This window comes from Hetaerina americana, unplaced genomic scaffold (genome assembly GCF_022747635.1).
Source record: "Hetaerina americana unplaced genomic scaffold, ioHetAmer1.1.p SCAF_55, whole genome shotgun sequence".
NCBI classification, from domain to species: Eukaryota; Metazoa; Arthropoda; class Insecta; order Odonata; family Calopterygidae; genus Hetaerina; species Hetaerina americana.
In genome coordinates this window covers 2,563,214-2,635,302 of record NW_027287150.1, presented here as the reverse complement: position 1 = coordinate 2,635,302, position 72,089 = coordinate 2,563,214, and the positions used below count along the sequence as shown (strand labels likewise).

Below are 72,089 nucleotides of genomic sequence, written 5' to 3'. Positions count from 1 at the left end.
CATGGCTGACCCCCCGTAAGCCTGGTTAATCATAGCGACAGTTTCGGTAGACGATTTCCCAAGCTTTACCGCAAATTTGATGGAATAACGCTGCTCCAAAAACTTCGGCATCGCGTTCCGTGACGTGGGTCGAGCGTGGAGGTTCGCGTTAACAGAGCCCCTCAATACACCACATCTCAGAGCCGACTGCCTTTTTCAGCGTCGCTTGCCAACATACCCCCCTCCAATCGCAGCCCGTCAGAGCGGTGCTGGGCGCGCCTGGAGCGGCGCGCCCAGCCCAGGAGTCAGTACACTTATTTTCCGGACGAACCCTGTAACACTGCCCATCCGGACTCTCCGTTCCCCACTCGCACCCGAGCAGTCTGAGACATATACAGGTTGCGGATTAGCCTTCTCTCCCTCCAATCTATTCCCATTTTCTTCAATATTATCATTAGTTTGACCCAATTCACTCTTTCAAATGGCTTTTCGAAATTTACGAAACCGGCAAATACGTTCTGATTGTATTCTATAATCCTCTCGATTAGCGATCTCATTACGGCAATGGCATCGCGCGTGCATCTCCCCTTCCTAAACCCAAACTGATCATCCCCTTAGTAATCATTTGCTTTGCTATCCATCCTTTTGTTGATGATACTGAGAACCACTTTAGCTGCGTGGAAAATCAAACTTATTGTCATGTAGTCCTCACATGATGTAGCCTTTACCTTTTTTGGAATAGGAACTAAAACTGATCTCACAAAGTCTTCCGCCCAGATTCCTTCCTCATAAATACTACGAATCAGTCCATATAGCCTCTTCCTGCCACATTTTCCTAAACTTTTTAGTAGTTCCGCAGGAATGTTATCCACCCCCACGGCCTTAACTAGTTTCATCTCCCTTAATGCCCTTTCTATCTCATTGTCGAGGTTGCCTAGCCCTAAGCTATCTTCTTCTACGTCATGTTCCTTTTCTATATCTAAGCTTGTTGGCCTAATTTCTAAACTATAGAGTTCTTCAACATATTCCTTCCATTTCTCTGGGATCTTTCCTATTTCTACTATAATCTTACCCGACTTATCTCAAACTGTTAATAAAGATCTTCCTTCTTATTATCTTTATACCCTGCTGATAAGCCTTGTTAGTCGATTTAATGCTTCTAATTCATTTTCCTAACCCGCCGCCCCTGTCTAACCTTTTTGAAACGAACGCTACACTTCATTACAACCAAATTGTGGTCTGAGTCCGCATCCGCTCCCGGGAAGCTGTGCGAATTGATCACACTGCTCCTAAACCTGTGTCTAACCAGAATATAGTCTAACTAATATCTTTCTGAATCATCTGGCATTTTCCATGAATACCTACGCCTTTTGTGGTGTCTAATCCAAGTATTGTTGATGACTAACCCCTGTCCCCTGCAGAACTCAGTTGCTTTCACCCTGTGGTCATTCATCATGGCTAAACCGTAGTCCTCCACCTCATTACCATCTCTTCCTACGCCTACCGTCGCATTCCAATCCCCCATCACTATTAAATGTTTCCCTTCATGAATACACGCAATTATGTCCTCTAACTGATCGTATATTATATCGACTTCTTCCTCCTTATGTTTGCTCAATGACATATATAACTGAGCAATGGCCAAGTTCGTCAATTCTGCCTTTATCTCTATTGGTATCATTCTATCCATTGCTTGTTCTACGTTTCCTCAGCTTCTTCCTACTTTTTATAATTATTATGGCAACCCCTCTTCGCTCAACCCCCCGCCGCTGTATATTATTCTATAACTATATCCTCCCATCTCACCTCGCATAGACCTAAACTATCTACTCTTTTCTGCTGCATATTTCCTCTTTCCATCTCTCACTAATTATTCTCTAGTTTTCTTGTCCTCGACAGTGTCCTAACATTCAAAGTTCTTATTCTAACTAATTTGGTCTTCTTCTTCTGTGTCTTCTTTCCTGCTGCTGTCAGTTTTTCCCTGCAAGGGTTTCGTGGGATGACGACCGCAGAAGCTTTGCCTCTCCCGTTGCCGGGCACGACACACGGCCGATTAGGCCGAGTCCCATAGTTGTCAGGACTCATATTCTCTATAGTGTCCATCATTATATTCTTGAGAATGATTATTGACGTTGTTTTCCGCTACCTTCCTCAATAGTGTTTTTAACCTAACACCATCACTCAATGGCCGCCACACTGGGGTCAGCTGTCTCACTGAGGAACACACACCGCAAGGACTTCCTTTCGTCTAGCTCCCAACCTTCGACCTATCTGGCATGGGTGACCCTACCAGGAGCAATTATCATTACCCCCAACAGCTGAGTCATTCAAAAAAGTTTTTGAAAACTCTTCTTAACATATCTTGCGTTATTTCAGCGATGACATCTGTAATTGCCTCCTTAAGAGCATTCAAGATCTTTGGTCGAACTTTGTATACCTCAGCTTTGAGATATTCCCAAAGAACAAAACAAAACACATGGGTGCAAATCCAGGGAGCAAGGGGGCCATGGAACATCCCTTCGTAAGGAGAACAGAGGTGGCCAGGATATTGTTCTTGCAGGAAATTGGCACGAAAGATGGGCGGTATGAGCCGTGGCACCATTCCGTTAAAACCAAAAGGCTTCTTTGTCATATTCCTCACCATAATCTTTCATTTTGGCGATTAAAAAGTTCTCCAGCATCTCACGATGGCACACAGAGTTCACAGTAGCAGTTGAACCTCGAGGTTCGAAAAAGTAAGACCCAATAATGCCTATGGAGGGCACAGCGTACCAAACTGTCACTTTGGGGCTATAATGAGGTCTTGGATGAAGTTTAGGAGGGTTGTCAGTAGCCCAGTAACGAAAATTTTGCTTATTTACTGAGTCAGAGAGGTGAAAATGCACCTCTGCATCACCACCACACTTATTACCATTATTGTTCTTTAATAGCATTTCTACAACAAAGCATCGATGCTCACCAGACCAATGGATGATAACTACTAAAAATGGCATTGTTTTTCCCAGCTAATGCTACTACTCCCACTTCACTAATTTACCTGCGCTTAGTTCAGTAATTTTTAAAAATTACGGAGAAAGAGCCTCTGCCAATCACTCTGCTTCACCCTGTGTTTCAACCAATGTCAAGTAACCTATGTTTTAAATTGAGTCTTCCTCCAGCATGCATAGAAATTTGCACATTATTTCATAGATTTTTAATAGATATTTTACCCTTTCCCCCTTCCTCTGTCATATCCTCCCTTTTCACCTACTCTTTCCACCTGGTGCCTTTACCCCCTGCCACACACCTTATTGGTTGATCGCAGGGCATTAATGTCAATGTCAATTCCACGAGAATCCCAAAGAGACAGTTACTTTGGACAAATAAAGAAGGATGTAAAATAGAAAAGTTATCAAAGGAGAGAGGGAATCAACATTGAATGGGGGGAGAAATGGAGGGCTCCCATAAACCAAGTGCAGTATTGAAATACACATGATGATAGTAATATGGTGTTATGTGTACTAAAATGTATAGTAACATATAGTATTGAATAAGAAACTTGGGGAGAAGGGTGGAGAACATAGAGCAGGTGAGTGATAACATTTTATTTGTAGAGAAAAAAGACAACCAAAACAATTTAACGGTAATCACAGTGTACATGCTGAGAAGCAGCTACTAGATAGTAAAATTAGGCAATCTGTACAATCAATATGAAGATATAATCCTCAATGTACCAGGAAAGAAGCACCTAATTGTAATGCGGAATTGGAGTGAATGAGTAAGCATAGGATGCTGGGAGTGCCTGGTAGATACCAGTTAGATTACACCATGGTTCAACATAGATTTTGAAATAGTGTCATCAACACACACAGCCTTCTGGGTGAGGATGCACTTTCGGATAATAATTTAGTGGTCATGAATGCAAAAGGATAAGGAGACTCAGGATAGTGCCAAAATGAAGTTTTAACAAATGTTAAAGTAGGAGGAGCAGCACAAAAAAATGATAAATATCGATGTCTATATCTATATAAATATATATATATATATATATATATATATATATATATATATATATATATATATATATATATATATATATATATATATATATATATATATATATACACATTCAAACACGAAATCCCGCCAAACGGCAAATAAATACTCATATATACAGAAACAGATATAAGAAAAAGGGATAGGAACACATATAAAGGACGAACACAATAAAGGTGGGGAAGGCGGAATCGAACGGATCACAAGAGTAAAAATATTTCCCGTTCCCGTTGTCCCGGTCAAGGAAATATTTTTACTCTTGTGATCCGTTCGATTCCGCCTTCCCCACCTTTATTGTGTTCGTCCTTTATATGTGTTCCTTTCCCTTTTCCTTATATCTGTTTCTGTATATATGAGTATATATATATATATATATATATATATATATATATATATATATATATATATATATATATATATATATATATATATATATATATATATATATATATATATATATATATAAAACATCAGATAATATAGTAGGGAGTGAAAATAGTTAGAGGAAGTTTATGTAGAGAGCTTAAGAATGGGCAATAAAGAACCGCTTGGGTAGCAATAACAATGTTTGAGAATGAGTGCATTAAGAAGCCATGGGTAATAGATTTAATAAAATGGATAAAAGAAAGAAGTGGAGGAATATAAATACGGAAATGGGGAGAAGAATATACTGAGAATTAAGTGAACAATTAATAAAGGCAAGAAACTAATGGAGCCAAGGGAAAGTGGAGGAAAAATCAGTAAAATGATATGGAGAAATTTCAGACACAAGGAAAAGCAGAAGAGTTATATGAAGGTAAGAGAATTATCTGGGTGTACAAAGTGAAAAAAATAAAAATACCATAAGCAATAAGACAGGCAAGTTATTGATATAGACAGAAGAGAGTCAGAATTGGTAGAAAGACTACATAGAAGACCTTTATGGCAAAGATATTAGGCTGGCCAATTAAGAAATACTAATGGAATACGCAGTAGATGAGGATAACACGTGTAGTCAAGGAATGCTATATAATGTGATGGAAAAAACACTTATAATATTTACATAGAAACACACTATTTATGAGGAAGGAATATGACATTAATATTTCCATAGGTCAATAGTAAAATTGTAATTCCTATCCTGGAAGTGTAAACCATCTGAGCATGAGGACTTTAGGACAAGAATTTAATTTCTAATATAGCGAAGATAGTTCTAAGAAACATCAATAGTAGGTTGCAAAATAATAAAACTACCTAGTTGAAAAAGCAGATGAATAGACTAATGAGCAATATCAACATTGATAGAATGCATTTCAGTTTTGAGTTCATTGTGCACACAGACTGGAAAATACAAAGAAAATAAAAATAATCATTTATTCTCACCAGGTAATCAGGAATAAACATGAGATCAATTGTGCATTATATAAGGCATGTGATAAGTCACAGAGTACATAGAACAATTTAGAAAAGACACACACCACACAGCAATATGTAAATATTACATCATACTACAAAGAAGTAAGCGATACTTTTAAAAAAGGTCATAATACCAAGTATTTAAGTATTCCTTCATAGAATAAAACATGGGGTATTCTGTAAGTTTTACTTTAAAGCTAACAACACAGCCAAATCTTCTAATGATTTAGATAACATATAATTTTATGCTCATTTCCTTGGGTCCATCTAGTAACCCTTTAGTTCTTAATCTTTTGAAATGCATGTCGTTAGTACCTCTTGAGTTATAACCCTGAACATTGCTGTTTAGCATGAAGTAGTTCATATATTCATTTGCCATTGGTGGTTGAGTTCAGTACATAAATGCATGGGAGAGGAAGTAATTTGAGGTCCTTTAAATTGGAAGGTATAGGGAATCATACTGTTTCCCAGAGACAATCCTCACTGCCCTTTTTTGGAGATTTAATACATTCTGTGATTAGTACAAATGTCCCCAGACACATAGATATGATAGATTACAAATGAATAGAGCAAACCATAAGGAATATCTAATAGCATGTTTTAGTATTTTGTGTCTAAGTTGACATGGAAGATAGCATTTGGAGCTCAATTTGATGCAAACAGATGTAATATGATCTTTCCCAGAGATACTTGAGCTTAATTTGAAACCTAAGAATTTTATTGTCAAGACTTGCTCTATGGATTTACCAATTGCATTCACAAGTAAACTTTAATCAACCCTTTTGTGGGAAATGTATTTCATTTTAATTTTTTATGCATTGAGGTTGATGAGATTATTGCTGCACCATCTATTCATGTGATCTGATTACATTCTTGACTGCTATACATTGCCTGATGACTTTGAAGATTTAAGGATGTTTAAATCACCTCCATTGGTTTCAATGCTTGAATCGCCTGAATTGGTTTCACTCCATGGATATTGGCTATAAGTAATGGCAGGTCATTTATATTTATCAGAAAAAGAACTGGTCCTAACATGGACTCCTAAGGAATGCCTCAAGATGTACCATAAAAGTCACAGGCTGTACAATATTTGATCATATGCAAACTAAGGATGACTACTTGACAATGCTCTGTTAGATAACATTTGAACCATCCTCTGATTTCAATTTGTTCCATTTTTGCTATAAGCTAGGCAAGATTAGCATGATCAAATGCTTTTGATAAGTCAAAAAAGAGACCTAATATATCTCGTTTTTTTAGAATTTAGAATAATGTCTAGTATTATCATTACTTTTTATTTGCACAGAGATCACAATGCAAAAATACTGCAGGTGGGTGGTGTATGTACATGATATAAGGCACGTCAAAAAGGAGCAAAGGCACAGGTTCAATTAAGATACATAAAAGAAATGATGGTACTCACAGTTACATAATATTTGGCATAAACCCATGAACAATGACTGTAGCATGCACATGAAATATCAATTTAGAAAAATCATTGATCATTAATATGAACTAGACTATGACCATTGCTATAAACTAAGAATATGAACTTACTGATCAGGAATATTGTTGAGATATTGGTCAACCGAGTAGAACAGATTATGCTGTAGATATCATTTTAATTTATGTCTGAATGCAGCAGTTCCCTTTATATCATTTATACTTTTCGGTAGTTTGTTATATAATCTGATGCCCATTTCATTGGTTCCTAATTTCATTTTAGTTATTCTATTCTCATAATGGATGTCATTCCTTCCTCTGGTGTAATGATGATGATAGGCAGAGTTAAGAGAATAGTTGCCAATGTTATTTTTTATATGAAGAATCAAAAACATAATGTAGATGCACGGGTGGGGTAGCAAATTTTCATGGAAAATAGGTCTTGATGGAGCATTGTGAGCTTTCCTGGTGATTATTCTAATAGCTTTCTTTTGCATTTTAAAGATGGTTTGAGAAATAGCAGCTGATCCCCATAGTATTATACTGTAGGTTATATTTGAATAAATTTCCCCATAGTACAAATTGAGTAGTACAGTTTTACTTGTAGTTTCATACAGGTGTCTTAATAAATAGTAAGTTGAACTGAGCTTATGTTGAAGGGCTTTTACATGCATATCCCAAGAAATATTTCCACACAGAGAAATACCTAGGTATTTACATTCCATCATATGCTCAATTGATTGGTCATTCATTTTTACCAGCAGATCATCTGTCACGTTCCTATGGAGAGTTAAAGTATACTATTTTACTTTTATTTACATTTAAGCCTAGAAGGTTGTCTGCACAGCACTTGCTTATTGCAAGTGTGACAGACTTTGATTTTTCCACGAGGCTGGGATATGTTTGTGTTGATATTATATAACATTAGTATCGTCAGCATACAACACTGGTATTATTCCTTCATAATTCTGTAAGCAGTTAGGTAGGTCATTGATGTACATACAGAAAAAGGAGTGGCCCAAGGGTTGAGCCTTGCAGAATGCCTTTGTTAACTTGGTATGCATCAGATAAATATTTTGATCCAACGACTGATAACACCACTTTCTGAGTATGACTGTGAATATAGGACTTCATCCAATTTTTTCTGTAGCCAATGTGCAAAAAGCACATTGGCTACAGAAGTAGTTGGGCAAGGGGCTGATACATAGTGTTTGTTAAATTTATTAGCGAAAGATGAATGTAACCCTGAAAATAACACTGCTTATGGTAGTGCTATTTTCAGGGGTACAAAGTTTCGGGAGAGTAAGTTGTGGATTTTTCTCACCTCTACAGTCACTAATTATTTCCCATACAGTTTTGGACTTATTATTGGAATTAACTAACTTGTTATTGTTATTAGTTCTTTTCATGGTAGAAATCAATTTAAGGTAATACTTTTTAAATTACCTACAGAGCAACCTTTGTTTATGATTATTTGAACTTTTACTGGAGATAGCAAGTTTTTTAAGGATAGTTGTGAGGTAACGGTTCTCATCAGTTAGCCATGGCTTACATTTTGTTCTATGAAATATTTTATGATGTGTTACTGGAAAACACAATTCAAAATTGTGTTTGAAAATTGAATAAAAGTAATTGAAACCTTCATCTACTCACTTAAGGTCATAGACGTTGTTCCAGTTTTGGGACTGTAGAAAGAGCAGAAAATGCTGCACATTTCCATGAGTAAGAGACCGACTTAGGTAAGTTTTATCATTTAGGCTCTCCATTGGTTGGTTAGTATCAATACTTATTTACATCATACTATGGTCTGATATGCCAAATCACTAACAGTTTTTACTACTTTTTCATGGTTAAGGTTGGTCACAGCGTAATCAATTAGGATGGCAGATGTGGGAGTGATTCTGGTAGGATTATTATTAAAACATTCCATGCCATAAATTCGGAACAAATTCAGTAATTTGGATCTTTAACAGGATTCAACTAAGAGATTACAGTTGAGGTCACCATTCTACACAAGTATCCGGTTGTTTGCATATAAGCAGCAAAAGAGTTGGTCCAGTTTTTTAATATATGCATGAAAATCCCCAGTTGGTGATCTCTAGATGTAGATGAGCATGAGCAATCCCACTGAAGATTCATGGAAACACACAGCATATTCAAAAGTTTTTTCTTCCTTCATAGTCACATCAATTGAGTTAATAGTACCGTTTATTCTACTATGCAATATGGCCACACTTCGATTTTTATACATATTCCAGCAGAATGAGGACACTAGAGAGTAATTTGAGAGTGAGATAACCATTAGTTCTTCATATTTTAACCAATGCTCAGTATTACACAAAATGTCTGGTTAACTCTCATTTATAGCCACTTCCAGCAGGTTTACTTTATTCCTGAGGCACTGAATATTAACTTGTGTGATTTTTAAAGGCTGCCTAATTTTGACTAACCCTTCAAGGAGGTCAGGAGGGTCTTTAGAAAAAAATACCTGCTGACAAAGACATGTTTCGGCCAATAACTGGGACTTTCCCCTACATCTTTTAAGTCTTCACTAACAGATACTCAAAAAGAGGTGTAAGTGCCCCTAGATACCTTTAGCTGCTCGATCTCAAAGTACTTGCCAGGTATTTTGCTTGATACATACTTTTTAACTGCTTCAATTTTTGTGTCTCCTTTTAATTGCCAAGCATGTATGTGGAACATTCTTGGCAGCCCGATTAAATAACTGTCCGAGTTTGATGCCCCTACAATCAGCTTCGGCCAAGGTTTCCACTTATTTGAGACCATTGTCATCTTCATTCCTCATGTTGCATGTGGTATGTAGTTCCACAGGCAGTGGCTGCAAATTTCCTTTGCGAGCAATGGAAGAGTACCGTGGCATCTCCTTAGGAACATGCACTTAGATCATGCATTGTAGACAACATGAACTTCCCTTTCCTAAACCAATGTTGGGTAACAGTAAACATATGGAACTTTTCAAGATATAACATTACTGGGATGTGCATTGCCTTTCAAAAAATTTGTTGCATGGCTATTGGCCTCTAGGCTATCACTGTTTTTATAAACTGATATTACTTTAAATATTTTTAATGGGGAGAGGAATACACTTTTTTCTAGAATTCATTGATAAGATACAATAGGGTTGCCTCAATAAGAGCAAAACAACAGTGGAGGACTTTTTCAAGGATTTCATTCAGACCAGCACCATAGTTGTGAAGTTCGGTAATGACACTCCTTAGCATTGGCTCAGTGCAGGGGTTTACAAAAAAAGAAGTTCTTTTGGTGTTTAGGCCTGGTAGAGACATGAGAGGAGATGTTATACCAGGGAATTTGTGATGTTTATTGAATTGGTTGGCCAAGAAATGATGACTACTTTCATTGTAGTATTGAGCTACAATTACTTTTGGTAGGATAGTGTTGGGTGTTTTTCCCAAAGCATTTTTTTATTATTTCCCTGGAAGATTTGTTTTATTGCCAGCAGCAAGTGTTTTACTGTCATTTCATCATGTGCTTTTAGCCTTAATGAGTAGTTTACCACATTGGTTTTTTATATTCCTAAATTCTTCCTTCTATTATGATCCTAATTAATTCATTGTGCCTCAAGGAATTGTCCAATCCACCTATTGCTTCTTTACCGTACAGTTCTCAATATGGTCCTTCCCTCTTCTGCTTTTATAGATACTTCCTCATTCTGCACTACACTTGTCCATTTAATCTTCAGCAGTCTCCTCCAACACCATGTTTCAAAGGCTTTATTCTTCACTGGTCCACATTTTCAATATTCGATGCTGTTCATAGGGTGCCATGCTCCACACAAACATTTTGACAAACTGCTTACTTGCTTGCAACTTTAAATTCTTTGAACATAGTAGTTTCCCCTTCTCAGCTTGATGCCACTCAAACTTCTTACATTCAAAGTTACTATTCCCAGGGTAGATAGATGTAAATTAAACTTAGTTTCATTCCTTGAATTTTGATATCTGCCTTCAGCTCCTCTCTACCACACCAAAGACTCTTGGTGATTCTCATATTATATTCCTGAAGTTCTTGGTCTGATGCATTTAAAGTTGCTTGCGGGTCCTCTTGCATTTCTAATACTACTGAAATGTCATCTGCAAACCCGATCTTGTGGACATCATTTTCATTCACCTGGTCTCCATTGATGCAGAATTCTTGTGCTTGGGTAAGAGGTTGTTGTATCCTCATCTAACTTCTTTGTTTATTTTAACTTCTATTTTCCCTCCATTTTTCATTTGCATGAAAAATGGAGGGAAAATATTGATTGATACCTGATTCTAGAAAAGGGAATGGATTACTCTTCTGACATTATAGTCTATTCCTAGAGCTTCTAGTTTCTTGAATATATTTTCCATTTGCTATTGTTGAAGATCTTCCCCAAGGCCTTCAACAATATCACATATAAATGGCTAATTTGTTTTATGTTTTTAGCTAGTACCCTCAAGATGAGTATTACTTCCTTTGTTCATTGGTTTTTCCTGAATTTGAATTGGTTTTCCATGAGGTTATGTTCTATCTTCCCCTTTTTTCTTCGTCTAATTATTTAAGTAAGTATTTTTTATGTGAAATAATATGCTCAATTCTCCGTATTATTCACTTTTTTTTGGTTCTTGATTTTGTCAACATTGCAATTATCACACTCTAACCAACTTTCTTTCAAAACCAAGTCATCTTTCCTCCAAGACTTGTCTTAATTTCTTGCAATTCTAGATAAATTCGTGATATAATGAGAGAGAAACAAGAATAAATATTTGCTTTGAATAATACAGCTATAGAGTCTCTCATACCTCAGAGTAAAATCGCCCCCACACCCAGGGAGAGGTTGCCACCTCTTTGGTCAACCTCCCCCCTTCCCTCTGATGATGCCAGCCATTGCCATGGCAGGCCCCCCTCCCCCTCATCACCTCCACTCGTAGAATAGCAACCACCTCATTGCCACTCCTGAGCCAAGCCATACCACTACTCACATCACCACTTGTGGCATATTCGCCACCACCTCGGCAAATGGATGGCGTCATGGATACACACCAGATGGTGTTTGCCACGCCATCCACTGCACAGACCTACGGATGCATGTGGTTTGTGGTCACACCGGGACAGTGGAAACTGTGCCGAAATATGAACCAAGCTTGCTCTCACACGTTAACTTGGCATTGTAAACTCAGGATACTTCACACCTACCACCGACAAATAACCTCGAGAGGACTTAAAAATGCGGTTGATTCATTTCTCCACTAAATACAGTAAGGTTGAAAGTTTTAAAATACTTTTTACTGTTTTCTCCTTTACTACATCAATATAAATGTTGTGATACTATTTATTTATTAATTAAAACAAGAAAACTATTCTGATATCCTTTTAATGTGATCCTGCCATCTCTTGGCAAACTTGATTGCCACTAAGGATTGCCCGCTCCTGCATTTAGACTTTAAAGTTTGTTTTCTTTGAGAAGATATGTAAGAACTAAATCCGAAAATGCAACTATATGGAAAACATTTTCTTTAGGAATCACCAATATATAATCTTTAATTTGTAAAATAAGGATAATTGGAGCCCAAGAGAAATGACTCAGAATAATGAAATTCTTTGTTTGCTATCATTTAATGGCCGTTAAAATAATATGCTCAATGAAGGCTCAAAATAAAGGGACTTTATCTGTAGAGTTTGATCTTCTCCAGTCTTCCACGAAGTTAGTGTCTCCATAACTACCGACATTTCGAAAACTGACTTGGTCATTTTCCTCGGGGCTTCTGAATGAATCCCTGCATCAACTTTGCACAGCATTTAAAATCATGCATGCAATCTCCTTGCTAATTGCCGCTGACAACTGAGGTCTTCCGGTTGTCATTGCTATCATCATGATTTTCAACATGCATTGCCAACCTCACCATCGACAATGCAAGGAAAAATTCAAATTCTTTCTTTCATTCATGAAATTAAGATGCCAGGAGGTATTATTTTTACCCTTTGAAATGTGGTAAAGGCATTACATATGAACCATTGGGGATAGGCAGATAATATAGTAGGTGTAAGATTTTCAGAGAATGGTAAAGTGAAACTCAGCAGTGACATTAGCTCGCCTTGTTGCAAAAGATGCAAATGGGTCCACGATTTAACATCCATCCAATGGACTCCACTTGGTGCTCCCCACATGGCCCCAAGGGGGGGACTGGCATTCTGAAAATTTCTACCACCACTGGGATTTGAACCCTAGCTCTTGGGATAAAAGCCAGAACACTAGCTACTGCACCAACCATAATGATCAAACAGACAGCATATTATCATATAGCCAGGGTTCAGAGACACTGGAAGCTTGAAGATTGCACACACAAATGATTGAAATTATAGAAAATTAATAAAAATACAAATTATTTGAGTTTGATACTCAAAAAATATGCGGATCCACTTTAAAGAAACTTGGCTTCATAAAATGGGTAGTGGGGAAATGTAATGAAAAAATTAAAGAGAGGTGTTATTTTGCTCTAGTTAGACCTCATTTGGAATATGCCACAAGTATTTGGGATCCTTGCGAGAAAATTTGGCAAAAAGAATTAGATGAAGTCCAGAGAAAATCCACCAGATTCGTTAAAAATTTTTATGATAAGAACACAAGTGTGACAAGTCTCGATTTCTCGATGTCTCGAAGTCGACAAATCTAGGGGATTTAGGCTGGGAGCCACTTGAAGTGCAAAGAGAACAAGCGAGACTAAGACTTTTAGAAAGGTTCAGAACAAACCAGTTTAACGGTGACACTAGAGGGATTATAATGGCCCCACACTACTTGGGTAGATCAGATCACAAAGATAAAATAAGGGAGATAGATTCCAGGACAGATAGGTACAAATACTCATTCTTTCCCCGAACAATCAGAAATCATAGTAGTAAGAAACCGAAGTCACTTTAGAAATATGGAAAACATTGAATTTTCAAGTCGGAACAAAAATTAGACATTAAAAGATATTAGGAGTTTTGTAGGTGCATGTATACAGGATATTAGGTGTATTTGTAGGTGCATGTGTATGTTAGTTGGTGGTTTGAGTGTTTGCATGCGTGGGGTATGTGTGTTCTTCCATGAGTGTATGCCAACTTTTGTTTGCGGATGGTATAAATTTGTGGCTTTCGCATGCAGTTGTTTTTTATTTCTTAATTTCGGGTGGTGTTCTAACACCCTCCGTCACACGCCCTTGCGGTGGCTTGTGGGGTATTAAGTAGATGTAGATGAAAAAGGTATCTTTGTAGTGCCCCTATACTTTAGTAGATGACAACACAGTGAAAAGTAACTGGGAATTAACTGCCAAACTGATCAATATAAGGAATCTTTTTCCTCTGTACAATTTGAGACCACTGCAGTAGGGAACAGCTTATGATGAATTGAACTTTTGGAATTCTACTCTCACCAATTGCTCTAATGGCAGGAAACCTAGCGCCCTCTCCAAGGTGGTTTGCAGGTTGTGAGGTTAGGTATTGGACACCATCTGCCCAGCTGAAAGGATATCATTAACTCTTTCCATTCACCCACCCACTTCCTAGTAACTTTCCTAGAAATGCATTGTTTTTTGGGAGACTCAGTCAACACAGCATAAGGAAGTCTTGGCGAGGTATTTCCCAGTTAGATCATCAAGGAAATATATACACAAATGACAAGTTATCAATGAAATAAAATTGCACATCTATATAAATACATCCTATGCCACAGCTCACTCAATTTCATACATGCCTTGACAATTCCTACATTATGAACCAATGCCTGCCTAACTACACCCACCTATATTGACGTAATAAGCATAAGAAAACTAAGGACACAATGAAGCATTAACCCCACAATAAGCATCAGAAAAATTAATTAATATTTGAGCAGCCAGAGGATAGCCCCAATAGAGTGAATAGCAGAGAAATTGGTGTACCAATGCACCCTGATAAGTAAAAAAAAATATGGCAAACATTCAATTCACCATAAGGCAATTTATAAACCTCTCACGCTTACAATTAGAAAATGATTTTCTTGCATGGACAGCGATGGAGTTTTACTAAGTTTTTGCAATACTTAATATTACAATTCACAATAAATAAGCCAATCAGATAGGAGCATATGCCTGCCTATCCAACAACCTCATTTCCCATGTCTTCATATCCTGCCTGTTCATCCATCTCTTGATTTTGTGCAAGAGATGGAGCACCCAAGCAGTTTGTGACACTTAGGCCATTTTGTTGTGCAGTCAAGTGTCAGACGTGCACAAGTGATGAATTGAAAAGGTGATTATTAAGTGTAGTGTTGCTGTGTTCAGAATGCCAAAACGTATACCATACAAAGAGCATTCTTGGATAGAATTAATGTTTTGTTTCCATTTGAAGACAACTGCTGCTGTATACTTCACTCTAATACTTCAAGAGCCTTATGGTGAACAAGGCTTGATGTGGCATCGTCTGTTCGGGGAGCTCAGCACATGGAAACATCAATAGCATACTCGCACTTCAAAAACAGGCATTAAGGGTTATGTTTAAACTAAATGCAAGAAAACCCAGCAGGGAGTACTTCAAATGTCACAAAATCATGACCTCTCCCTGTATCTATGCGTATAATGTAATTTTGTATGCCTGCACCAAAACCCCTTCACTGGTCAGAAATAGGGATGTTCAAAAGTACAACACCAGGGGTAAGGATAATCTTCATAATGGCCATTGCAGAGTAGCAGCACTACAAACAACCCCCGAAGTTTCAGGAAGACTGCTGTTTAATCGACTTCCTGAAGAGTTAAAACGAATACTACTCCAAGAAAATAAATTGAAAAAAAAGTTGAAAAATTTCTTTGTAAATAATGTTTTTTATAGCATCCAAGAGTACATAGAAGGAGCCAATGCAGGGAATTGTTTTTTTAAATCTTTAATACTCATATATTTCATGTACATTATTATTATTCCTATTAATTTGTACATATGTTAATGCACCTATAATTTTAATTAAATCTTAACGAAGCCCATACAATTATGTTTTGTTCTATGACCAATAAATCTATCTATGCTCCATTGCAAGATACGTCTGAACGATGATTTCAGCATTTCAGAAGTGGTGACTCCAATGTTGCAGACAAGGAACACGGAAACCCAGAAAAAAGGTACAAAGATTTTGCATTGATTTGGCATTGCTGGGCACAGATGATTCACAAACACAACTCGCAGAGCAGTCGAGCGTTAGTCTATAATCTGTTCCCAATCACCTACGAGAGAAGGGAAAGATTCAGAAGAACGGCAGATGGGTACCACTTAAGTTGAGCGACACGTAGATGGAGAAACGCACCTCTTTTTCTGCCTCTCTAAATCACAAAATTTTGCTTTCACAACACAAAAGGAAATCGTACTTCCATCATATCATTACTGGGGATGAAAAGTGGATTTATATTGAGAATCCCTAGCGCAAAATATCAGGGGAGATGGCCCACCGTCCAAATCAACCGCAAGACCAAATCGCTTTGGCAGAAAGACGATGCTCTGTGTTTGGTGGGACCAGGAGGGTATGGTCTATTTTGAGCCGTTAAAACCCAATTAAACAGTTAACGGCAATACTTGTTCCCTTCGAACTGTTCGCTGCTTAAAAAAAGACCAGATTACCAAAAGAGCCAACACAAGGCCATTTCTTCATTACAATGCTCCATCACATACAGCAAAACCGGTTGGTGACTTGTTAGAAGCGCTCAGATGGGAAGGTCTACCCCATGCGGCTTACTTACTAGACTTGGCTCCTTCTGATTGCCATTTGTTAGCATCCATGGGTCACATACTTGCTGAGCAGCACTTGGGTTTGTACAAAATGTACACAAATGGCTTGATGAATGGTTCACGGTAAAAGGGAAAGATTTTTACGATCGTGGTATCCACATATTGCCCGAAAGATTGGAAATATGTCTAACTAGCAATGGAGCACACTTTGAATAAAGCTCTTTTCACCATTTTGATTTTTTTGGAAAAATCTGCATTCCATACTTGTACACCTGGTAGAATGAACCCACTTAATTTCTCACTTTGCAGTTCTGTACCAGGTTCCAACAAACCAACCTTGGGTGTTCATCATCAGAACATTTTTAACTATGGCTGAATTTATGTGAACACACACTCAGTAACCTCTATGAAAACATTCTATATAGATACTTCGATTATATTATATTCAGATACCAAACATGTATATCCCATGTTTAAAAACAAATGCACACAGATCAAAATAACCAAATTAAATTTTAATATTTTTATTAAAGAGTATAATTTTTCCTCCAATCATGGAATATGGAAACTAAAGACTGGGGAAAAATGAGCGGTCATTCACTACATGCCATAAATATTGCATTACATTTATTTGCAGTGTTGCATATTATTTCATTGTAAAATTAAAATTTGCTCAAGTTTACACTGAAGCTATATTTTCTTCCCTAAAAGATTCTTAAACATTTGGTTGGTGACATCAGAAGCAACGAGTGAGATTTAACAGACATATCCAAGTTTTATTCATATCCAAAAAAAATGCTCCATACACACAAAAAAATGATATTTTTTGAAATTTTTAATAGACCTCCATCTAGAGGACGGTAAACACAACAAAAATTACTGTAATTAAATTAATATTATGATACAAGGTAAACTAAGCTCTTTATGCTGTCACCAATTAGCGTGTTCTTTTTGCCATCTCTAAAAAGTTGCCTCTTTTTTATGACCATGAATTACTTGATGCAACAGGCGAGGTTAAAATTAATGAACAAAAAACTCAATGTCGTTTGAAATTATCTTTATTTCACCTTTAAAATCAATACAAAAATACAAAACTTAATTACATAAATATCAATAATAATATATAAATTTTCTGAAATTTCACAATTTTAATCCTTAGTAATTCTGAGATTATTAAGACAAAATCCCTTCATTAGACCAGGAATGTTTAAGAAAATAGGAGAGGATATATACGTACGAGGTGTTTCAAATAAATACATTCATCACAATAATATCACAGGGGAATGAATGAGGGCAGAGAGCCAATCTTATCCCTATTCATGATCCTTTTAGAAGATGAGGCCTTAGAGTCTCCACTAGCAACTACTGGAACACTACCGCAGGAGCTACTTACCTCAGACTCACATGGAATGCTACATGTATCGTTCAGTTCTCTTGCCAAGGTTTGCTCATTGTGACTAGAAGATTCATTTGAGGTAACCCCAATTATTTCCTGAGGGGCCAAGTAATACCGCAAGAGTTCATTCTTGACGGAGGGCTGCTGCACCAGTGCTTTCCTAACTGCTGGAGAGCACTTTTTTCTGATCGACAATGATTTCGAGGCCTGGATCATTACACTACCTTTCCTGGTTGTGCTTTTCTTTGGTCTCACAGTTTTGTGAGGGTATGGGCAATGCTTACCTTTGACACATTTTCCTGTCTTTTCAAATTCTGGACACATGCATACATGTCTCTTCTTGCACTAGAATTAAAGGTTAAAAAAGAAGAATCACATTAAATATCAAACAAAGGAGTACTAAATGGGATATATATATTATCAGTTTATCTCACACCATTTCAAATGTCCAATGACCAGCTTGTTCTTGGAACTGTTTTCCTACATGGAATAGAAATTCATCAAGAGGCCAAAATATTAATGTTCATCAACAGAATGTTCATATTTAGAATAATAAAAAATTCAACATTACAGAATTACTATGACAAAAGGCTACATATAGCATACAATGGCACTGGGCTTCATTACTATGTGTGTGCAATTAACAAAGCACAGAATTGTTTAGGGAGTAACGTTTATGAATGAGCAATCACAAATATAAAAGCCAACATGATCTTAGGCTCATTTTCATTATGAATAAGTTTACCATTAAATAGCCATTTAAATTAATGAGAGGAATTTAATCATTTGGTGGAAGCAAGATGTTGGTGCAGAAGCACAGGAGTCGCAGTGCAAACACTGCCAGGTATGCACTTTCATATTACGGCACTGACTTTTTCCTTAGATCTTCCTTAGATCCCTGCTAACTTGACAACTTTTGGGGCATATTTATTCTTTACAAAATACTTTTCCATATCCTTATTTTTCCAGCTATACAGTTATCTGGAATTCAATAAGCTTGATAGTTCTAAAATGAAATATTATTTATATTCTTCTTTGCTTTTGCACACCACACTTCTCCCTAACTTGAAAACAATAAAAGATATTTCATTGAATTCTTAACGCCTATTACATAGTCAATCATACATAAAATACTCAATTAAAGCTACCATACTAGACATTTTAATGAGAAATAATACTCCATTCTCAAGTTTAAAACATCCATCAACACTTGTCAGATATGGCCACAGTAAAATTATGTAACTAATGAAGACAATAATTTACATACATTGGAACTTCAAAGCAAATTAGATAAGGAAATATTAAAATAAAGCATTCAGATATAATCAGGAGTAATATAAGCATCCAAGAAAAATGCATGATATGATCATGCAGCAGTTTCAACAGTTCAGCAACAATACACGTCACCAATCGCCATCTAATCCGCATCACTGACAAGTGAGATGTAATTCAAAGAAGGTCAATCAGAGGGCATTGAATGACAATAACTACCCATCTCAGTATTCTTCAAGAGAGAAGCTACCCTTGGGAAATACAACTCTATTTCACTCCTACCATCTCTTCATTTCATTCACACTATACGAGTGAAAAACTTCATTCAATTTAAATCATCAAGACGTAAGATTTAAATCATCAAGACGTAAGACGCAAGATTTCACTAGCATAAAATTAATGAGACAACTTGACAATATGCCCACACTGTTGATGCTGCTGCCTTTATTTCCATGCGGACTTTCTAACTATTTCACCTTACATCTACAATACATACTCTCAGATGAAGTGGCATCCCCTGGAGGCAAACAAATTTCCAAGGGATCTTGGGGCATAAAATGAGATGCCACTGATTATAGTCTTTTCAAAGGTACAAGAACAATATTTTCATTCCTTCCTCCCTTCATTCACACCAATTAAAATCAGAAGAGCATATAATTAAACAGTAGACAAATAACGTATTCTCTAGCCCCTTTTACTATAAATGATGTCAATTTGCAAATACTTATATGCATGTGATAATCAAGTGTCTTAGGGCATGAATATAACAATGTAAAATAAAGTTTTTAACCCCATCATGAGTTCTACCATGGGAACTGTATTTACGCTTCAGTAGCTGACTTCAAGGGTTTAATGAATGTAATAACAAGTCTCCAGTTAAACAACTTGTGGTTCCTTAAAAAGTACGACATTTTTTATCATGCATTGTGAGCCTTGAGTTTGAATTTCATTACATGCTTTGCGTTGCAACCACGAGAAAATCACCTTTGCATCCTAATTCAATAAATCTTAGTATTTGAAACTGATTCACCAACTTGAATGCTTTGCTATTTCAAATGAAATACACCAGTGTGAAATTACGAGTGCCTCCACCATACATTTAATCTCGCCATCTCTTAACGACAGGTATGCAGATACAAAAAGAAGATATCTTTCACCCTATCACTGCTGTGAACGTACTTTTCATCCTCTCTCTCTCATGCGCTATCATACTTTGAAATTTTATTGAAATTATGTTCATCAAAATAAATTAATAAAAATTTTCCATTAAATAAACAAAGAATCTAGATTATGAAAGAAGACACTTTGCTTTTCCACATGGAATTTTTTCACAAACCTAGGTCATAATAAAAACAATTCTATGAGGAAAAGCAAGGGAATTTCTTTCATAAAGAAGGATTTGCACCATGGTATGCCAAAAACTGTGTCATTTAAAGAATCCAGAATCTATTTTTATTATTCCTATATTACTATTATTTTATCATTTAGGGGATAATAAAATTAACAGAGGCGCAATAACCTCCTTTTTCACCACATGGAGGAGTAGGTTTCCGGAGAGTGACCCGCAGCGAAAGGGTTAATATTAAATGATGGCAATGATTTCCTTCAACACATTCAAATATACACAAATAAACTCAAATATAACTTATACATAAAGACTAGATTTATATTTGAATAAGCAAAAAAGCTCATAGCATAAAATTTAAATGACTTGATTTCTCACTATTTAGTCTCACCTCAAATGTTTGCAAAAATGTTCAAAGAGAACATGCCAGCAAATACAGCACAGTTTGGTTAGAAACCCTGTTAACTTGTTCCAGCAAATTTGACTCCATTGGAAAAAGCAGGGCAAAATTTAAATATATAACATAAATATCATACAAGTTAGTCTCAGAGTTAAGCACGCCTCAACTACCTTTAACCAACACTTACAAAAGTGGTCACTGTCTAAGAAGTTGCCTTTTTGGTTTAGTAGTTTCTGAACACCAGAGCAACAATAATGTGCAAACATTAGTCATTTGTCACAAGGTGTGAATTCAGAAAAAATATTAGTTCATCATGGGAAAAGTTGGAAAAAAAAGAATGGTGTTTGGAGAGAACTGTCTCACCTCATGGGTATTCGTTTTCGGCAAATGATGTTAAAGAACACCAATTGAGTTGTCAAGCATACTCATGCACTTGACTTTTTACCCAGCGGTTCCTAATACAGTTAAAAAAAGCCCAAAGTTGTAGTAGAAATACAAAGGTCAAAATGAAATATTGTTCTCTTTCCCTGTAGCGAAAGTGTTTATCTACCAACAGGCCACATGATTTTCAAACCTGCATTTAATCTCACACTAGCACAAAATATAATCCACCTTCTCAATTTCTGCAAGGTTTGAAGTATCCATTCTAATGTGATTGCTGTCATCACTGATTGAAAAAAGAGATAATTTACTACTTCATGATTCATATTCCATTCAACTCAGGTTATGAATTTTTACCACATAAGTCAGAGAATACATTCTAGGGAGCAGGCCACAAGAGGGCTGTCAGGACAAGTTTCTGAGAATTCCACACAAAATTGAGTAAGCAAAGGAGTTAAAAGAAATAGGAGGTGGATGAAAAAAATAGATTCAGATCTACATTTCGCGAGCAATAAAATACAATATTAATATTTATCCAGCTGAAAATTTTTGTGATATGGAAAAAGTTATGATAAACTATCCTAAAGATCACTAGCCATTCCCTTATTTTGAAAGAAATTCGTTCCCTTATCATCATTGAGGAGGAGGTTCCAGAGTATGTTAAATGCATAAATGAAGTTCATATAGTTGCAATTTCAGTCAGATTGACATAAAAACTATCAATAAATTTAACCATAATTAATCACAAAATATCATACCTGTATATTAAACACTGTACTTTGAATTAGAAAATATTACAGAAAGGGATTGCATAGCCTTCCAATGAAACTGACCACTACAAACAGTTCATGTCCAGCAAAGCACACACAGCTCAACTATAAATCTTATCCCGACGCAAACATCGGTGAAAACTAAAGATTTACATGAAAGTCTTTGGTTTCCAATCTTGAAATCGAGATCATGCTAAGGTATACAAATAGAGGCTTCAATTATGCAGCAGGAGACTCCAAATTGACGAGAACATTTTCTTCCCCTGTATTCTACACTAAGACTTAGAACTTGGATATACATTACCTTTTTCCCATTTGCACAATATCCTTGAAGAAAACTGGTGCATATTTCTGCTTTAGAATTTACTTTGACGTGAAGATAAGGGCAATTTTGTCTATTGCAACAACCCTCGAGAAAATATTTGCAAGTTGGCATTTTTTCGGGACCCACATCATGAGAGAGCAAACATTTCTCTGCAAAACATTTGCCTTGAAGAAACCTGAGAAACAGGAATAGCCCTTAGTGTTCTACAGGATTGCAGAAATTACCTTATTTACATGATATTATCTAACAATCAAAAATAATTTCATAAAAACTTATAATGCATAAATGCAGCATGCTTACCTTTTACAAACTGCCACGTGCTTCCTGTCATGTACACATGGACAAGTACCTTTCTCCATACGAAAACACCTTCCAAATTTCTGGAAGAATATACAAGGTTGGTTATTCTTCTTTAATTTCTTCATTAATGTGGCAATACTCTTTTGTTTTGCGTAACTGAAAAACAGATACAGGAAGTTAAGAAAATAACTAGCATTAACGAAGATACTCATTTCCAAAGATCACCTGCACGAGCATCGATCATTTACCTGAGAAGAGACCTGGCTTTATGGGTGTTAGTCCTCATCAACAGATTTGATGACTTCTTAACAAAAGTCACCCCACCTATGTCCACTCTATGAAATGAATACAGCGATGACACATTCTGAAGTGACAAATTTGATGTCGATAAACGTCGCAAAGTTTTTCCTTTTGGGTCCATCACAAATTTCTGGCCACGTATGAACAAAACTTGTCCTTTGGCGACACCTTTCCCTGAGAAAATATGAAAAGAAACCATGAAAAATGTCGTCACTATTATTCATTTTTTTAAATCCAATCCCTTACACATTGCCAAAATTAACAGCAAATAATTTTTCTCGTGTATACAAAAAGTTGGAGGAATTCTTTTGTTAAAGCCAAAACTTGAAGTTAATAAAAATAATTATAGTTAAATGAAGACAGCCAAGTATGTTGAATTCAGATTCTGAATAGAACATCTCAATGTTGTCTTTTAAAGATTACACATCCATGTAACATACTAATGAACTCCAAAGCTGTCACATGACCCTGTAGAGAACATATGCATATAAGGGATGCAAAGCTTTCCAATTGAAATAGTAAACTTGCCTTAACCAAACACTTCAAGGTAAGAAGGAGAAAATTAAAAATTATAGAGGTCTCAATTGGATCTTACAATATATCAAGCCAAAAAAAGCTGAACATGATGAAATTTACTTCTGCAGCTGTCATCCATGATTTTCCAATGAAATTCTCATGGGCTCCTTAGTGCATGGAAACTAAAGATTTGAGATTATTTCCTCTTCTCTAAGTTATTGGCTCTTATTGGCAAACATTTAGCTCCCCAAAAACTAAACTAACTTGAAATTGGCATTACTTTTGGCTGTCAGAGTGTTTATTTTCATGCTAATAATGCCATAAAATCCCAGCAATTCTGCTAGTTAAGAAACTCCAAACTGAAAATCTAAGAAAACTATCTGTACCTAATTTCATTGCAACCTACCTTTCTTTTTCAAAGAAACTCCAGAACCTAATTTGCCATTATTATAACTTCCTTCTTGACTTCGGGTGAGTTTATTCCGAGATGATTTGTAAAGCACTCCACCAATACGAACCAATGATTTGTTAAAAGTAGAATCATTATTACTAGATTCAACTTTCTTTTTCAAAGTAGGAGTACTGCCACTGAAATAAAAATGGATAATCATTAATATATTCCCTGCATATTATGATACTATGACACACACCAAATCAATTCACTCACATTCTGTACAGTTTTGCATTTGTCGTTTTGAATTCCTTAGCCTGCAAACTCCACGTTCTTCTCCATGCCATATTTCCACTGGAAGACCACACCGAGTTAAATGCATATCTCCCCTGCTTTAGCTCACTCTTCATTAGATGGGATTTCTTTGTTCTCAACGTCAGGGTGTCAGACTGCCTGTAGCCATCCCCCAATCTGATGTAGGAGAACTGCGGACGTTTCATAGCCGGACATCGCCTGTCTATCTTATATTTATTCGTGCACTGCTTTGTTGCTGAATGAATGACTGAATGGTTTTTAACGATTTTGTACTTGGAGGTTATGACTTTGGTTTTCTTAACCGATTGACTTCTTACTGATTGAGATCTGTTCCTCGTCAAAGAAAAGCTACTTCTTGGACTCTTGTTTCTGTCTTTGTGCTTTGCTTCATTCCCTAATTTGAGTTTCTGATCTACTCTCACCAGCTTGCGCTTTCCCAGGGTCAAAAATTCGCTCTTCTTCCAACTGCTTGCATTTGTTCCCTTATGCAAATAAGGCTTTATGCAAGTATTTTTATCAGCATAACTATTCTCACTGACAGTGCCCACCTTGCATGATCCTTCGGCAGGAAATGCTACTGCTTTGTTTGACATGCTCAAAGGATTTTTTATTTCCTGATTTTCACTCTTATTTTTTTCTTTCAATACTTTCTCTACCAGCTTAGGGTTGACGTGTACTTTATTGGTCATAAGAGTTCTAAGCTGTGACTGCGGAGAGTTATCTGGCAACAGCTTACAAAACTTTGGATTTAAATGAACTTTCAACTTCTCAGCAGGACTTGAGGCAGGGTTTATTGTCGTGCTAGCGCTCACACAGATCTCATTCCTGTTGACATTTCTGTTCACGGGCATCTTAAAAGTTTTGGCACATTTATCTGGGCTAAAATGCGGGTTGATATGCACACTGGATTTCATTTGCAATAAACAGGTGCTGCTGGTTGTATTTGAACTCTGTTGCCTGGGAAGTGATCCACTTTGGAATTTTGGGTTGATATAAACACTAACATTTTTCTTCTCCTGATTTTTTAGTGCCTGACTTAAATTATTCCGTTTACCATTTGGGTTTACGTATTTGTAGGGCTGCACCCCTCTGCTTTGCGATACGGGAAAATGTGGCTGGGTGAGAACTTTGTGGCTGAGATAACCAGACATTTTCTGTGATACGCTTGTGACAGACTCCCATTTCCTGGGCACAGGAGCAAGACCTTTCTTGTGTTGACCTATAAGACCTGTACCAAAATAAAAACTTTCAGTACCGTATTGATATCGCACAAAATTACACCACCATCATCAATAATAAAAACACACACTAAATATGCCGGGCTTGATTCCTTACAAGGAATTAAGATACCATCCCATTTAAAACCAAATGAGTGAGTTCTTCTACCATTATGACCTATTGGTAGAAGAATCCCACTTTCTGTGGATAATGCCAGTAGGAAAGAATTTAGACAGACTTATACAATGTTAAAAGAATATGGAAACAAAATTTCATGACTAGCATAACAGCAACACATACTTAAAATAATAATTAATTCTCGCCAGGCGATCACAATACATTAAACATGAGGTCAATTGTACATTGTACGTAGTTTGTCCAATAAATACGCAAACTGGTGCAATCTGGCAGCCATGATGCAGACTGAAGCCCCGCCCACTTGCGGTGCTACTCGCCCAATGAGCCGTCTGTGCTTGGCGCATCGTCGAGCTGTGCCAGTTGTGTTAGTTTTCATTGTCCTTGTTTTTACTGTTTGTCGAAAAAGGAAATTGACAAAACCACAGAGCAACAAATAAACATCAAATGTTGGTGAAGTGCGGCAAAAGTTACCAAGAAATTACTGAAATGTTGACAGCTGTTTACGGTGATACATAATGCTCTGAAGATAACATCCGTTTTCAAGTGGATTAACCGTTTTAAAGATGGCCGACAAGATGCCTCGGGATGTTGCAAGGCCGGGACGACCTTCAACAACCTGTATTCACAACATAGATCGTGTGCGGTCCCTTGCCCTTACCGATCGTCAGAAAAACTGTCCGAATGATAGCTGCTGAACTGAATTCAGGAAAATCAACAGTGCACACCATTTTAACAGAACATGATGGATGGATCCTTCACCATGACAATGCACCTGTACATTCAGCATTGATATGTTAACCAGTTTCAAGCAAAAAATTCAATCACCTTGATCCTTGATCATCCTCCTTATTCGCCAGATCTCACCCCCTGCGACTTTTCCCTATTCCCAAAATGTAAAAATGTGATGAGGGGACATCACTGGGAAGAAGTGGACACAATACGCGTAAAGCCAGAAATGCCGAGAAAACTAAAGAGCCTAGCTGCCAAGGACTTCCAAAGGTGCATTAAACAGTGGAAAAGAAGATGGAATAAGTGCATAGCCTACGAATGGAGAGTAATTTGAAGGGGAAAATATCATCGTAGACTAAATTTTGCAAAAAAAAGTTTTCATGACCTCAGTTCACGTATTTATTGGACTGACCTTGTATAAGGTACACCAAATGTGATAATTCACAGAGTACAAACATAAAACTACGTAGAAAAAACACACACTACACAGCAATATGTAAATATTACATCATACTACAAAGAAGTAAAAAATACTTAAGTTATAATACCAAGTATTTAAGTACTCCTTCATAGAATAAAACATGGGGTATTCTGTAAGTTTTACTTTACAGGTAACAACACCACCAAATTCTTCCAATGATTGAGGTAATATATAATTTTATGTTCATTTCCTCGGGTCCATCCAGTCACGCTTTGGTTCTTAAGCTTTTGAAATGCATGCCGGTAGTACCTCTTGAGTGATAACCCTGCACATTGCTGTTTAGCATGAAGTAGTTCATATATTCATTTGACATTGGTGGTTGAGTTCAGAACATAAATGCATGGGAGAGGATGTAATTTGAGGTCCTTGAAATTGGAAGGTGTGGGGAATTGTCAAAATTCAGTTTCCCAATCTTCACTGACCTACAATCCTCACCGCCATTTTTCGCAGATTTAACACATTCTGTGGTAAGTACCAATGTCCCTTGAAAGGAACAATAGATAACATATGAATAGAACACACCATACGAAATATCAAATAGCATATTTTAGTTAATTTGTGTCTAATTTGACATAGAAGATAGCATGTGGAGCTCAATTTGATGCAAACAGATGTAATATGATCTTTCCCAGAGATACTTGAGCTTAATTTGAAACCTAAGAATTTTATTGTCGAGACTTGCTCCATGGATTTACCAATTGCATTCACAAGTAAACTTTTATCAACCCTTTCGTGAGAAATGTATTTATTTTTAATTTTTTGTGTATTGAGTTTGATGAGATTATTGCTGCACCATATATCCAAGTCATCTGATAACATTCTTGACTGTTGAACTAAATTGTCTGATGCCTTTGAGGTAGCAAGGAAGTTTGAATCACCTAAATTGGTTTCACTCCAGGGATATTGGCCATAAGTAATGGATACAGCCAGTAAGTAAGTAATGACAGTTCATTTATGTACTTTTATCAGAAAAGAACTGGTCCTAATATGGACCCCTGAGAAATACCTAGAGATATACCACTGATGTCATAGGAGAACGACATTTGATCCTATCGAAACTAAGGGTGACTACTTGACAATCCTCGGTTAGATAATATTTTAACCATTCTAGCGGGACTCCTCTGATTTCAATTTGTTCTATTTTTTCCAGAAGCCAGGCAAAAGTAGCATGATCAAATGCTTTTGATAAGTCAAAAAAGAGGCTTGTCTCTTGTTTGCTTTCTTGAGACTATAGAATTACGTCTAGTACTACATACATTGCAGAAAAATGGGCTTCCCTCCCCGCCACACACCCTTGCGGGGTATTATGTGGATGTAGAAAATATCTTTAATTCCTTTCATCGTAAGTCAGTTGTATAATGTCCCACTCACTGGAATTAATTATCTATGTTATCCCTTTTCAATGTAACATCCAGATAGCTATTCAGTTACAGCATGTTATACAATTTCCTAAGAATTTCGCCGTAAATATAATACTACAATCAATCATATTCAAGTCGCTTATCTGAATGCTTGATCCAGTTTACCATGCGTTTAGGAATTGAAGTATATATACACACAGCCATCCGAAATTTGAATCAAACACCCAAAACTCATAAGTTATATCCGACAACATGGTTTTCTCCTAATGAAGTAAGATTTTTGCAAGTTAGTCCTACCCATCTCATAGTGTCCGCAAAAGACACTGTCTTTCATGTAAACCACCAGGATGGACCTGGATTCAACCACCAGTAGTTCTCCACTATTTGCATTGTCCAGTACCCTGCAAGCCACCGCTAGGTATGTGGCAGGAGGTGAATACACCCCTGACTTATTTTGACCCCAATATTTTTACCCCTATCGTGGTCGGGCAATGTTATCTTTTCCGCGAACTGTAAGGCGTTGTCCAACCGCGGTCGTGGAAAAAATGACATCTTATCTTTTCTGCACTTAATCTCTCCAATTTCATTAGCATGATCATGCCTTCCATAGTACAATGAGAGTAAAAATACATTTCAACGCCACTACTTAAGAAACACCCTTTCAATTTATCAAAGTGATTTAACCAGTAATTTCACCTTCGCTCCGTGAGTGATTCCCTGCCTAGCTCCTATGATAATTCGGATACACTAAGTTTATCAAATAACGTTTAACAGATCCAGCTCTTCTACGCTACACGCGATCCAATGCAGCAATCAATCCATTCAGGCATTGAACACAGGCATGGACTGAGCCTTACCGCATATTCTCTAGGAAACAATGTAAATCATTTTGAAATTTCAAGTGATAAAAGGCGAAATGGCAATTCTCACATACAATGATTTTCTTAGTCCGTTTTAATATAAACACAATGACTGACAGCATGCAATGCTCCTCGAAACATTTTGGTGTGCAAACAGTAAATTTCTGGGCAATTATTACATTTAAAATCACTACGCGACACTTACTCGGGGATACAATGCATGCCATAAATAACTAAAATCAGATTTTAATCAAAGGCTCTAAGACGCACATCGTGCATTACTGGCTGTTCTCATGATTGCATTATATGCCCTTTAAATTTAATGTTAATCAAAAATAACATGATTACTATGGCTGTTGAAATATTTTATTAAAAAGCTAATACTTACGGGACAAGTACGTGATTTCATTCAACAAGTTTTTCTCATTGTGGTTGGCCATTTTCTGGTCAACTATATAGAATAATAAATTGGCTTTACTCCGTGTTGTCGTAATTACCCAAAAGGAGGAAAGCCAACAGCACCTACAGAGAATCAAATAAGCAACCACAAACAGTTGTTCCTCTGAAAACTAAACTTTCAATGCTTTCAAAAACTCAAGGAACCAAAATATGACGAAACTACATCGCCTCTTATCAAGCTCAAGGACGTTACTGCTACAATGAAATGGTCAAGTTTAAGTGTTAATAAGGTGTACCTAGAAATTTATTCCATATTTCGTCATTATATTATATATAAAATTATAAATATTTTTAATCAACTATGAAATTAATATAATTATTGCCAATTAAATGACTCCGTTTTTATTATATTAAAACTATATTTAACTTGACAAACTCGTTCAATTCCTGTAGAGGTGTTTTGTTTCTGCCTGTAGCGCACAAGCCTTCACATCCGGTCCACGATGGTAAGTTAGAGCATGCCGTTGTTGTCGCGTTTTAAGTTTGCGTTTTCTTGTAAAATATGTTTACAAAGTTGACCATATTCGTTCATTAGGTGTTAATTGTTGAAATGCGTATGTGAGTCATGAATTTATTATGGTAATTTGACGTCGAGCATTGTTTGCTAATCACACATCGCAGCCCACATGGGCACGTTGCTTTAGTGTTATAGTTGACTTGTCAAATGATATTGATTTCCTATTTTTTCGCAACTTAGCCGTTCAAGAAATTTGTGGAAACCGGCAGGGTGGCGTACATTGCGTATGGCCCCTTGGCAGGGAAGCTGTGTGCTATTGTTGATGTCATAGATCAAACAAGGGTAATTTTCGTGTCTTGATATTCATTCCTGTCATGTTCAAGTTCAGCGGTGAACTGACGGTTATTTGATTGGCAATGATAAACATTCTTTAATTTTTCAGGCTCTTGTAGATGGACCTTGCACAGGAGTGCCCAGAACTAGCGTGAGATTCAATGAGCTACATCTGACCAAGTTCAGAATAAATTTCCCATTCTCAGCTGCTACACGAAATGTACGGAAGGCATGGACCGCGGCTAAAATTGATGAAAAGTGGGCGGAAAGTGCCTGGGCCAAGAAGATCGAAGCCAGAAAGAAGGTAATATTTTGTGCATTTATTTCTATTCGTTTGAGTTGAGTGATGATCATTTTTTGATAGGAATTGCCGACTGATCGATATATGAAGCTAACTGCATCTGATGGTTCATATAAATAGAAATCTTGTGTCCTTTTTATGCCGGAATTGACATAGATATTTCTTTTCAGAGATTAAGTATGACGGACTTCGACCGTTTTAAGTTAGGGAAGGCCCGTCAGGTACGTAATAGGATACGTACGAACGCCTATTTCACATTGAAGAAGAAGCAGGGCGCTAGGCTATTTTCTACGAAAAAATCTGCCAAGGCGAGGGAAGCTGCAAAGAAGAAGACTCCCCCAAAGAAAGAAAAGGCAGAAGGAAAGAAGCCAGTCGCAAAGAAGGCAGAAGGGAAAAAGGTGGAGGCGAAGAAAGCCGAGACAAAGTAAATGATTATTTGTACGTTAAATGAAAATAAAAGCAAGAGTCCAAAAATCTGTAGTTATCACTAATTCACAACCCTATCCTATATTTAGTGCTCCATTTTCGTGAATGTTGAATCGGTGCAAATCTAATTAGAGCCTACGCATTATCGGTTTGGCGCTCAATATTTCAGATTTTGATGGTTGCATTAAGACAAATAATTTAAAGATTTTCTCTGATTGCGTTAACTTTCTCGTCGGAATCTTGCCCTCATTAATGCACGCCATAAATTTTACGCAGCACGATTTTATAACTAAGAAGTCATTTGTAATTATGGCCCTTATCATTCCAATTTTCAACACTGAAAAATCCCAAACATCGCGGAAGGGAAAGTGTGAGCGAGCATGCATTTTAATCTCTTTTAAATGCGTGGAACTGCTGCCCTCTCGAGGTACTGGACATTAATCTGGAGGTAAATTCCTGCCCTTTCAAAAGCAAATTGTTGGTAATAGTTGCCCACGGTGAAGATACCATTGGTTTTCGTTAAATTGATGGGAAAAACTTAGCAGTCTATCCCTTAACGACTGACAGGGCATCAATCGTAACTAATCATGATTATAGGTCCACCCAGAAATGTCCCAAAGTATAAACGAGGATCAGAATTGCTTCTTTTTCAATCATTCGGGATTCCTGTGAGCATAAATAGTACTTGGAAGTCATGGAAAATAAAAGAATCTGGTTATGAATATAATCATTAAAGTACGCTTTAAATCAATACGGTAGAATTTCGAGGGGTTAAGCGCTGTATTTTAGGCATACAATGTGACCACGGCACACATAGCTTACTCAATAATGTACCAGACTACCTATTTAGAATGCCTTGGCATAAATTGGCATTTGACCTTAACCTCACAAGGTGAAATATGCATGCAGAAACAGAATGCATGTAGCATTAACACAAGAAAAAAGCATAGGTTTCTTCGGATAGCCAATATTTCAACAAAATTCAAACAAAAGACGATTTCTCTTTTAAATGAATTTTTTTTTGCGATTATTGGTCATACGTGTAATAAAGGGCACCGAACCAATTACCTACACTTCTGTAAAGTGACAAACTATTGTTTCACTTCAGTGCGTCAACCTCGGAAATTGATGGGGAAGGGTAAGTAGGATGAACTACTATAGAAAACCCTAGCTGTGATCTGAAGGACAAGTAATGGAAAACATTAACAGGTTTTATGCATAATTATGGAAGTGTTGAGTTGTTTCAACAAACCCTAAGGATCAGTGATGTGTGCCACATGTATACTTGTGTATTGTTTCAATGCACGCTCAACTTTTAACATATATTAAATAGCAGAATTTTCATTTGGGGACTTGAGGTTGGGTGGACAATCATTCTTATAATTTCTTGACCATACTGAAATCGTTAATCCATTTGAATTCCTTGCATCAAAATGCTCTTGGCTATTGCAGGGGGATTCAATGAAACCAAAGCATAAAACAATATGAATTTTCTAATCCACTTGAAGGATTTTTTTTAAGGTAATCTACCGGTTGAGGTAGGTATGTGATCCAGATGACAGGAGCAGCAAACTCATATATCAACAACATTATAGCTTAATTCAAGAGGATTTCAACAATGAATTTTGCAGTAGGATATGTTTCAACCTTTCACTGATGCCAAGTTTTCAGAGGGTCTAACTAGAAAGTTCATTCTGCAAATTGCATATTTATGAAGTAAATATTGCTATCACATTTTTTAACAGCTTCATATTCTACCACATAAATCATTGTCAGCATTGGTACAAAATTATATCTGTAAATAAATGCTACTGCATGACAGTGAAAGGCACAATACAATCAAGATTGCTCGAGTGAATGACTTATTTAGAAATATTTTCAAGAAACATTATCTATTATTATACAAGTTTTATTGGGTATTTTTACACACATCTATTATCACTTACAATTTACAGAATGTATGGTGAAATAAAGTTAGAAAATAAAATACATCTGCTCATATACCATATCTTTTCATCATAGAATTCATACTTAAAACCAGATGCAAATCTTTAGAATGAAACAACGATAAAAGCGTGTATTTATCAAAACACAATGGCTATGTATACAGTTAAAGTAAGACATTTCAGAGGGCTTCTAAATTTGGGAATTTGTAGAAAATTAGTAAAATGCAAAGATTTCCTTACAGCATTTTAACAGTAAATGTACAGCAAACTTGCTATAACACTTCCAAATTGCCACCTTCGTAGGGAACCAGATCACTTTCTCTGATTACTGGAAGGCACGCTCGGTCACTCACAGGTTTAACCTGAAGAGAATGCATACAACAGAGTGAGTCAAGGCCAAGCTACCCACTAAAAACATTACATCATGTCCATACTACCTTCCGAAACTTCTTATAGTTGACGATTGTCGGATCATGAACAGGTGACTTTCTCCCTTTCTGTTTATCTCTGTCGTCAACAATAAGGTTGGCCATTTTTAAAACCATTCCAACTCCTACATCCTTCAATTTCATAGGTCGCTTGGATTCCAATTCCTGTTGAAGTTCACTCAAAGAATAAAATTGCTCTTTTGCGAGTATTCAATTAACTATTGAATTAAAATGGATAATACTAGTTATGAAAGCATGCAAGACGAAGTCAAATTTTGCACAATTAGCCTAATTTTGCAAGAAAAAAACTGCTAACAATTATAAGACAGCATTAAATATTTTAACATGCAAAATTGATAAGTACATGACAAAAATGCTTTGAAATATTTAATATATATTTCCCAAAAATATTTGCTTCCAATATTATTTATAATGAATTATTATTACTAGTTGTTTACTGGTTAAGGTAGGTTTTGGATGTACACAGACTGTACACTGATACTTTTCCTAGGCTCTTTCACAAAACAACCCGACACTACCACAACACACATTACACACACTTCCTCCCTTCATTCCGTCCAACATCCCTATCCTATTCTTGCCCCTTCCTTGTTTGCCTAACATTCTCCCCTCTATCACAGTCTTCAACATCCCACTGCCGATCAATACGCACTTCATCCATTTTTCCTGCCTCCTTTGGATTTCTACCAGCAATCCCCTCTACTCGCCCACCGCACCAAGAACTTCCTCGTTTGTTTTCCTTTCGATCCATTTCACCTCCACCATTCTTCTCCACACCCACATTACAAAATCCTTCAACCTACGTCTTATCATCCTGCTTCAATGACTATGTTTCTGCACCATAAAAATCACATTCCACATCAAAGTTTTAACAAGTCTTTTTTAACATCCTTACTCAATATCCCTGTCATAAACTCCTTCCTAGAGAAAGCTTCTTTACTTAATGCAATTTTTGTCACTAGTCCTTTGACCTCTTTGGTCAAAAACATATGTTCCACCAGCTCTAGTTTATGCCTCCTGTTTGTAATGCTCAACTTAACCTTCCTGTTTCTCAAAAACATCATGGGTTTTGTTTTGTTTATGATGATTCTTACCCTATATCTGCCACACTGAATTTTCAATTCACTCAGCAACGCTTGCAACCCCTAGGCTGACTGACAAACTAGAGCTTGATCATCAACAAACCTGATTTTTTTTAATTCCCACCAACTTTCATTCTTACCTCCAGCTCTACCCATGCCTCTTTAATCATTTCCTCCAGTTTGGCCCAGTACCCCCTCTCTTCCTAACACTCTCCATCCACCACTCACATCTGAGCAGTCTGAGACATTTACAGGTAAGCCTTCTATCCCTCCAATTAGTTCCATTTTCTGCAATGCATTCATTTATTCTACCAAACTCACTCTATAAAAACCTTCACCAAATATACAAAACAAACAATTTAGTATCCAATTTTCCTCTATACTGGTGGCCTCATCACTGCCATGGGTTGGCATGACTTTCCCCTTCCTGAATCCAAACTGATTATCCCTTAAATAATCATTTGCTATCCTTTTAATTATCTTATTGATGATCCTGAGTACCACTTCCTCAACCCTTAAGAAGTTCTGCAGAAATGTAAACTCTCCCTTGGCCTTAATTGACTTCAATTACCATTATACCCTATCTATCTCACCGACAAGTATGACTGGGCCTAAGCCTATCCCCAAAATATCACAATTATCAAACCTTTTAATTAGTAATAGTTTGGGTCCGCCCCAACTAGCTTGGTTTCATTAGGTATCTGCATTCATCTGTCGGGTGAAGAAACAGTGAAAGGAAGTTTCTAAATACATTCAGTCCCGAGTATTTCACAACCCATTCACCTAAGCCAGATTTCTCTCCACCCTTCCTATTCTATTACCCTGAAAATATGAACTCTATTATTAAGTTACCCACCCATCCCTAATGTCCATTGCAAATGACCATTACCTCCCAAATGACAAATAACCCCCATAATAACCACTACTACTTCTTTATATAAGGATGTGAGGATAAAAGATTCTTATGTTTTAACAATACACAGTATCCATCATTTGCTCATTGGCTTAACATTAATTGTAGCAGCATAATGCATATTAGCAGATGACCCCTTTAAAAAGCTACTCTTCCGGCAACTACCTCAATTTCTTAGAATCAACTTTTACTTTCTTTTCCAGTTTTAATAATTGAATTAGCATTTCCAGTATGAATGTAATTTTAAAAGTTTACATTCGTGCCACCAATATCACTAGTATCACTTTTTAATTTTTTTGCATTGATACAACTATTAAGGTGATCATTAAGGGCTCCAATTGATGAATGCACTCTAGAACTTTGTCAAGGCAAATCCAAAATAATGTCATCTCTATCTCCATGCTTAATTGGATTCAAACCTAAAACCTAAAAGTAAGTCTCCTGTCAACTAATATAACTAGGATCCACCTAAATGATACCAAAGTATTTGTCATTTAAATTTACAAAGAAAAGTTTTTTATCTGCTTTTGAGTCTGAAATAGCAGCACACCGGGGAAAATTTTATCAGCGTTTCTGATCAAAACAACCCTCAATAAACTTACTTTCATCCCAGGCACATGCATGCCCATCCTTAGCCCTCATGAGTTGTGCACTCACTAAGGTGACCTGCAGTGTTCACAGGTGTTCTTCCATTGGATCAAGGCATTCATTTACTGCCATTTTGATGACTGACTCCAACTCATGGCGTTGTGTGTCACGCTCAGTTATCCCTCCTATCTACAATCCTGTTTGGTTAATGCTGAATTTCTCTATTCATGGGGATATTCTATGGGGATCGAGATGGTGCGGGGGCTAACGTACTGGCTTCCCACCCTGAGGGCTCGGGTTCAAATCCAGGCGGTGTTGAATATTTTTCAGAGGTATCTCGATCCCTACTTGAGGTGCTTTGTGGAGGGCACTTTGAGTGAGTACGCCGTCCGTCGGATGGGACGTTAAAACTGCGGACCCCTTGGCGCCTTTCGTAAAGAGTAGGCTAATGCCGACGCCGGGTTTCTCTCCACCCTTCATCCTTTCCTATCCATCCCCTATGGCGCAAATGACCTCAGCTGTCGGTCGCCTCCCCTCAAAACTACTACTACTACTATATTCATTAACCGAACAATCTAAGACCGATCGCAGTGCACCAAGATGCCTCACAAGCAGTCTAGACACCTCACGTGCAGTTTAAGAAGGTTCCATATTATTTATCTATCCCTTAAGTCAACAACAAATTACTTATTCATTTTGAGCACTTCAGTCTATTGTGTGCCTCAAAATCTAGACAACACACAAACACATTCAGGCTGTGCTCTGACGGGTGACTCATCACTATGGATTATGCAAACACCCCTTTCTGAATCCAAACTAACCATCGCTTAGGTGCTCATTCGCCCTCTTCTCCATCCTTTAGACGACGATCCTAAATAATACCTTTGCCACATGTGAAATTTAAGTCTGTACTTATCTAGTTCTATACATTCTGCTGCTTTTCCTTTTTCCGGGATGGATATTAATTTGAAAGTCTTACGGCCAAATTTCTCCCTCAAAAACACAATGAATGAGACAATAAAAAGCTCTTCTTTCCCCATCTTCCTAATGTCTTGAATAGTTTTGCATCGATCAATTCCCACAGCCTTCTTCAACTTTCTGTCCTTAATATTTTTTTTATTTCATGGTCCATCATTCCTCATCAACATTAAATTCCCTATTAATATCCAAACTCCCAGACCATTTATTTTTATCAAATAGTTCCTGCATCTATTATTTCCATTTAATCAAAACTTTTCTTTTTCGACACCTAACTGCTCCAATAGGGTAATTGGATTTCCCTCTCTTACTTCCTGAAAGTTCCTTGACTTCTCTGTATAATACACCCATTTCACTCAGTCTCTGTTGACTCACCATATCCTCACACTGCTCTTCCCACTATGTCTCCAAGGCCCCATTAGCTTCATGCTTCAGTCTATTGTTTTACTCATTCTTTTCTATTATTCTGTGTTCACATTTTTCCATTCCCTTCTTTCACTCATTTTCCCAATCATATCCTCCATAATCCATGGTCAGAACCCTTATTTTTATTTACCATTCCAACTGTTTGTCATTTTCTTTATACATAGTTTGGGATAATCCCATCTTTCTTCTACCGAGTCCATAACTTTAGAACCAGATAAAAGGGGTCTAATTCTCAAATAAAGAACTTAAGTTTTACTAAACATTTTGAACATTGTTTGCCATTTCAACTTAAATAAATGAAACTTTTGGAGTCATGAGAAGGTAAAGCTTGGGTAGTGTATGGGATGCTGATATATGAAGCTAAAGCAAGAGAGATGGGAGGACAGCCGAGCTGGCCAGGCTGATACGAGGGTAGGCTGAAAACTAATGCACACATGCTTGTAGACCACAAAATAATGACCTTCAGAAGCACTCCTGGTGGCTATTAATGCAAACTTAGGTAAATATCTATAGCCAATTACAGGAAATGGGGCCTTACTACCTCTTTTTATTCTCCACAAGAATTCATCTAACTTTGCCTCATCAGGACTCTTCAATCAGTTCTAAGCATGCATGAAAGTCACCAGGATATTTGAAAAGGAATAGAGTCCAAGGTGAACTAGACCCTCACTAAACCCACATTCAGCTTGATAATCTCTGGCGGCATATTGCATTAGCTATTTCATTTTTCAACATGGTTGAACACCAGTGAATACTTCCTGTGCCCCACCTTAAACTTGTCTCCCCAATCAGAAGACAATGCCGCTTTAATGCCTTTGGCACCATCCTTCTGCCATTCGTCCTCATCCTCCACCCCCAACACTGTTGAAAGACCACTCCCGGAAGTTGACGGCAGATTGGCAAAGCCTGGGAAGAGCACGGAAAAGGCCTGTACTTTGCCCGACTTCTTCCGAGGCTCACCATCCTTTGCACTATTGTCAACTGCATCAAACTTCCTTTTTGATGCCACACAACTGCTGGGAGTGTCAACTTTCTCATTAAGTCTACTGCCGAATGTTTTTGACGTTGATGGACCATCATCAACTATGGAAATTTCTGTAATGTAATTTTTCTTTCCTGGTCCTGGAGCTTTTACTTCGGAAGGGATCCTTTTTGCAGATGGCTCCCCAAGATCCACGGCCCCAGGCCTTTTTCTACATGCAGAAAAAAAAGCAAATTAAACAAGTGAGGACATTTGCTACAAGTGGACATTCCTACATGCAAATCTTCAGCACTCCAAATTCAAAGAGAACATTAAACTATAGGAATGTTATTCCCTAATGAATTAACATGAGTAGAGTCTTATAATGAGTTATATAGCATAATTTTCTATTTGCCCTGAAATAAAATAATTGCAGTAAAGCCATGATTTTCAGCTCTCCATTACAGAGGGTTTGCCAGAGGAAGAACCTGTCTGAAATTCTATGCCAATACCTCAAACTGTCCCCTTGAGCTGGAACATAATAAGCACGCCCTCCCCATAAACGACCTACGACTTTTTGTAGTTAACATTACAATGCATGAGCTGCGCTTACATGTTGTAATCTGAAATGGAAATCTGGTATCATCTGTGGAAGAACTATGAATAATTTATAGAGCATACTACATAATGCCATAATATATACAAGAGTAGGCTGAAAAATAAATGCACACATGCTTGTAGACCACAAACAAAATGACCTTCAGAAGCACTCTTGATGGCATGTGGAAGTAACATTCCCCCTAAAACACACATTCACAAGTTTGCGGTCGTTGCATTCATCCAGTTTATTTCGAGAAGCGGAAGTATGGAGACAAACTCTAGCGCTATGTCAACAGTGCGAGCTGTTATCGATTTTTGAACTGCTGAAAAAGTGACTCCTCCTGAGATTCATCGTCGTTTAAAGGCTGTTTATGGTGACGATACTGTTGATAGATCTACTGTAAATCGATGGGTGGTAAAATTTCGTGGTTGCGAGCCTGGAAAAGCCATAATTGTTGATGCAACATTCAGCAGACATCCGATCACTGCCACAGAAGATAAACATCGCAAAACCGTTGAAGATTTGATTCAAAATGACCGGCAAATCACTCAAAAGCATATCGCAAACCACATTGGAATATCCCGGCCAATAATCTTGCAACATGACAACGCTCGTCCACACACCTCGCGCACAACGGGAGAGGCTCTGAGAAACCTGAAATTTGATGCGATTCCACACCCTCCTTATTCCTCCGATTTTGCGCCTTGCGATTTTTATTTTTTTCCTTAACTCGCACAGACCTCAAGGGTAATCATTACACCTCGGATGATGAGGTGAAGGCAACTGTCAAGTCCTGGATTCGAGAAAAGTCGGAAGAGTTTTTCAGTGACGGAATGAAAAAACTTGTTACATGTTGGGAGAAATGTGTCAGCCTTATCAACGGTGACTAAGTTGAAAAATAAATATAAGATTTTGAAACTTCAGAGTTGTACTTTAATGTACTTTTTTCCCGATCTCGTCATTTATTTTTGTTTGTGGTCTGCAAGCATGTGTGCATTACTTTTCAGCATGACCCTTGTATGAGCTACGCTTACAAATTGTAATCTGAAATGGAAATCTTGTAACATCTGTGGAAGAGCTACAAATAATTTAAAGAGCATACTGCACAATGTGATAATTTAGACATGGTCACAATCAAGGTCTGTCCCAAAAGTAGCAAGACATTTTTTCCCAGATAGATGGACATACAGCAGTTTCTCCGGCTGGGTTCGAGGAAGGGGAGTCTCAGGAAAGGCCGGAGGCTGATGGCAGTTGGCTCCAATTATTTGTAGAGTGCAGATCGTTTGTTTGCAAAACCTCTAGAATGCAACCTTGTTTATGCTTCACCATGAACTGGTCATTGGAACAGTGTTACACCACTGAATGTCTTGCAAAACTGGGAAAGAGACGCATGACATACTCAAGGCAGCTTATGGTGATAAGCCCAAGGGAAGATTTGTTGTTTTTAAGTGGCAAAAGTTTGTTTCGGGAGGGTAAAAGAATATGCTGAAGATGCCAAACGTTCAGGATGCTCTTCGACCCAAAAAAGTGACAAAAATCTAGCAAGAGTGAAGACTTTGTTGGACAGGGATCGTAGATTCAGTTTTTGCATCGTTTCTGATGAAATTGGCATCCCTTAGAGTGGTGCGAATTGACTTGTGACCAAGAACATGGGCATCAGAAAGGTCTGCTTAAAGTTGGTGCCACAAGTGCCACGTAATGTGGCCCAACACAACCTGGCAACACTGCCTCAGCCACCCTACAGCCCAGACATGGCCCCGCCAGACTTCTTCCTCTGCCTCAAATTCCATGTTTCAAGAAATGAGGTGAAAGAAGGAAAATGAGTAATATGTAAAACGTTAAATTAAATGTTGCATGATATATCATTTTCTATCAGGCTCCATTTCCTTTTTATTTATCAACCATAAAAAAGACAGTATTTAGATAATTCTGAGCTCCATATTTTATGTCATGATTTGTATATGTAAGATTTCTGCTGTTAAGATCTCCTTAGATTGCTGATGAATAGAAATGAACTAGTTTATGCCGACAATCACCATGCTGTTACACATGATTTTATGCGATGTAATTGTTTAAGATAAAACCATTAATGCCCAAAGGAAATAACAACAAATGGACAATACTGCGCATTAACTCATAGCTTTCCCAGAATGCCACATGCAAGTGGAGACTAAATATATTAATAACTTATGAAGTCATTTACCACACAACAGGAAAAATCACAATTCAATAATTGATTTTCAGAAATTATGAAATGAGAAATGCTATTTTTACCTTGAGGGACCAGGAACAGGGCTGGGTGATGGGTTCTCTTCGATAGGGATTTCATTTTGTGGTGAAGCTTGATCAACACCACACTCAACTGTGTCTCTTTTCTGCCATTCCCGCAGTGAGTCACTGCCCTGCGATGAAAGTGAAGCGCTTGCCATGGCTGAGAGCACTGGAGTAGTGGAGGTGAGTTTATTTTCTTCCGCTTGTTCTCTTTTTATAGTGTCCTCAGTTTTGATGGCGACTTGCTCGTTAATAGACCTCTGGGAGTCATCTGCGAATATCTCATCACGCTTCACTTGGCTCATCACAATTCCTCCTTCCAGAACATTTCCCACCACATTATACCTCATGTTACAATGGGTGTCCAACGAGACCATCAAAATTGCGAGGCCTATCTCCGACTCTGGTATTAGTCTCAGTCCTTGTTTTCTTGTTTCCCCTAGAAGAAACAATACACGCAATGAACTTAAAATACAGAGAAAACTGGTACAATCAATGCTTAAAGACCAGCTGACACAGACACAATGTTTTTACTGCCCTGAGAAAAAATTTTTGAATCAACCATTGTCATACACAAATGTGTTTTTGATGTTGCTGCACATAGGCTACGATGAGACAATATTTTTTTTATCTATGACAAAGTTGAAACAAAATAAGCCAATGAGATTCAGGATTAGATACCAACTGACTTATTTTATCCATACCTACAAAAAGGATCTTCCCTATCTCCTTCTGATGGACCTAACTTTACATTATTGTTTTCAATCTCTTGAATAACACCTCATTGTGATCAACCATGAACAAAGTTGTTGGCTAATAAATTAAAAATACAAGAGGTATGACAGGGCTATTGATTGTCATTCTTTATGAATAACCTCTGTGCAAAAATATACCAGGTGTATAAACTTAAATCCACGGTTTACTCACAGATGGCCATTAAGTTACTATGGACATGCCATTCTTTTAATTTTATGGACTTGACATCTGTAAACAAAATAATCAGTGCGTGTCATCAGCAATGTCATACAACAACCTAAATTTTTAGTATGGCAATGATGTCAAGTTTCTTGCCTAAAAAAAGCATACATGGGAAGCTATGCTTTTCTGCTTCAATTTGAAGAAATCGGCAACTGGATTGCATCAAATGCATGTTGAAGCCTATGGCAACAGTGCTTTATCAGAAACAATGTGCATAGATTGATTTTGTCGGTTTAAAGTTGGCCATTTAAACCTCGATGGTTCAAAAGATCGGAAAATGGGGGCCACGTGAATTGAGCGATGGGCAGATGGAGCAACGTCAACAAACATTGTTGCATCCGCGTGTTCTGCTGTATGATTCATCTGCCAAGTAATGGTGTGGGTCCAAGCATCTGAGTCACCGCTGGTGACTCGCTTTGGACTACGGACCAGTGGTTGATGCCAAACCCCCCCCCTTTCTGCCTCGAGAGAGGTGTTGATAACGACGACGGGTGACTGATGCGAGCCCGAAGAAGCCAGTCTGGGACTCAAGATCAGAGAGGAAGGTTGGGCTGGGCCCCTCCTCCTGGTTGGAAGCGTCAAGCCGTGCCAAGGGATATAGTATACATTGTTGTAAACTCTGTTTCTGCCTAGACTACATTAAATTTGGGTTTAAATCGGGACCACCATTGTATGCTTTTCAGTTCTTTCATTTCCCCCATTTCTATCAACGAACTCCTCTCCAAGTCATAACCCACCAAACTAAAAGTCACCGTTTACCCTCGAGGCAGCCACTCGACTCGTGGGGTAACTTCTCGTGTCGCCAATATCCCCTCGAAGACGCGGGAATACGACAACATGGACGGATGGATGGTGGATATACTTAGAAAATCGAAAACAAAAAAATCTTGGGTTGATCCCGGTCAACTGCCGACATCATCCGCAAGACCAAATCGCTTCAGACGGAAGACGATGCTGTGCATTTGGTGGGATCAGCAGGGTGTCATCTACTATGACGAGCTGTTGAAACCTGGTGAAATGTCAATGCCCATTGTTACCACCAAAAATTGATCAAATTGCACTGTAATCTGCATGAAAAAAGACAGGAATATGAGCAAAGACATGAGAAGCTGATTTTCCTCCATTACAATGCACCATGCCATAGACAAATAATGGTCGATAGCTATTTGGAAACTGCCAACTGGGAGACGCTACCCCATGTCGCTTATTCGCCAGATCTGGCTCCTTAGGACAACCACCTCACTGGATGAAAGTAACAACCTCAAAACCTGCGCATGCGTGTTGAGGGGGAATGTTACTTCCACATGCCACCAGGACCACTTCTGAATGTCATTTCGATTGTGGTCTACAAGCATGGGCGCATTTGTTTCCAGCCTACCCTCATATCTGCATATAGTCAAGCTTCAGTTAGCCAAAGGGTTGCAATCACAACTGAGCACATAAAATCAGAAATCAGTTTGATAGGTATGAGAGTAGAAACTATGTAAACAAAACGAAGGCCGTGAGATTTCAGAGGTTAAGGAGATAATCCGATCCCTGCATGCATCACAAGCTAAGAATTTGGTGGGAAGCGAGTGGACACTGCAATACGATTAGCATACGTAATATATAGGGTGAAGCACATTTTGGTGTGAGCATACCTTCAATTTGCATGAGATACAAGGACAAAGCACACACTTTTTAGGAGTGCAAATGTCAAGCCTGCAATTTGTGCACACTTGGCTTGTTTCATCAACATACTTACTTAACACATGGCTGTACAGTGCTGGAGGTTCTGTGTCAGTAGTTAAATGTTGCATCACTATGACATCTGGCCCACAAAGTTCATTGACTGTCATTCCACAATCCAGCAATGTCTGACAGCTTCCACCTGAGAAATTTAGAGACAAGATAAAGCAGCACGAACAACAAGTTTTCATGATAGTAATGAAGATTACATATTATATCTTCACATTTAATCTTACCAGCAGCTATTACTATGCTTTTGTACTTTTTCATTTGTTTTTCCGAAGAAAAAACAAATATTTTTCCAGAGAAGAGTTGCTTCCTTGTTTCATTAACAGCAAAAGACACCCTGTTTCTGTTTAAAATTAATTCTTTTAGAGGAGGAATAAACTGATCACAATTTGGTGGTACTTTCTGTCCATCAATGGCTTCCTTAAATTTTTCCCAATACTCTGGAGTTACAATTGGTGTAGCCGATGCAAGAGCATTTACAACCTGTATAAATCAAGAGAAAATTCATTTGCCAAGTTAGTTAATGGCATTGACAGTAGTTGTTTAAGAGGTAGGGAAAAGTAGGGAATATTTCAACAAAATTGACCAGTTGAGCCACTGAACATCAATACATCTCATCTTTGATTTAGAGAAATTTCATTGTGCGGGAATTCTGACGAAAAGGCTTTCAATTTTTGCCTTTTTTTAAGGTCTCATACTCAGGTGCGGTAAGGCTAGCTCAAACAATTACATAACCAGCTCATCAGGTACCAACCAAAAGCCTCAGACCTTAGGAGTAGTCAGGCACAAAAATAGTGTTGACCAAATGGCAGGAAAAAATTGCCACAGAAAACTGGTATCTTTTTTCCAGGCTTTGAAGACATACTGGAAGCAATTTTTTTATAAGAGGTCTGTTCAATAAATACGCGAACACAGGCCATAAAAATTTGCTTTGCAAAATTTAATCTACAACGATTTTGTCCCCTTCAAAATAAGTACTCTCCATTTGTTGCTATGCTATACTTATTCCATCTTCTCTATTCCACTGCTTAAAGCACCCTTGGAAGTCCTCTTCAGCAGTTAGGCTTTTTAGTTTTCTCGTCGTTTCTAGCTACATTGTGTCCACATCTTCCCAGTGATTTCCCCTCATCACATTTTATGCATTTTGGAAATAGGAAAAAGTCGCAGGGGGCGAGATCTGGCGAATAAGGAGGTTGATCAAGGATGGTGATTGAATTTTTTGCCAGAAATTGGTCAACAATAAATGCTGAATGTGCAGGTGCATTGTCATGGTGAAGGATCCATCCATCATGCTCGGTTAAAATAGTGTGCAATGTTGGTTTTCCTAAATTCAGTTCATCAGCTATCACACGGACAGTTTTTTAATGACCAGTGAGGACAAGGGACCGCACACAATCAACGTCGTCTGTACAGGGTGTTGAAGGTCATCCCGGCCTGGCATCATCCGTAGCGTCATGTCAGTCATCTTTAAAATGCTTAATTCACTCGAAAATGCATGTTTTCTAAGGGGCTTCATCATAATAAACAATTGTCAACATTTGAGTAATTCCTTGATAACTTTTACTGCACTTCACGAAAAACCTGATGATGATTCGTTGCTCCGTTATTTCGTCAATTACCATTTCCGACAAACAGTAAAAACAAGGACAACAGAAACTAATATAACTGGCACCATACGCACAGCTCGACGATTCACCAAGCACAGACATCCGCTGAGCATTGGGTCTCAGGTAACTAGCGCTGCTAGTGGATGGCAGGGCTATAGTCCGCCTCATGGCCGCCTGATTGCACCAGTTAGCGTATGAGACTATGTATGTGACGGCCACAGAGGAAATTGGCGACTATTCCGCTGTGCCCTCACCTCATCGAAACTCAGCACATTCATTGCCCCAGTAGAAATGGAGCTTTAAGTCTTCAGGTCAGACAACACAAAGTCATTAACCAAAAATAAACAAGTAGAAGGAGGGAAATAAGCAGTGGCAATGGCCATTTATTCCTAGATTGAATATCTGTAAATGCAAAATGGGCCGTTTACCTTAGCAGTGAGTAAAATTTCAGTCATGGTAACATGTGAGCATGACTCTTGCCAATCTCCCACCACTGCTCCTCCCAAGTCAGAGATGAGACGCCTAAGCCTAGCCTTGGCTTCATTCGACATGGTTGACGTCGTTACCACCAATGGCTTTGAATGAAAGCTGCAAAGGGAAAAAACAAAAGCAATACCATCAATCACAATTAATAATCACTATTTTTAGGTCAATAATCCAGCATGACCTACAAAATGTGTTAAAAAACAAAAAGACACAATTATTACTTAGGAAGTTCTCCAGTTAACAGAGATGAAAATTCCATTCCATACATACAAGCTAGAGTAATTAAGCCCTTAGGACTTTATAGCATGACTTGAAAATTGAGATCTAAAGACCAATCATTAAATTGTTAACTTTAACAATGAATTTTGCCCTGGTCTTAAGCACTCAATCCAGAATTGTTTATTTTACAGTTCAGATTAGCTTGATTCTCTTGGGTGCTTAAAATAAACAGACAAATTTTAAAGAAATTTAACTGAAGATGCAATTGCTTTGTCAATTATTTTTCTTATTTCTATAATAATAGGTCTGTCACTGTTCCTTTTTTGGTTTTCCTCCCGCTTAATCCTAAGTTGTGATTCCACTTCTTTCTTAATCGTGGGGCTAGAGATGGTGTGGCGGCTAATTTGTTGGCTTCCCACTGAGAGGGCCCGGGTTCAAATCCAGGAGGCAGCAGATATTTTTAAGCGGTATCCTGATCCCTACTTGAAGTGCTTTGTTGTGAGCACTTCGAGGGAGTACGCCATCCATCAGATGGGACGTTAAACTGCGGACCCCTTGGCGCCTTTCGACTAGAGTAGGCTAATGCCAACGCCGGGTTTCTCTCCACCCTTCCTCCTTGTCCATTCATCGCTAATGGTGCAAATAACTTTAGCTGTCGGTCACCTCCACTAAAAACTATTTCTATTACTACTTTCTTGGTTGTCCTGTACTTTGTTTATAGTCAGGTTATTTATCACTCATTACTTTCATCAGCCTGTCATCTAGCATTGAGCTTAGATGTTCTATAGACAGCTATGTATTTTGTTAGATGATTGTTGGTTCCCATCCTAAAAAAGGGAATGACAGGTGTATGTGAGGACCAAAGAACCACAAGTTTGATTTCACATGCACCTAAGGGAATACTTAGGGAACATGAAAAAGGGAATTGATCTGACTGCAAATTATTACATAGGAGATCATTAGTTGGGTTTCACGAAGAGCAAACGTAGGCACCACACCGTTGTAGTAATGCAGTCACTAATAGAAAAGAAGATGGAAATCAAAGAGAATGTGTTTGTTTGTTTCATAAATTTTGAGATAATCAAGTAAATTGGTAGGATTAATCAATGCATTCATCACAGGAAATAGGAATAGATTGGAGGCACAGGGGATTAATTTACAAATTGTGCATGTCTCATACTGTTAAGGTCCAGATGATGGACGGAGAGTAGATAGATCTCCAGGTAAGCCATTATTTGAGCTTTTTAAATTCTTCCTATCCCTTGTATTCACATCCTACACGGCTCTGTTTTTGTAAAAATAAACCTTCTCTGCTCCCGACAAATACTAATTCCCATATTTAAATGACCTGCAGCAAAGAGAATTTCCATCTAAATAGTCAAAATCTGACCTGCTCTATACGTGGTCCTCACCATTCTGCTTCCTAAATTTACAATAAACTTCTGAACTCTATTATTTTCCACAATGCTTTCAAAATGAAAGTGAGTAAACTGCAACAAAAGCAAGTTGTATTACAGTGTGGATGGGTTCTTTGATGACGAACTCAAAATGTGTATTAACAGCTATCAATATCTGTAATACTGCTTCTTATCTCCTAGTTTCTATGTTTATTTTCCTATTTCATGCATGCATTTTTTCCTTTGCCTCTGTTTAAATACTCCAACACTGACGATTTCTATGTCTTTTGACCATTTTGAACTATACAGCATTATCATTTCCATATGAGCAGTGTTAGTAAGCAATAATGGGAGTAGGTCATGGCTGTCCATTAAAACCCATGCTTTTCAACATATTTGTAAATGCAAGGAAATATAATAAGGCATGGGAAGAGCTGGAAGTGAGATTTAGGGACGACGTGGATTCATAAAATCAGTCATCTTTGCTGATGATCAAGCCTTGGTTGGCCGGTGAGCCTAAGGGTCACAATCATAACTAAGCATAGAAAATCAGTAATCAGTTTGATATGTATGGGAGGAGAATCAATGTAAACAAAACAAAGGTCACGATGTTTTCTGGAAATATGGAGGCTAATTAAACATTTTTAATTCGTATGCATAAACTAGAGGAGATGGAACAGTTTACCTATCTTGGAAGTGTTTTGGATGAAGATGGTCAAAGTAGTTGGGACTTTGCGGAGAGGGACTGTGTCAGCTAAAGAGGCTTTCACAAGGAAGAGGGAATTGATAAGAGGGACGTTGAGTAAGTATGATCAGAAAAAGCTCGTTAAAACTTTGCCATGGAGCATAGTTTTGTTCAGCACGGAAACATGGTCAGTGAAGCAGAATGATAGACGTAGCTTGGAGGCTTTTGAAATGTGTGTGTGGTGAAGAATGGAGATGATGAAATGGACCAAAAGGAAAACAAATGAGGAAGTGCAAGGTATGGTAGGCGAGGAGAGGAGTTTCCTGGGAGAAATCATTAGGAGGCAGGAAAAATGGATGAAGGGGGTATTAACTGGTAGTGGGATGTTGAAGACTGCGATGGAGTGGATAATGTTGGGCAGGTAAAGAAGGGGTAGGAAGAGGATAGGAATGTTGAATAGAATGAATGTCAAGTCGGGTTTTATTAAACGAAGATAAGAAATGCAACATCATTCAGAGTTTACACCCAAATTCTTAAATATTTAAATATTAATTAATAATACATACATTTATTAATAATAATCTAGGACCTATAAATAATCAACCCAATCAATTGACCCTTGTGGTTCACTGAAATAAAAACCAATTCTACCAGCTGTATCCTTCAGGGCTGCAAAATTGTGTAGTGCACTGCAGGGTTGGATTCTCATCCATTCCTTCAACATGATCAAACCAGCATTGAGTACTTTTTATTATCGGAGCATTCAATCAACATTGTTTCATAAATTCCTCATGGAAGGACATGCCTGAATTGTAGCTCGTTGGAAGTAGACGAACTGACTCATTCCTCAAAACCATCTCTCCTATTTTGATCACATTCAATCCATGAGCACCGCATATTTACTGTGTTAGGTCAATATGCCTTTTTACCCCTGTAAACCATACATTGACACTTTCATTAAATTATGTGTAGAGAAGTGTTACTTACTTTCAATAATGCTTTTTTGGCAAATATTTCTTTCTATTTGCTCCAAATGCATCTTTCTGCTCCTGACATCATTTTGCGAATGCTGTTTTCACAAAGGCCTCCACAAGCCTTTCACCCTCCCCACCTATCCTAACAATTTTCATGCGATTTCATCCCCTTGTTCCATCACATTTGCTCTCACAAGGCATGCATTCTTTCCATTCACCTAAATAAGCAGAGTTCCTTTCATTCTGTAAATATTTACCCTTCACTCCATCCTGTAACCTCAATGAAGCTATTCAAATACCCTACCAGGTCTTGTAGGCTTGCTGCCCATAAGTACCCTCAGACTGAGGGCCCACTCATCATACAGGCTCTCAGCCAGCAAATGGTGTTTTCAATTCACCGAATCATGGGTTTAGTTATATTTAAAATTATTACACCTGCCTAATCTCTGTACCATTCTCTCATTTATTCGCCCATTTAAATATTACACAGGCTTGGCGATAGTAAGTATATAGTATATACTGTTTTACACCACACTTCATTTCAAACTAGTCACTGAGTCTCTCAGTCATTCTTACTGTTCTCTTCCTATATTTATGTATAGCAATTCAATACATTCATGCAACTGCAATATTATCACCAAAAACTTCCATGTATTAATTAATTTTAATATATCCAGGGAAAATCTATAAAATCATAATTGCCTAATTTTTATTTTACACATACATGTATCTTTCAAGTAGTAATTGCAGATATCTTATAATCTGTACACCCCCTACAGGCATAAAAGCACAATGCACTCTCCAAATGTTGTCCAATATTTCCTTCAAATTCTTATTCAACACAACACAACATTTCACTGATACACTCAAAACACTAATTACCCCATAATATTTATATTCTATCTCCCCTGTATTTAGGGGGGCAAAAGTACATTCCTCTGAGGGTTTTGCACATGGAAGATTAACAAGTTGCGTAGTGAAGCAATTAGTAACTTTCACCTCTAATTCAATAATTCACCAAATACGCCCTCTAAGCCTTCAGCTTTTCCAGTTCTCAAATTTCTCAATTCAATCTCTTTAAGATGACGGTAAATGTCCTGCTTTGATACTCATCACACGATGTATTCAGTCCACTAATATTAAGTGGGGACTATGACCTCCTTAACTATGAATACATACTATTACAGAAGAATTAAAGCAAACAACCCATGGGATTCTCATTTTGGCATCCCAATCCACAGTATTTTGGAACAATCTGCGCATGAAAACCGAAAACCCTGCCATTTAACCGTTTTTTTACAACCAATCTCTTTTCCCTTGTCATATCCTATGTGTTTTGCGACCTTACCTCAAAAACCCGGCCTTATCCCTCCCCCGACCTGTACAAACAAAATACTATCAGTTGCTCTACAATGCATCTTAATAACGATATACATACCCCCACTCATTCCACTGACATCCAAAGGTAACTAAATCTCCATCTGCAAGTTGGTGTGGTTCATTAGGTTCTAGCTTGAAGGATCCATTTACGTAGGTTCCATACCTGGAGTTCAGGTCTTTAATTGTTGCTACTGTTTTACCATTCTTGATTATGTAATTAGAAACAAGTTTAAAGTTAAGACTAGGATTTTTCCAAAATGAGAGAAATGCATAGCACCAAATTCATGATGCAGTAAAAATAGGAAACTAGCACTACACATTGAACATAATCTTTGTGAACAGCTTCAAATAAACAACAAAAAGTGAAAAGGTGGAAGAAAGCAATCATATTATCGAAAGTTAAAAATTATCATGTAGCTGAAAATAACGAAACGGGGAAATTGAAATGATTTATGTACTACTTACCGTGTCTACTTCGAAAGCAAATATGGCATGCTTACGACTAACAGATTGGTCACCGTTGAGGATAATATCTCCAGCTATCCTGCCGACGAAGTGCTCCTTCTTGTCCTGTGTTAACCGATAGGAACGCCCATCTACCAAAAATCAAACAAGTTTTTTTCCAAAACAAAGATATGTACATTACGCACATAATAGAATAGTAATCCTCACTAACACACCTTTACTACGGCATACCAAGTACCACATTATTGGATTGGATGTACAGCATTTGGTCCAAGTTTGCGATAGATGCATCCACTACATAGAGTGGGAGAACAGGACAGCAGGTGTTTTCCAATACAAAGGAGAAATGTGGGACGAAATCCTTCGAGCCTATCCAAGGCTCGACGCGGTAAAATATTGTAGTTAACCAAATTCAGTGAATTAGTGAAGTTTAAAACACTTTCATATTATCCTATCTTTTTCCCAAGACCTAATATACAATTGTGGCAAACTGTTCATCGTTGGCGCAACTGAATTAAAACATGTTTCCCTGAATGCCCACCTGAAATGTTTGAGAATTTTTTGGTTGAGTAGAGTTAAAACCTAGGTTAGTACAGGCTTAAATATTATATTTCACAGACTAGATACGTCACAAGGAAACTATAGTTTTAATGAGAAATACATGCATAACGAGAATTTGCTGCAGCTCACATTCCCGCCACCGAGGACGCAAACAATTGTTCAACTCTTAACCGCAAAACGAAAACTTTACTATCACAGTCCAGACGTAGAAAAGGTGTACGTACGCAAGCATCGTTTACTCTCCGTGATGTATAGATATAGTTAACTGCATGATTAAAGATAACTCCAAAAACTGTTACGTGGCTTTATAACTTTCAACTGAACCCTAATATGTTGCATACTACGTAATATCCTTCCACGAAGGACAGTTACCAGCGCCAGGGACAAGTCTGTACTTACTCTCGGCTACCTAGAATACAATGTGTAATTCTCCCGATGTAACCTAGATCTGGCTGAGAGAAGTTAACCTGCCGGTCAGAAGGATGAAAAGTCTTAATTCAAAGAGGTTTTAGAAAGATGAGAAGTTCTCGTGGAAGTGTTTTGATACCTCATTAGGCATTCTGAACCAAGTTCCTTATTATGCAAACCATTTTCCGAGTATGAATGAGTTATTATATTTAATATTTTAATAATATTGTGAAGAGTACATTGACTCCAACTTCCTGCGACAACCTGCTGCTCTTGCGGAGCATTTGCAGGAAAATACATTTGTGTCTTTCATTGAGTTCTTAAGATAATAATAGGTGCCCGTCTTTATTACCCCGCGGATTTCTTTAGTAGGTCTGGTGGACTATCCTTGAAAAACCAAATACGCATAGTCTAGTAGTTCCGAGGGATTGCTTGAAGGTTGACTTCGCGCGAAAGGATTCTTAGAATCACCTTCCATTATAAGAAATTTGTCTATTCCAATTTTCATTTCATCCGATTCTTCTAGCATTTCACTAGAGACAAGTTTGCACGAGTTTCAAAGATTTAGATATCTGAATTTCCTGCCATATAAGGATAAACAAATTAGTTTATTTGACAATTTACACAGGTAGTTAAATTTCAAACAAAATGCAAGCCTGGTATTTTAAAAATATCTAATAATGTGAAATGCCTCCTGAGTTCTCGAAGGAATTTACCTACTATTAATTAAAAACGAATAAATAGTGGATACTAAGAAATATGCAATATATTGTAAATATCAACAAATTTTGATGAAAACAAGATCATATTTGACCTGTGTAGGTGTCATAATGGGGCAAATAGAAGGGATACAGTTCATTACCTATGTACACATGTTGCAACAAGCTTAGGATCTCTGGCCCTAGATCATAGGGTGGGAAGAAGGTGGAGAAATAGATTTGCTCAAGTACATTACCATTTCCTTGTATTATTTCGATGGCTATTTCATTCCAACAGTATGTTTTTAAAGGCAACTGAATCTGCCTTCACATACGATTGGCAGACGAAAGTTGACATTGTCATTTCATGCTAATAATTTATCTCAGTGATACAAAATATGTTGGGAATTTCAAAAGATTACAAGAGGTGTGGCTAGTGAACAAAAGGGGCCAACAAATTACTTTCCCAAGAAATTATTTTACCTGTTACATAAGTGTGTCATCAGCATCTGTGACCGTTTGTTTCAGCCGTTATGGATTTATGTAGTCATTGCTCTCTAGGGGATGAATACAGAGAAAGGAAAGATAGAAACCCCTTATCCTGTCAAGACCCTGACTTGGAAAGAATGTACAGGATCACAGCTTACATTCCATATAATAAGTGAGAACAGAAATTGATGCATTTAATGCACCATTCACATTTCCCATGGATATGTGAACAGTTTGGTACATAACCAAAAAATAGTAGTCTACAGAAGAGGAATTTTGAGCGATCTCCAAGAACCTATTGCAATAAAATCCAATTTTATGATGTGCCATTATGCAAAAATACTATTTTTATGGAAAACCACAGGATCAGTCTACTAGACTCCAGGCTAGTTTCAAACTTTTCCACTACTTGCATCAAGGGTCTAGTTCACTTTCGAACTCGTGCATTCAGTGGAAATGTAGTATTCATACTTTCATCCACAAATCATCATAATCATTTTATCAACAACATTTTTCATGCTCATCTATGGTGATAATATTTGTGACCATTACTTCCAAAAATTCCTCCGTCCCCACAAATGAAATAGAATCTAAGCTCATTTCTGTTGTTACATCTAATTTCGATCAGTTTTAAGTTATTTACTAAAGATTGTAAATGCAAATTCTTTCTATATAATTTGCCATACATTGTACCTTGTTCTCAGCACAAACTGTTTCAATGGAAAATACCTATGCAAATGTAACTTATCCCCAACCAACTTGGTAAGAACATGGTTTTACTATATATCTTACTTTGACTTCAAACCCTCAAACTATTCAGCGTGGAACATCTTTTATCATCCCACAATATTTTCTTTTTTGTATCATATCATCCCACTCTTAACATTAGACAAGCATAAAAATAATGTTTGGTGAACAAATTTACTTGTAGATTTTTATATTCGATTAACATTTTAAACTTTTCGTTTCTTTTTGTTTTTAAAATCTTTTAGAGAAATGTTCCAATCACTGTAGGTATCAAAGTAATTTTGTATCATTGGTCATCAAATTGCGATGGGAGTTGGGACATAAGAATAAAGTCAAATAATGGATGAAATCAGCTTAATTCTCCCTGGTTAAATTAAAAAAAATGAAAGGTATGCATTTCAGTATAAATGAAATCACAACTTAACAGCAGTCTTTCAGTTTTAATAGAAAATATAAATACATTCAGTGGATAGTAACAAAGTATGCAAAACGTGACTGTTAATTTATAAAAATACGGAATGCTTATATGAGTGAGCTCTTCTATTTCACTGGATGATTGAATGCGTACATTTTTTAATTGGACAAAATACAACATCTGTTTGCTGGTTCACAAAGAGCAGATTAAGTTGCGAATCCAGACCAACATCCTCAATTCTCAGCAGTTCAGCCACTCTCGCACCCACTTTCTTTTGAACAATAGCATGCCCAGACACCCTCATTGCTTGGGTATCCTCGAAACCGTAAAATTGAACGTGGCAAGTGACATCAACTCTTATGCACTTGATTACACCCCCACTACGAACATTCTGCAACTCATGCATGCTGCTCTTGGCTGATGCATCATCTTCTTCAACCTGAGGAGAGTCAGCACGGAAGACAACTGCTTCACCAAGTCTCTGACCACCAGCACACACGGCAAAGCACATCCCTGTGAAAACTGCACGTGGCTCAAAACCATAGCCATCACTCTGGGAATCACTCCAGAAAGAGAAATCTGCAGGATTATTGAGGTTGTCTGGCTGGAAGCTGATCCTCTTCCCATAGCCAGCTCCAATGGCCAGGAGGCACAATGCTCTGCCACCAAATAGAGGCCTCGGGCTTCCAGCAGGTCGAACACGGTAATGAAATCCTGGTGTTATTCTTGGATCCACATAAGTACCTGTAAGGAAAGTATTCATTGTCAAAAAAACATAGTAGCAGTGCTTGTGGCAAGGTACCCAACCTCTCAACAGGCAAGTTACTATACTTTTAAATATTATATAGTTATAACATGAACTGAAATGATTGCATTAATTATCATAGATAAATTTATGATTTTATCAGGTCAGTGTGAAATTTTAGATGATGGACAAATGAGAAATGTTATGAAAAGGTCAATGACCAGTTAACCATCAAAGACTTTACAACTGGAAATTAAACAATCAAATAAAGTTCTAATTTATTATGGGAAGGATCAACCTCAGCTGTACTCTTTAAAAGTGGGCAAAGGATATGGTGAGGGAAATTATAGAGGGAAAATAAATAAATGCAAAAATAAAATGATATATCTATGGGGGTTAGAACAGAACAAACAATTAAACCAAAATAAGATAGCAAAAATGCTCAGGCTAAGGTGTACTAGATATCATTGACCCTCGCCCTTGTCAAGCACTCGCACACACAGAGATTTCTCCCGGCACACGTGGTCTGCCAATCACTCCCTTGCTTGGGTATGCATAAACGCCTCAACCCTCGCAAATCTCACTCACACAAACAGGTCTCCCATGAAATCGCTTCCTACGTTAGTCCAAGCACTTGCACATTGAGAAAGGTCAGGGAGGTGCCCAGAAACTTCTTGATTTATCTTTCCCAAAGTGTGAATTACAGGGCTAACGTCAAAAGAGATTCCATGGAAGACCTGTTTGTGTGTGTCACATTGGCAAGGGTTATTGCTATCGTATTTTGGTTTAACCATTTGTTCTGTTCTAACCCTCCTTTATCATTTTATTTTTAAATTTATTTTTATTTATTTTTCCTCTCTCTAATTTCCCTCACCATATCCTTTGCCCACCATTAAGAGTACGACTGGGGCTGATCCTTCCCATAATATACATACGGCCGTAGTTACCATTCCATTTAATTCAAAATTCCAATTACCTATTACTGGTTGTTCGTGGGCTTCAAGACCAAAAATTGTGTATCGGGTTGGTATGTCCCCAATCTCTTCTCCTGACACCTTGGTGCGACGCCATTTCTTATCATCCACTCCGAGGGTCAAGGTGAATCCTCTTTTTTGTCCAACCGCTACATTAACAATTCTGATGAGTTTAGCGGCCTTGGATCCTGGAGATTTCCTGACTATGGCCATTCCAGAAACTGTAACCACCTGAGTAGTGCATCCTGTCTCAAAGCACTCAAATTTGCACTGCATTCTTAGACGAATTGTCTTCTCTGTTCCCCTCTTCTCTCCATCGGTTGTTTCAGCAGACTGTCTCTGCCCAGTTTCCATTTGTGGCATCTTAAAAAAAAAAAATGGTAAAAATTGGTCAGTTATGGTTATGATTTAGTACGTAACTCAATATGAAGTGGAACTAAAAAAAATAGGCAGGGCGTATGTTACTGTGTAATTACCGTTAAAACCCACAATATAAACTATTGAGAAAACAGGTCCGTGAACGTGATATTTTTAGCCTTTCCTCTTGGCATTGACGGATACATTACAGCACAATGACATTCGCTAGAATATCAGAAATTATAATGCTGAGCACTGCTTGAAAAATAAGACGAATGTGAGCTCTTCCCCAACCTGGCTCAAAAATTCTTTGGCATATATTTTTCTCCAGTAACCCGGTTAAATGAAGCTGAACTGACTATATCAGATACATAAAACTCTTACATTACTAATATTCACATTTATTCAATTTTTCCAAAACAGTTTAATGCAGAGTGTGGCGTCAGGTTGTCTTAATATACAGAACTGAGAAATATAGTTATGTTAAGCCTGTGTTCACCCAAAACCCATTTCAAATAGCGGACTACCAAGAATAAATAACAAGAGCTTAAGAGAGTTAGCAACTGCAACGGCTTATTAATTAAAAATTTGCTATTTTCCACAAAATAAAATTTAATGCAATCTTTTTCAATGAAACTACATCATCATCAGGTGGCCCAGATTCTCAATAGAAAACTCCTTTTCTTTAACTACATGTCTTCTGCCTTTCACCTTACCACCCAATTTTTAAGTTAGTATTGTTTGACGTGTGCAGCCTCTTTACTTCCATTTCGATACATTAAACCTTAATTTACACTGAAAATATATTAGTCATCGCCAATGCGAACCAACACTTCATTTAAGAATTAAGTTCACTTCTTCAAATTTGTTTAAACCAAAATTACTTTTCAATCTGTGGCACCTAATACAAACAAAAGGATGAACTTGCAATGGGGTCATCTGTTTCCCCACTCCTTGTAGAAGTATTATCATGGATAATTTAGAGAAAAAGATCCTCACCTAATGATGATGTAGTTACATTGAAACCAGTTGTTTTAAATTTTATTTTTTTGAAAATTGCTAATTTCTAATTAATCATGATATTCCACCATACCAACCCTGAAACATCTCTTTATGACTGAGGGAATATAACTTTCATGCATTTCTAGTCCCAAATCTCACCTCCAAGCGAACAACTTCCAATGTTCCCATGACGAGATGGTTGGCGTCGTGGACTGTGAACTTGTCCCCTGGAGAGACCACCACCAACTCGAAAGCAAATCCGTTTGGAAGGGAATCACTCCAGAAGTAATTGCCATTGTTGTTGAGCCTATCCGCATCGGCTTCAAAAGTGAACCTGTGGCTGTATCCCTGGCCAATGCTCAGGAGTGTCAGCGCTCTCCCCCCAAACAGATAGTTCAAGCCCTTGGTTGCTCCCGCATTGCAGTCTGCTGGGACCGGTCCAAAGAGCGAACGCACTTTGTACCGGAAACCAGGAACAATCCGTGGGTCAATGTAAATGCCAACCACAGGAAATTCATTCCTCCTCACCCAGCTGGCAGGGATCTCATAGCGGGCAGGGAAGTCACCCAAAGAGCCAGCGTCAAGGTGCAAGACGGGGCTCACTTCCTCAACGAGGCTTTTGAAAACCTCAAGGTCAGCTATGGGACTCAAGTGCCCACCATCTTGAATGCTCCTCCTCCTCCTGTTAAACTTAAGATCATCCTGAAAGAATGAGACTAATGAACTAACAGAATTCAAAATTGAGGAAACAATTCATCAAAAGCACCCTTGACATTGATTATGATGACAGAAATGGGAGGAATAAGGGTTTGTGAGCAAATCATAAATAATGGAAATAAATAAATTTAAGCTTATATCTGATGAAGTGGTGAAAAAAATGAGAAATGAAATAAAGTTTAAGCTTTCAATTTCAAACTTTAACTGAGGAAATATACTGCTCATTCGTCCAAATATCACATGAAGAAAAGGCAATGACAAATGGTCATGAAAGAATTGAAGAGAATGTTATTACCTTTAAATTCAGATAGGATAAATTCGTTTTCGTTTATTTGTTTCAATGCACACTTTCACGAGTCTGAATTCTTACATGTGATTTGGAAGAAATGCTTCAATCATAAGATGGATAATGGACTGGATAGGAACTAGGAGGAATAGTATAAGGATAGAGGGCAGTAATTTATCTAACACCAACCGGATGGCAACTGTTCAGTCGCCATGTTGTAGTTGGCCGTGGGCAGCAATGGCAACGGTATTTGGATGGCTCACTCGATCACCGTCAGGAAACATGAGGAGGATGCAAAATACCCCACCCCCTGTTCAGGATACATCTCCCCCACCAGCCATGAAAGAGTGAATGTTGTTTCGTGATGTCTCTTCCCAGGTGGCAGCTACTACAAGGAAGAACCGACAACGTGTGGCTCTGGCATTCTCTAAACAATGCATTTACACTTTTGACAACACACATCTCCCTCTTTTCACTTCTCATCTGTACATTAGAGCAATGCTTCCGGTAGTCGAGGAAACACATAAACACAGACACACATACACGGACATATACAAGTAGCAACATACCTTCTGTTTGATGCCATAGGACAATGAAACAATATGAAGTGAATAATGACATTTTGTAAACTAGGAATAAAGCTATTAGATTTAAAATAAACAACATTTGGTTTTTTCATTGGTAAATAGATAACTCCCACAAATATGAGTACAATGGTTTGAGGCATGACTTTGTGGAAAGGATTCATATCGGAAAAGAAAATACTTTGTTCTTCCACATATATTTCATTATACACGACCTAGGTTTTGACTTATAAAGTCATCATCAGGTGAAGTACAGAGGACACACAGCTTTATATCCTAGACAGAGAAGAGGGGGGGGAGGTGTGGGTGAAGATGAAGAAGGGAAAAGAGAAGGGACAATGGTGTTGGGCTGTAGAACAGATGGAGGTCCAGGAGGGGGGAGCGGGAGGAATATGTCAGGTCATCAACTAATATACCCTTATGATGATTTTTCTTGGAAATTTCCAAACATTCCACGACATCTGATCTTAAGCCTTTCTTCTCTAAATGTAGAATCTCAAGAACAAAGACAATAGCATGGTTATTGTCCACAAGGTGCTTGGCAAAGTGGAAAGAAGGATTTCTGTTTTTAAAATGGGCATAGTGCTCTTTCAGACGTTCACTGAATTCCCTCCTGGTTTGTCCAATGTTATAAGCAGAGCACTCACAATGCAATTTATACACTCCCCTCTTTTCCATTACAGGAATTTCGTCTTTGCTGTAAGATAACAGGTTCCCTAAGTTGCCTTTACTATTGAAGGCTCTCTTTATTTTGTTCTCTGGAAAGGTTCTGATCTCTTTACGGAATAAATTCCCTAGAAAGAAACTTATTTTCCATTTTGATGTGCCTTATTTGGGGATTCATTTGAAAATGGATGCGACTGCTAATTTTTCTTATTTTTTCCAATACAATTTTTTAACTAATTGGGAGCAGAAACCATTATTTTCACCTATCATTTTCATTATTTGGAGTTATTTTTGGGTATTTTGCGGGGGAATGGGAATGCTAGTCAAACGATGGACCATTGAGTTGCTGTGTGTCCCCTGTACTTCACCTGATGATTACTTTGCAAGTTGAAACCTAGGTCGTGAATAATGAAATATGCTTGGAAGAACAAAGTATTTTCTTTTCTGAACTCCAACAAAGTTGTTCTATTTTTAAGAACAATATTATAATAATGAGTCAACAGTCTTAATCAATTTTTTTTTACTTCAATTAAGATTACTGAAATTAACACACTTCCCATGCTTGGATAATTAAAGTGCTTAACATAATTGAATGGTATTTTTCAAGTTTTGCTCCTTACGCAGCATTGTGCACCTCAACTTTGCTCTTATACTTCAGCAAGCATCTTAAGGAGTAAAGCGGTCAGACTTTACTTATTCCAGAAGATCTTTGAGGCAGCACCCGAGAATCTTTGAGAATCCCACCTATACGCATCAACATACTAAAGCCTCCCAAGCATCTTCATATCACCATGCATGGCTTCAATCTAAGATAATAATGGATAATTTCTATTACCTCAATCAAATAGAATGGCTTTAATTATTCAAATTTGTATTTACAAACTATAAAATGAGAATGCCATTAAAAGTAAATGATTTAAACATATCCATAAAAATGATTAAATGCTTAAGAAAGTCATTTTTTTTAAGATTGAATCAATCAAGGTTCACAATGAGACATGTCCCCATGAGGCGAGTATTTAACCTAAAATAAGTCCTTTCTCCAATCACAGAATACTGCAAAAATGTCAGTCGTGGGCACACTCCCAGGCAGTAAGATAAAGACTGCCATTTCTGGGAGAGAACCAACTGTGAGTTGGATTTCCCCAAGAGGAGCTGGCCACATTAAGCAAGAACTATCAATCAATCAAGAGGAAATCTGCCAAACTGTCGGTCTGCTGTGATACTCTGCTTTTCCTCATACTACCACAAAATAATCTTGAAAAATATCAAGGTATTCATAGGTGGAATATCTTTTCACTCAATTAAATTCATAATTAAAACTCGAAGCTCATAAGTCTTCCATTGCAAATATAACAAAATGAAATATTCAAAGTGAATGTACCTAAAGTTTAGATCAGAAACTTCAAAGCATACATAATCCCACTGCACACGAGAAGAGAAAAATTATGGAAACCATTTTTGAAACCAAGGTATTATTTGCGAATCCCTCCTTTTAAGATACCAACTCCAGCAAAAAAAAAAGGATCGAGCGAGTCTCAGATCAAAAACATTTCACCTAGTATGATGATTCACAGATAACCTTCGCCTTGGCCATCCTCGATCAAATATATTTGGCACTAAATTTCAGTCAATAACACGCATTTGTGAATAAATGTGGTAAAGAATTTTTTATCGGATGGGAATTGAAAAATTGCGGAGGCCTTGACATCTAGCAAGCTGAAAAACAAGGAATGAAGATGTAAAAAGTACCTTACCGGGGTTAAATTGTGGAAAAATTAGGAAGGCGTTCATGGGGAGGGGCGAAACCTATTGCGGAATTTGTGGCAGGAATTATTGGGGAAAAAACATCTTTTATATTAGTTCTAAGCTTAATTTTCAATTCAAAATACCGTCCAGGGAAATCCTAGAAATTTCACGGTTTGAAAAAAATCCCGGATGAACTCGCACCGGTTTAATGAATTATTGCGGCATGCTGCATTGATTACAGTGGTCTAACCGCGAAACACTACGTGTATTCACGACGGCCTCAGCATCGAAGAAGCCCCGAGGACCTCTTCAATCACATCGCCTCTTGCATCGACTTTTTTTCATTCCCGCCCCGACATTCCCATGGCCTCTTCTCCGATTTGATTTCCGCTTGGACCGAAAGGTAGCAGCAGTCCTCGCAGTGGGAAAAAAACTATTCCGGAAGAGTTTGCGAAACAAGTTACGAGCAACAGGCGATGTTTTCGACTCAGTAAAAGGACGAGGGAGAGGGCTCAGTTTTAAGGCTTTGTGAACCCCGAGGCAGCGTATTCACCCCGGAAAATAAAACTCCCAACATGGCCAGAAGGTAGAGGCAACCGACAACAAACAGGTCATTTGCGCCAATAATATAGGGAAGGCACAAATATTTTCACCAAATTTGTCTTACCTCCGTCTTTCTTGTTAAACTAATAAAGTAACGTAATTATCGTTCATTTTTACTGCAGATTGGTATTTACTGGTTCCGTCCTCTGGCCTCTTACACAAAGGCAGTACTTACTGCTTGTTTTTTCCACTAAGTTCCGTCAATCAAACCTGGGAACTGAGGGCATATGAACAGCTACACACGAAGAACAAGCGCTATGAAAAGACTGTGATATTCAATAACTTAGCAACAACGCTGTAAGGATGTTTATAACGAAGTTCTCGAACTTAAAATTTGGTATGTGTATACTGAAATGATTGACTCATATTACGATGTGGCCTTATATCACCTGGGGGCCGTATTTATCAAGACTTTTACAACCGAAGACTATGTTAAATTCAATTTACGAAGAAGATTCAATTCTCAACCCAATTTTGAAATTCAACCTATTAATTATATTCACGAAATTGCTGCCATTATTCTTTCTCCGATATACAACTCTTCCATCTAAAAAAATAGTCAGGAATGTTTTGGTTTTAGGACCAGACAACCATGTTATTTAGTGAAAATTACTTTATGCCAAGGTAAAATTTCGTGCACAGGGCTGAAAAAACAATCTGCATCCTTTTTTTTTTAAAAATAAGCCTTCACACGCGATTCGGTTCAAACCGGCCCACCGTACGGACGTTGACTATGGCATGAGATAGCGAGCTAAAAAAAATACGCCAATAATTTCGCATCTATTCGTCCTTGCAATTCAATAACTCACAAGGCCGATACGGTCCCGTTGTTTGACTGGACCCAGTTCCCTTTCCGGGAGAATACGCCCTTAAACGTCGGACGTAAATTACTTCCTACTTGAGGAAGGCTTTTTTATTTGTTTCCGGACAATCCACAACGTAAAAAGAACTGAAATGAAAGCAAGTGAATAAAACGCGCAAGTTTTTCGCGATTCCATTTACGTCATTTGGAACAAATAAAATTCTGCAAAGCCTTCCTCGAATGTGACTAGCAGCAGGATTTTCTGCACAAGGCAAGCGTCAAATCTTAGCGGTTGGGAGCATAATGATTTCGTAACCTCGAATAAAAGAGAATGCAAGATCGTCAATTCTTCGCCAACATAGTTATTCATGAAATCTTTACCAGGAAGACGTTTCCATAAAACTTGATTCCCGTCTCGTCACGTCCTCAACTACAATTAAAGAGTACGATGATCACTTTTTCGAATACATTTCGTTGTTGGACTCGTCGTTTGGCATAGCTTGATCAAAAATATCAAATATGCCTCCCGATTACTCCTGCAATAAATCATCGAATAGGACTTGATCCGGGCGAGCTCCCAGTATTCCAAGAGACGAGATATTTCACCACGAGCTGATGGAGAATCCTTTTGTCTCGAGGATTTGCGTCCCTTTGAAATTTTTTGTCTCAGGCGTAACTTGATGGAATTTTCATAGAATAACTAAATGAAATTATATTGATTTTGTAATTCCACCCACTTTATTTAAAAACACGAACCAGGTTTCGACGTTGAACGTCATCATCTCAATTGCATCCCTTTGATATCATGTTTCTCATCGTCCGCTTTTAAGCCATCCACGGAATAACGTTTCACAAGATTCACCGAATAACGAACACCATAGTATTGAACATTATCACCTGTGCCGAACTCTCACGAGTCCAAGAGATGGACCATATTTTACGAGGTTCCCGGTGTATTGAAAGCTGCTGACAAGAGTTTTCAAAATTATTATAACGTCAGCAATCGAATTCTTAAATTTACTTCAACTGCAAAGACGTAAAAGTACTCTCCCGCACATTTCTTTGGTAGGTTTTTTAATCGGACCGGCGTCCTCTGGTTTCCTCGCCCTTTTGCAGTGGTTCAACACCTGCTCTCCGACGATTCGCTAGAGAAATAAAGAGTCCAAACCGATTCCGTGAACGTATTGGCCCGAATATAATGCAAACTCAGCCCAGCATTTTTACCAATGAGACTACTCTGCAAAAATACCTAGCATATTTCACGTCACACCAAGTGACGCGCCAAGTTAAGTGACTGCACTTCTCAGAGATAAAACTTAAAAAAAAAAATGCCATTTATATTCAGACTGATGCTGTAAATCGCGAAAGCCAGCTCCTCCAAACTATAGGCATCACAATTTAGTGACCCGATAATGCTCACGATTTTAACTTCACGCAATTAAAAATGGCAGTTAATAAAATAAAATAGTGATGTAATGAAAACTTATCCTTTGTCACATGCACATAGCAGGCCGGGGGTCTCCCAATCAACGCCATCGGGAGTCGGCGATTGCCTATAACTAATGGGACCGACCTTACCTGTTCGTGATCTGACAGGTATAGACAGTCGTCCGGATGGCATGGGCTGGTGCGACCGCTATTCTTAAGCGGAGCTTCGTCCTGAAACAAAAGGGAAGTCGAAAAATAAATCCTATTATCGTGTTGCAACTGTCTGGGGGCGGGCAAAGGATAACTCAAACAGGGCTATGATGGAAACGCGTCACTAAGTAGGTCCGATTCGTACATTTACCTTGCAGGCCACCACGAGGGCGTTTGGCATGGAATGTATTTAGCACGCCCAGTTTTTATTACGTGATATATATGCAGAAAATATTATTACAACGCGAGAAATATTATTACGAGAATTGATAGAGGAAAAGAAGCAATCTCAAATGTTACTTCCGGAATGCTTAACCTCGGACGTGTTGTTTCTATCGCCAATTGCAGGAGAAAAGAAAGAGCAAAAAAACTGCCAGTAGCGAGTCTATCCTTGATTAACTAACTAGGTTAAAAAGTAAACTGGAGGACCTTGTGACTTCACAGGTAAGTGTCAATCAACCGCGCTCGTTTATCTTCTTGATTTCCTATACCTTCCCGACAATTATTTTCAACAAATACGGCAGATCTTCTGTTGATCTTCTGTCGGGAGATTTCTCTCCTCAGGGTCTCAATAACTCACAAAGCATTTGCAATGTGGTGCAGCCAATGCGCTCCACAAATAGTCTGGCTCGGAGGTGAAAAAAAGAGTAGTTATACATTGGCTTGTACTGGTTGCTTCTTGAGACCCTTTGACACGGTCTCGAAACGAAGCAACGCCACGGGCAGCAATGCCCCCCATCTTTTTCCCATCAGGAAAATGTATTCCGTCGTTTAAGGTTGCATCCATCTGCAAATTTAAAAGCGATTTACTTTCTATCCCACCTAACCCTACTAAAAATATGCCGACCGAGGGAAATCGGATGTTTTGAGAAAATATTAATAATTCTTGAAACGCGAACTTAAAGTGGCAAACAACATATTTAAACAACGGAGTATTTAAAGTGTAAAATGGAAGAGTCTTGTCGTCCGGCCATTTCTCACACATTTCCCTCACAAATCTGCAGACGTGGATGCGGTCTTCAAAAGCGTATATAATTGAATTCCGAGTGTTGATGAACAGTAACCCTTATTACTCCCGAGACACCCAAACAAGGTCTTTTTCTCTTGACCTATATATAACCAACGCATTAAACTGCTATCGAGTCCCTTTCCCCTCATGGATATTTATGAAACCGTCCTCATGACCGATATTTATTCAGGAGCCCCCGTTAACTCATCTTAGGCAACTGCTGCATCCGAGACACTGCATCCATGAGTCCCCCATCCCCCCCATCTCCAACGATCGTACTGTGGATTTTCAAATAAGTGAATAATTCTGTTCCACTCCGACTTGATTTCTTATCCACAGCGCAATACGTCACGCACTTCCACCGTAATGCCACGTGAACTTTGGGACTCTCACTAATTATTGCCGGTGATGTAACTGCATTCACGACGAAGTCAAAGGAGTTTTAAGTAGTCACAAATTATCACATATAAATTAAATTTTCGAACACGTAATACTACATACTGTCCATAGTAGATGCTCGCTGACAATGAGATATGGTAAAAAATGGAAGATTTCAGCATGGTTTATTGGTCTCATTTTGCAATCCAGCATCATTTCCATTTAAATACATAATAGAATGATTTCTGAGGCAGCACAAGGCATGTGTATTGGAGCGACTGTTGCTGCTCTTCGTCGGCATCCTCCGTGCCCTCATTTCGGGGGGGTTGCTCGTGGCGACCACGGAGCTTCTCGAAGTTTCCAGAGCCTCGCCCACACCTCGAGAACATTCCCTCGAGCCACGGCCACATTTGAATCGATAAAAGCAGCGGAATATTTCCGTATAGTTGGTATTAGCGCATTTTTACTGTGTAAAATATCGCGGGCGAATGGACAGTGAATAGAGTATCACGTCTATCAATATATCTACAGCACACACACGTATGAGTGACTTTACTTGAATTAAGTTTTTCGCTATCGGCTCAATTGTCAGAGATGCGTATCATATCGTATTATCATTTATTCACCAGCAGACCATACGGTAAAGGTTTTGTCAAAGCAGAATATACATATATGTATGTAAAGCAATAGAAACATGAGGATAAAATTCACGCTGAATACAGACACATTCAATGATTATAAGACGGGTATTCATCCACGCTATAAAACATTCTTTCGAATAAAATACATCTTTATTTACACTTCAAGGTCACTAAACACATCTTAGATTTCAGAAAAGAAGAAAGTTAACTGTACAAAATAAGTCCCGTGTTCTTGGGCCCATGGTAGGTGCATCTTGAGCGCACAAAATTGACGTGTCGACTACTTATATTGCGGGTACGTTGACTGTGAGCGTCAGCATTAGTATGGGACACGGAATGCACATGAATGTAACTAAAAAGAGATCGTCTTAACTTTGAAATCAATTTCTTCAGATGGGTACCGCAATCCCTAGACAACCACGGAAGAAAAATAACGCGATTTACTGGTAGCATAAAAAAATTATTTGGGAACAAAAATACTTTGAAAGGAGAAATTGAGTTTCTTGCGGCCTTTTTAAGACTGGACTATCTGAATATAAATGTGACTTTTGGAAATAAAACCTTCCACGACTCACGGAAAAATTATTTAATACAGTCATTCAACCAAATACTTGCATGCCTTAAAGCGAAAGTAGAATAACCCGCTAATTCACCGGTCCAAAAAAACCTTCATTCTTTCATCAGAACGTGAACCTTACCGTCAACGGTTCACTTAATCAAGTTGCTACCATGGCTACATTTAAGGATCATGACCCCGTAGGTCTATGAGAAAATGTGCATTTTGATGTTGACGTCATAATTTGAGCAAACCCTTAGACGTAGGCACTACTTTGATTCCAGCTTCTATGTGCACAGGTTTGAATGAATCAGACGTGGAAACAAATTTAATAAATATTTACATGATAACCATCAATATTGAAGATTTTTCTAGCGGTATATTTTGTTTATAAGTATTCATTTAAAACCTTTTAAGTACTAAACTGGCAATTAACGCGAGCACTTTGTTTTTTTTTCCTTGCGATAATATACAAACTCCCTTACGTCATATTTTATTTTTGACTAGTTTCAACCACATTTCAGCAAATTCTGATGGTACTGCCCGCCCAACACTTAGGGGAAGCTAGGCTAACATTAAATTTTAACTACCGGCACATCCACGGGGATCTAAGTTTTCCCGGTATCCATTTCCGTCGCAGCGGTCTAGACTCGAGGTTCACGTTACTCAGTCGAGTGGTTCTGGTGCCTTGGGAGTGAGGATTGAGACAAAATAAACCACACCTCTGGCCGACTCACCCTACCTGCCCCAATGAACGGAACAAAAGGAAAAAAAACAAATAGCCCTCGCCGAGAAGGCAGGTCTAAAAGTGGAGTTGGAAGAGACCCCAAATACCTATCCTATTTCGGGACTCGGCCAGTCAGCTGAACCGGGTGCAACGCTTTTGGTCACCCTAAAACAACTGGCAACCGGCAACACTTAACACCGCACGGCGTTGCCTGTCTACTTACAACCCCCGCGATCCAATTTTTTAAAACTCCATTCTAAATCAAGATATTTAAGATTTTTTTCCATTTACCTGAGCCGGTGGGAACAACTCCGTGAGTAGGTTACTGCTTTCCTCGAGGCAAGGTGTCATTCGCCGGGCCCACAGCCTCTGCAGTCCGGGAGGCGTTATCTCGCCCAAAACGTCGTTCAAGTCGCCCTCCATTGCGCTCTGGAGGAGGAGTGCGAGAGAGAGAGATGGAACGGTGTCTCGATAGGACGGAAGAAGAATACTAAGTCTGGCCGAGGGAAAGATCGGGAGCGGTTCTGCAACAGCTGAAGGCGATGCGCTTTCTTTGATATATATCAACTTTCAGGGAAAAGCGATAAACAGCTGCTTCTGAGATCGCTGCCGGAAGCGGCGTGAAAGTAAATATTGACGAAGGCACTTAAAATAAAACTGAGACGTCCACGGGAAGACTATCTGCCTTGATAGTGTCTCACTTCGACGTGCGGTCAAATCCACAAGTGCTGCTGTTAAGAGCGGGAGTTCCGTTTTTATGAGCGGTGCACACCCCCCCCCACTCCCCGCAAACACACACACGTCGGAAACCTCGACCTGACCCCCCCCCCTCAGGATACTCGTACGCCATTGGTCGGCGAGTCAGGGCCAGGAGGGGAGAGAGAAAAGGGAGCCGTTCGGTGTACTACGCGTCGTCGATCTTCGGGTGCACCTCAAAACCCTCCCCCCCCTTCCCCCCTCTCTCCCCAGACCCCCCGCCCGCCCCTCAGTTTCCGTTCGCCGCGTGCTTCGGATAACCCCCTCCCCCTCGGACCCCGCCGCTCCGGCGTCCACGAGGCGGACGCATGATCGCAACCTGGTTGCCTGTCTCTCCCGACCCCCTCTCCCCCTGGGAACACTGCCGCTCTCTCTCACAGGCTGCCTTCGAGCCGGGGATCGACGCTCCCGCACACCGACCATCTGGGTTGACCAGACACGGGGACGCTGCGCAGACTCGGGGGTCGTAATGGTAATTGCTTCGGCGCCATCCACAGAGATGACGTCGAGCTTAGTGGGAGGAAAGAAGGGGACGGGATGGAATGACACTCTCAGAAATTATTTCGTTTCAATTGGTAGGTGATGGTTGAGTTGTGTGGGTCGCGGTAGTCCAGGGGGTAGAGCGTAGAACTACTGACCGGAGAACCCGGGTTGGATTCCCGAGCAAGCCACTCTGGGAACCTAGAGCTCTACCCGAGCTGAAGTGATTTTTCGAGTACCAAGTCTTCCAGGGAAACCATAACGGGCACAGGGAAAGGAACTGGCCCCCCTACCCAGATGTGCGAATTTCACTCGCCGTATAGGGCTTAGTACTGGGTGAACTCTACCATCGCCGACCAAACCGACCTTCGGGTTGATTACTGTGTTTATGGTTTCTTAATGGTGTATAACCTGCAAGACACCGACAGGTTGTGTGGCAGGGGGTTAATATACACCAGAATAATTTTACCCGAATATAGCGCCTAGGTATTTAACCGAGTCCACTCATTCCATTCCGTTCTATCCATGTCACTTAAGAGCAGTCATTAGGGGAGGCGTGTTTGCCTTGGCGCACTTTTTGATTGATCTGGAACTCTGTCATCGAGACAAGGTGGGCTTTAGAGATGAGGATATGAAGAGCAATGGAATTGAAAATATAAGGTTTTTGAGGGAGCAATTCAACGAAGGCGAGAAGAACGGATGAAGGGTATTTCGCGTGGTTATGGATTGTTGAAGAGTGTGTGATAGAGGCGAGTAATATATTTGCAGCAGAAATGTCGAGGGAGGGAAGGATATTGAATGTTGGGAGGAATGAAGGGTAGTTGGGAGTGGGTGGAGCCAGGGATCATTTAACTGCACTGGATAGTTTCAGGGCATTTAATAACGTGACTTGGAAGGGTGACAGTCCGCGGGTCCTTGAAAACCCTTCGTTGATCAGTAGATTTCCTGGCATTTAGTGCAGCCATAAGGGAGGCGTTTCTACCCTTAGGATTGTTTGCTTCTTGATAGATGGGAAATTTGGGGATAGGAGAAGCCTAGGCGTATTCATTCACCTTACTCTCGCAGAAAAGCTCCAAGGGGTCGCATCCTATCCACAGGCGGACTGGTGCAAAACTCGTCCGCACGCGGTATTCAAAAAAAGATCGGAATGCTATGAAAAAAGACGCCTCATCCGGTAGCCGAACTTGGACCTTCAAGTTGGGCAGCACTCTACTTTTACAGCTTTCTTCCTCGTGAAGCCATGCATACCTTGTAAAGGTCACTGAATCCTGAATGAAAGTGTAATTTTATCGAAAGCCAGCATAATCAGAAATTGCTGGCAACAGTAATTCATCACAACTATCAACTGAAATGATAATGCAATTTCAAAGTTGGCTTAAAAATGTGGGGAAATAGAAGACAAGATTAAGATGTTTAAATATATAAGAATTGGGAAAAATATTAAAGCTGCATACAACGGAAGTTACGAGAGCTGGCCAGAAAGTAACCTCCGCTTTCGCGTACCATCAGAAGCAGTGGAAGGAGCCAAATGCCCGCTGTAACTGCAGACGCACAAACAGTTGGTCAGTTCGCCTCGATCTGCAGTGGTTTGAGGGTCGTGCCGCTTGTCGTTTGTTTGTAATATCAAGTCAAAATGAGCAATAAAATTGAAATTACCGCCACAGGTGAAGTTCATTAGGTGATAAAGATTTTACCGATAAAGAAACTTGAAAGCTGCTGACATTCATGGGGAAGTTGTCGCTCGATAGAGACCAAATGGCAATGAGTGACAATGAGAGTTGTGCGTCAGTGTTGTCGTTCGTTTAAGAGTGACCGAACAAATGCCCATGATGATGGGGATGACAGAAGTGGCCGCCCCTGCCTGTTGTGTACAATGAACTGCTTCCGAAAATTGACGAAAAAGTTCGTGACAACCGACGTTTTACGATACCTGCAATCTTTAGAAAGTTTTCCACAGATAACTGCGACTCCGTTGCACGGAAACACGGCTGAAAAGTTAGGCTACCACATGTTTAGACCTCCTACCGACGAGGAACTTCAAGGTGCCGTCATCGGTTGGCTGCGATGTCACAGGTGGCATAATTTTATGCTGCACGATTTTGAAAATTAGTTCAGAGATATGACAAATGTTTAAATCTGTTTGGCGAATATGAATAAAAATAGTAGAGATACGTAGTTTTGAGATGAAAAAAATGTATTTTTTGGATTTATTCAAGTGTATTATTTTTTATAGTATAGTCAAGAATCTCTCTAGTCTCACGGATGTAAATAATAATGTATATGAAGTTAGCATCAGCGGAAAAAGACAAAGAAACAGACATAAAAGAAACTCACTCGTCCAATTTTAGGTGGTACAAGCAAAGCATGTCTCCCGTCAATGATTTACTCAATGAGCAATTTAATAACAATCCAATCGCAAATGTTGAAATCAAGGGTGGATGCAGTGGGTCCGCCATCCCCTCTCCTGCACACAACTATTTATTTAGTATCTTTGAAATGCCTCATCGTGGTGCTAATTGGCAATTTTGGATCCGCAGGTATCGTATTCTTTCCGTTTCATATTTAATTACTAAAATAATAATCTAGCATTGAAATAGGGCCAAGAGTAAAACTTTCTCCATTTATCTGGGTAAATGATCCCTTAATCTCCCTAATTTTCGGTTATTATCACCTAACTGGACCAAATCGTCTAGAAAAATGTTAAGCACTTTCTAAGTACATCGATAATATACATAGGCTTATTACTACGCGTAGTATACTTATTTATGTGGTATAGACAAAATCATTTTTTTGGGCTTTAGATTGGTTCAAGTTGATTGCTTCTGCTGCATCCCATAATACCACAATGATTTGACAAACGTATTCTGCCCAATAAATACGCGAACTGGTGCAATCCG

At 38.4% G+C, this 72,089-nt stretch overlaps 4 protein-coding genes across 7 annotated transcripts; 1 reads left to right on the top strand and 3 right to left on the bottom strand.

Moving 5' to 3' along the window:
* Positions 1 to 17,656: 17,656 nt before the first annotated feature.
* On the bottom strand, positions 17,657 to 29,724 carry ZC3H3 (Zinc finger CCCH domain-containing protein 3). Of its 2 annotated transcripts, XM_071593300.1 has the most exons (8): positions 29,474 to 29,724; positions 24,260 to 25,526; positions 23,999 to 24,180; positions 23,025 to 23,250; positions 22,777 to 22,932; positions 22,456 to 22,651; positions 18,420 to 18,463; positions 18,119 to 18,328 (listed from the first exon to the last, which is right to left on the bottom strand). In XM_071593300.1, the coding sequence occupies exons 1-8, from the start codon at positions 29,523 to 29,525 to the stop codon at positions 18,235 to 18,237; spliced, it is 2,217 nt and encodes a 738-aa protein (XP_071449401.1). In that variant the 5' UTR covers positions 29,526 to 29,724; the 3' UTR covers positions 18,119 to 18,234. The 2 variants fall into 2 exon arrangements, with proteins under 2 accessions (XP_071449400.1, XP_071449401.1); XM_071593299.1 differs by lacking the exon at positions 18,420 to 18,463 and having other exon boundaries at positions 17,657 to 18,328.
* A 217-nt stretch (positions 29,725 to 29,941) lies between these two features.
* RpL14 (ribosomal protein L14) lies at positions 29,942 to 31,109 on the top strand. 2 transcript variants are annotated; one of them, XM_071593301.1, is made up of 4 exons: positions 29,942 to 29,990; positions 30,242 to 30,343; positions 30,444 to 30,638; positions 30,806 to 31,109. In XM_071593301.1, exons 1-4 carry the CDS (start codon positions 29,988 to 29,990, stop codon positions 31,061 to 31,063), a joined length of 558 nt encoding a protein of 185 aa, XP_071449402.1. In that variant the 5' UTR covers positions 29,942 to 29,987; the 3' UTR covers positions 31,064 to 31,109. The 2 variants fall into 2 exon arrangements, with proteins under 2 accessions (XP_071449402.1, XP_071449403.1); XM_071593302.1 differs by lacking the exon at positions 29,942 to 29,990 and adding an exon at positions 30,100 to 30,123.
* Positions 31,110 to 32,880: 1,771 nt separating this feature from the next.
* On the bottom strand, positions 32,881 to 52,222 carry nbs (nibrin). 2 transcript variants are annotated; one of them, XM_071593306.1, is made up of 11 exons: positions 51,990 to 52,222; positions 51,420 to 51,745; positions 51,205 to 51,335; positions 50,798 to 50,943; positions 46,027 to 46,186; positions 44,219 to 44,474; positions 43,999 to 44,124; positions 41,280 to 41,715; positions 38,213 to 38,636; positions 33,445 to 33,600; positions 32,881 to 33,369 (listed from the first exon to the last, which is right to left on the bottom strand). In XM_071593306.1, exons 2-11 carry the CDS (start codon positions 51,493 to 51,495, stop codon positions 33,280 to 33,282), a joined length of 2,001 nt encoding a protein of 666 aa, XP_071449407.1. In that variant the 5' UTR covers positions 51,496 to 51,745; positions 51,990 to 52,222; the 3' UTR covers positions 32,881 to 33,279. The 2 variants fall into 2 exon arrangements, with proteins under 2 accessions (XP_071449407.1, XP_071449405.1); XM_071593304.1 differs by having other exon boundaries at positions 51,420 to 52,222.
* A 2,305-nt stretch (positions 52,223 to 54,527) lies between these two features.
* LOC139694788 (uncharacterized) lies at positions 54,528 to 68,691 on the bottom strand. The gene is made up of 5 exons (XM_071593311.1): positions 68,248 to 68,691; positions 64,586 to 64,666; positions 57,760 to 58,302; positions 56,244 to 56,604; positions 54,528 to 55,266 (listed from the first exon to the last, which is right to left on the bottom strand). The coding sequence occupies exons 1-5, from the start codon at positions 68,377 to 68,379 to the stop codon at positions 54,653 to 54,655; spliced, it is 1,731 nt and encodes a 576-aa protein (XP_071449412.1). The 5' UTR covers positions 68,380 to 68,691; the 3' UTR covers positions 54,528 to 54,652.
* Between the last annotated feature and the right edge of the window lie 3,398 nt (positions 68,692 to 72,089).

Bases quoted from the DNA above. Each gene is read 5' to 3' on its own strand.
- nbs (XM_071593304.1), bottom strand. From the start codon at position 51,495: ATGCATCTATCGCAAACTTGGACCAAATGCTGTACATCCAATCCAATA. The intron at 44,475-46,026 runs GTAAACGGCCCA...TGATTTATACAG, and splicing joins AAATTTTACTCACTGCTAAG to GTTGTAAATGCTCTTGCATC. The intron at 33,370-33,444 runs GTAGTATGGACA...CATTCTCTTCAG, and splicing joins ACTATAAGAAGTTTCGGAAG to GTTAAACCTGTGAGTGACCG.
- ZC3H3 (XM_071593299.1), bottom strand. From the start codon at position 29,525: ATGGCCAACCACAATGAGAAAAACTTGTTGAATGAAATCACGTACTTG. The intron at 24,181-24,259 runs GTGAGTGAATTG...TTTTTATTTCAG, and splicing joins AATGCAAAACTGTACAGAAT to TGGCAGTACTCCTACTTTGA. The intron at 22,933-23,024 runs GTAAATGATCGA...TCTGTTTTTCAG, and splicing joins AAAGCCAGGTCTCTTCTCAG to TTACGCAAAACAAAAGAGTA.
- LOC139694788 (XM_071593311.1), bottom strand. From the start codon at position 68,379: ATGGAGGGCGACTTGAACGACGTTTTGGGCGAGATAACGCCTCCCGGA. The intron at 56,605-57,759 runs GTGAGATTTGGG...TTTTTTTTTAAG, and splicing joins TGGAAGTTGTTCGCTTGGAG to ATGCCACAAATGGAAACTGG. The intron at 55,267-56,243 runs GTAATTGGAATT...CTTTCCTTACAG, and splicing joins CCACGAACAACCAGTAATAG to GTACTTATGTGGATCCAAGA.
- RpL14 (XM_071593301.1), top strand. The intron at 30,344-30,443 runs GTAATTTTCGTG...TTAATTTTTCAG, and splicing joins ATGTCATAGATCAAACAAGG to GCTCTTGTAGATGGACCTTG. The intron at 30,639-30,805 runs GTAATATTTTGT...ATTTCTTTTCAG, and splicing joins AGATCGAAGCCAGAAAGAAG to AGATTAAGTATGACGGACTT.